The sequence below is a fragment of the Harmonia axyridis genome, chromosome 1 (assembly GCF_914767665.1).
Source record: "Harmonia axyridis chromosome 1, icHarAxyr1.1, whole genome shotgun sequence".
Lineage (NCBI taxonomy): Eukaryota > Metazoa > Arthropoda > Insecta > Coleoptera > Coccinellidae > Harmonia > Harmonia axyridis.
In genome coordinates this window covers 27,443,765-27,513,883 of record NC_059501.1, presented here as the reverse complement: position 1 = coordinate 27,513,883, position 70,119 = coordinate 27,443,765, and the positions used below count along the sequence as shown (strand labels likewise).

General features: G+C 33.2%; 1 protein-coding gene and 1 long non-coding RNA gene across 2 annotated transcripts; both read right to left on the bottom strand.

The window, feature by feature from the left end:
• Positions 1-15,868: 15,868 nt before the first annotated feature.
• Positions 15,869-16,467, bottom strand: LOC123675489. Its single transcript, XM_045610847.1, has one exon. It carries the CDS (start codon positions 16,414-16,416, stop codon positions 15,946-15,948), a length of 471 nt encoding a protein of 156 aa, XP_045466803.1. The 5' UTR covers positions 16,417-16,467; the 3' UTR covers positions 15,869-15,945.
• Positions 16,468-41,343: 24,876 nt separating this feature from the next.
• Positions 41,344-42,649, bottom strand: LOC123675486. Its single transcript, XR_006746779.1, has 3 exons — positions 42,605-42,649; positions 41,514-41,586; positions 41,344-41,458 (listed from the first exon to the last, which is right to left on the bottom strand). It is a non-coding gene; the product is annotated as an uncharacterized LOC123675486 (long non-coding RNA).
• Positions 42,650-70,119: the final 27,470 nt, after the last annotated feature.

Below are 70,119 nucleotides of genomic sequence, written 5' to 3'. Positions count from 1 at the left end.
CTAGAGCTCGAGTCAATGGACCTCCCCTCGAAATTTTTTTCTAGCTAGTGCGTTGCCAATTTTTATGAGGTTTTCACATGATTTCTTCAAACAATAATCTATATTGTAGAATGACAATATTTTTAATTTGAGAATGAAAAAAAATTAGAAATGTTGGCAATTTTTCGTTTTTTTCAAAAGTATTGATGATATCTGCAATGTACAGGGTGGGCAAATTTCGATGTTTTAGCACTACAACTTTTGAACCAGAGGAGATAGACAAAATCTGATACCCACTTCTCGATCTCTTTTTCTGAGAAACTAACAAGGGTAGTATTCATTTTTGGCCACCTTCTTTTGTTTTCGAGTTATAAGCGAAAATTGGAAAAATGGCGATATCGAAAAACATTTATATCTCCGCTAATACTGATGATAGAGCTCTGAAATTAAAACATTATACAGGCACTTTTTTACGTAGAATCCAGTGGCGTGCTCGTATTTTCAAAAGAGTTTCTAATTACGAAGCTATGACCCAAAGTTATGTTTTTTTAAATGAGAACACTAGATTTTTGTGCCATTTTCTGAAAGCTTAATTTTTCCTGATTTCAAAAATATATAACATCGTATGATTCGTATCAAAATGAATAACAGAAAATGGTCAAAAACCTTTTTTTCCTTAAGAGTCTCAATATTTCTATGGTTTCAACTGTTGATGAGCCTTCCTATAACAAGAGCAGTGTCCTTCCGTCAATCTGATTATTTCTATGCTTTCCACTTATTTCTACAAAATTCGAATCTATATTTATTTTATACAAATAGTTTCGAAAAGATAAACGAACTTGGAAAAAGGTTCCTAGGTAGCTTGAACCCAGTTTCAAATATTCATCTATTGAAATATCGAGAAGAGGTGACGACTGTGCATTGTGCAATTGTTGTCATTATTAGGTAAAATATTATTTCTTGTTTGTCCCTTCGTAATTAAAATGTTGAGTTCAATCAGATATGCATTGTTTCATATGCTGTTTAAAATGGATTGGTACTTGTGCGTATTGATTCTGGTGACCTATGTAAATAATCTCCTGATACATGCATCTCATTACAACTCTTTCGATTGAAAAATTCGATCTTGTGGTTTCTCCGTTATTTCCAAATCAATTTTTAGATAAAAAATTTATAAAACATATCTACTAGATTCGAATTTTGTAGAAATGAGTGAAAAGCATGGAAATAATCAGATTGACGGATGGACACTGCTTTTGTTATAGAAAGCTCAATTTTTCTGTGTTCATCAACAGTTGAAACCATAGAAATATTGAGACTCTTAGGTGAAAAGAGGTTTTTGGCCATTTTCTATTATTTATATTGATCCGAATCATACGATGTTATATATTTTTGAAATCAGAAAAAATTAAGCTTTCAGAAAATCGCACCAAAATCTAGTGTTCCTATTTAAAAAAACATAACTTTGGGTCATAGCTTCGTAATTAAAAACCCTTTTGAAAATACGAGCACGCCACTGGATTCTACGTAAAAAAGTGCCTGTATAATGTTTTAATTTCAGAGCTCTATCATGAGTATTAGCGGAGATATAACTGTTTTTCGATTTCGCCATTTTTCCAATTTTCGCTTATAACTCGAAAACAAAAGAAGGTAGCCAAAAACGAAAACTACCCTTTTTAGTTTCTCAGAAAAAGAGATCGAGAGGTGGGTATCAGATTTTGTCTATCTCCTCTGGTTCAAAAGTTGTAGTGCTAAAACATCGAAATTTGCCCACCCTGTACAATGCACTGATATATTTCGAAGAGAGAAAGAAGATAAAGGGAATGTACAAATTCGTACATCGTACGAAGTTTGGTCATTTCAGGAGCGCCAGAGGGGAAACGAATGGGTATCTAATGTTTGACTGATACGCGGAAAGCCACGTGGCGGTAATCCCTCTTAAAGGCGCATTATGGTAACTATTTGAATTTTCATAGGTATGTAACTATAGTTGAGAGCGCCTTTTCAATTTCAATGAAATTGGCGCTTGGCAGTTCCTTAATCCACTACAAAGAGTGGTATTTTCATTGAAAAAATGTCAAAAATATCCTTTTTTTACTGACTTTGCGCCCCTACAATTTGGCTCCTCGGTGAAACGTCCTGGCGCCGGCCCTGTTGGAACTGTTGGAAGAGTCAAAAAAGAACTGAAATTGAACACATAAATAATTTGATGGAGATAATCACGACGATTATTGTTTCGTGAAACCCACCATTAATGTTTTTACGTGTGAATCGTCCATGCCAAAACTCAGTTTACTTTATAGACTATATGTCTCTATCTTATGTTGTCGGCTTTTGAGCACTCGTTTATTTTTGCGCCAATTGCGCATTTGTAGAACACAGAACTGTAAATAGGTATATACGAGAACGGTATGTAAGTTTAGAGAACAATCATTTAAAAAAACAGAATGGGAGATAAGACACATGGATAAAGATGATTACCAGAAAAGCAAATTTATGGGTTGAAAATTTTGGTAAGGATAAGAAGAAAACTTACAGGTAACAGAGTAAATATCCCAAAAATTGACAGAATGTCATCATGACATGGCTCTTTTTATTCAATTCTACTCATATATCCTAAAAAATTTCAAATGCTGCAGAAAGGGCAGTTGAAGAGAATTTGCATTTGTCCCGATGATGAACTTCCAGTAATAATAAAGATAAATCCTTGTCCAGGAAAAACATGCCCTTTCGCAAGAGAATCCATATCAACCTTCATTTCGAATGAATCTTCGTTATCGCTCATCAACTTTTCATCGTCATCTGAAGAAACTGCTTTTGAACCATCACCAACTGTATCCGAAAAAGTCGACTCATCAACTTCGACATCTGAAGGAAAAACTAGTACTGGCACAGAAGTTTTCCTAGATTATCGTTTGGTAGACTGTCCTGGATTCGAAAAAGAAGGAAAGTGTGTCAATGACGCTGAATGTGCAACTTCCCCATCATTATTAAATCTACGTTGTGCTAAAATTGTGGCTCACAAAGCTAATCAAATTATTTGTACTCATGCCAAACTTACTTCTGATGAGCTCGAGAAGAACATCGAAGAAAATATAATGAGGAACCAAAGCGGAGTCTTGATGCAGCACTCTTTGGAGTCTATTGATCCAGAAGCAATATCGAATCAACAACAATCTAGAGTGTCTGTTATAGTTCCAGCCCAAAGTACCCAAAATCCTGAATAAAATTATTGCAAGTACATGTATTATTTTCACATACTCAAACCTCTGTCGCATACAATGATATTAGTTTTACACTCAGAAGAAAGAATTTCTTCAAAACTTGGCTACTTGATATGGTTTCTTACATTTCCGAAGACCACCAAACTAATTCTCACTTTTTAGATGAATTATGTTGCATCGGAATATACGATACGGGATATACGATTAAAAACCAAAATCAAACCACTTGACTAACTCTGTTTGAGTACTTACCTGGGCACTAAATAGTCCAAAAGTCAGCTTCTGAAGGTTCGAAAAAGCAATGCTATAACCATTGAATAAAGAATATTCTTTCTCTATTTCAGTATTGTAATGAGTTCATTACAGTACTAAAAACAGTTATGTAATGAACTAATTGCAGTATTGTTTTAAGTTATATTTTTCGTTTTGTGGTTGTCTACACTGCAGTGGCGACGACAGCTTTCGAAAACAGTGGTGGCCAAGAGGGGGCCCGATTTTTTTTGGGGGGGGGCTAAAATAAAGCTAAATTATAGTTCTGCTAATCTTTTAGTCTTAGTATGTCAAATTTTAGGGGGTGCCAGCGGAATTTCAGGGGGGGGCCGGGCCCCCCTGGCCTTCCCTCAAAGTAATAAATAAGTAATAAACATAGATAGAGGGAGCATATGTCATTTTCAGTAGGTAACCAAATTTTCTCCCCAACATGAAACATCAAATTTGACAAGAAGTGCGCGGGAATGAAAACATACCAGTAATACGATATTTCACTCAATTCGCGAGTTTCTCTTCAAAGAACGCACTTCTTATGTTCCATAGTGAATCAACGTCTCATATCAACCCAAAATGTATTGAAAAAGATACCTAAATATATCAGAAATTCAGAAAACAAACTTCAAGCGCGCCAAACGACGTGAAACAACCGATCACACTAGGAGAGCAAAAGTTGCCAAACCTTGGATTTCAGCAGGTAGATACAGAAAATAATAAATATTATGCTTATTATAAATTCGACGATTAGGAAAAATATCGGATTCCAAATATTCAAATTTGCATATTTAATCTGGAATCACTCAAATAAATATATTTCATTCAATATAATATACATTCATAACGATATAGTGAAATTGTGGACTTTAAAATATATCACAATACGAGACAACGTTATCTAAACATGTTGCATATACTCCCTTTATATACGTTCATTACTCTATGGTACGATTCAAATTCAAATTTCGTAATCTGTCAATTTTCGTAACTGCCAAATTCAATAAAGAAGTCACTAGGATCTGAATTTTTCATTCAATTTCGATAATATTCCACAAAACTTGACTGAAATAGAGAAAATATCGTCTAATACTCTTTCCCCGCTCCTTCGTGGCTCGTTTTCAAATTTCGCATTCGTGTTGGGATCTGAGCCCATTTTGCAACTTATTTCAGAATAAACTATTATACAATGCTAAAAAATCCTGATATGTCTTTAATGCTTTCCATCAAAATATTCTTAAATAGTTTTTTTTTTCACCAAATCGAAGGAAATATTTTTAGGTTCTGGGAACCATCTCGTAAGATACATACTAATATAATAAGATGAGCCTCTAAATATACCTAACTAACTTTCTCAAAAACCATTGCTATTGGAAACCACAACCAAGTTATGCATCTTTACTGGTGGGCATCTTGGGATTTTTCGACCACTTATAACTTTGAGCAGGAGTTCGATCGATGCCATTAAATCGGCAGTGGGGACGAAAGGGGGGGGGGGTTGTCCTCCCTCAAAGCAAATATTACACCAGCAATGTTAGCCATAGCCACTATACCCCCGGCGCGGGACGTATTGCGGACCCGGAGTTAGTCCAAACAATACACTCATCAATCAAATGCTGGCCCTTCGAGCCGGATCGAATGATTCTTGCGTAGCGCGGTCCCCGATACCGCGATCGATAATTTAATTTTACGTAGAATCGTTCATGGTTCGATTCGTGTCTTTGCAATCAATGGACTAGTTTTCATTTTTTTGTTGAGGATTAATTCTAAAAAATTAAGTAAAATGAAACAAAAATGTGAAAGAATCATTGAAATATCTCTAGAAATGAAAAAGTTATGGGACGACTGGTATTCGCAGAGTGCTTACGAATTCATTGGTGTACAATCACTTGTTCCGTTCGTGTCGTGTTTTGTTCGTTACACGATGGCTGAAATAACTTACTATACATATACATACATATAAATTACTTTTTTCTCTTTTTACTGTTTACTCCTTACTTACTTGGAAAGTTTAACTCCTTTTATTTCAGCACTGACATAAGATGGATTTGAAGAAAAAAACTCCATCACTGCGAATAATCTATTTTAGGCAAAATGTCACTTTGTCCTTTCACGAAGCCTTCTTCCATTATGGTGACATATAAACAAAACTCGAGTTAAAACTACACTGTACAACTATAAACGAGAGCCTTGGCGCGGCTAAGTATTTAAACGTAATTTATGGTGTAGCGATCACAGGCAAGTGGCGTGACGTCACAGAGGAGTCGGAGACCAAAGACGTTCCGCGCTAAAATACGTAAATTTAAATAATTTATTTCTCAGTCATTTGTTGATGGATTTTCGAATTTTTTTCACTGATTTATCAGTTTTGCTCTATATTTTAATTCTATCGTGTCAAATATAGTATTATCAACATCACTAAACTAGTCCATTGGAGTGAAATCTGATATATCCGCGATTTGGTTTTCCAATATTTTGGTATTTTAATCTCGTCCTTGTAATTCATTAATAACAGGTTATCACAGGAAAAATAACCTTCATTGAATTTGCCAATGTTCCGAATCTTTATTGATTCTTTGTTAGGGCTACAGAAGATAAAAGAAATTACTAAAATTGACACCTCAAGATATATGAACAAAATACAATAACAAACAAGTTCAACAAAATACTTGACATCAAAGAAATTTCAACATAAAATATTTTTGAAAATAAAAATGACACAATATAATGAAAAAACTCACTAAGCCAAATGAAAGCTGCCTAAGAAGTCAAAATAATGAAAGTGTAAAGTATTTATTTATAATTCAAATGCAGAAGGTATTGATATTCTTCCAAGAGTTCAAAATTCAAATGATTTTCACTAAAATTTCAGCAGAAGAAGTGATGTCGTCTGGAATTTCTGGGTAACAGCAAGGGTCCAGAGAAAACAGGTATGCGATAGATGCTATATTTTTAATTCGCCAAATTTCGGAAAAGGTTGCAGAGTTCAAAAGACAGCCTTTATGCGTTTCATTGATCTCACCCAGATTCACCCCACCATAATAAAAATAATTGAAGACCTGAACACTGATAATTGCACATATGTTAGAGCGAAAAATAAGTTGAGCAATGGGATAACAGTGACAACCGGCATCAGACAGGGAGGCCTTGTTCAGCATCAGAATGGATTAAATAATAAACAAAGTAAAAGATGCTGGAAGGGGATACAATGGGAAACAAAGAAATAGAAATAGTGTGTTATGCTGATGACGCAGTGATCATCTCAGAAGTTGAACGCAACTCATACGGGCTCCTGTTTGAGTTCCAGCAAACAGCAAATGTTTTCAACATGCAAATATCCGTGATGGGAGCGAAATCTCTCTAGTATCTAAAGAATATGTAAACTTGTCCTATACGATCAGAGTGTGGAACTAACTATGAAATTCACATATCTAGGAGTGAACATAACTAGTAATAAGAATTTGAAGAATGAAGTCAAAGCCCAAACAACAAGAGAATCATCAGGGTACTTGAGAGATTTGATTTGGCGGAAAAAATATAAGAGCACAAGGAGCAAAATCAGAATATAAAGACCAGTGAAGACATATCCGATCAAGAACTAAACGGCTTCCGAAAACAACTGAAATACGCACTTTGAGATCAATAGCGGGATACACGTTACTTGACCACAAGAGGAGCGAAGACATAAGAGCGATATGTGACATCCAGGATGTGGTAAGATCGGCGAGAAACTGGCGAAGACAAGTGAACAGAATGTCAGATGATCGGTTGGCAAAGATTGCAAAGGAAAGTAAACCAAATACATCCCGACCTCCAAGACGATCGCCTACAAGATGGTATGAAAATTGGTCTTCGTCATCAGAGCTGCTACTAGGGAACCATTGATGTGAACACAGGACAGTCCTAATGCATGATGAAGAAGAAGAAGAGCGATTGCAAATTGAAGTTACGTGAGATGTCGATGGATTTGGACATATCAGAAGGTAGTGTATTCACTATTTTACATCAGCTGGAAAGGCTTATGACATCCGTCTGTTGAGATGTACCTAGTAGATATATTCTTAATTGACTATCTTGATAAAATAGAAAACCAGCAATAGTGAATATTATAACGTTATTGGGTCGTTTTAGTGCAGAAAAGTCCTCAAATGTAATAGAATGAAATTCTAAAAAGTGCCTGTAGGATGTTTTTGTTTCATGTCAATAGTCATTTATTATAGCTCGAAAACGGTTGAATTTCTGAGGTTGCGGTATTCACTAAATTTATTCTCTTAATTATCGAACCCGAAAATGTGCCATTTATTTTTCTCTATAGCTCAAAGGGGACACCTAATACATCCCATCAGAAATCGTTTTTATACTTGGAAAAAGTAATGCATTTTATTTTCTTGGTGGTTATATTTAGTATTTCACTAATATGTGAATACATTTCAGACTTCGACAAGACATTTTTTTCCTATAGGTGACTCAACATAAGCGCTACGCCACCTGGTGACAATCAGAGTAACTAGAAATGTTGACATGGTTCTTGTCTCAAAGGTAGTCAGTCCTTTTCATTCCTCTGATTATAGCATTCTGTTTTGTTTTTGTGTGATATTCTACAAATATTTATATATTTTTTGAATCATTTCAATAGATATGAGTCGTTCGAATCGCTATTGTTTAGTTCCACTGTGTTCTTCCTGGAAAAAAAAGGTCAAACAAATATCAAGTTCCATGTTTTCCCTCAAACTGGTAATAAATATCGTGTTTGGATGGAAGGGAAATTGGGGAGTAAAGTGCTGATGGATCGACAAAAAGCTTGGCAACTGAAATTCAAAATCGAAAAACCAGTGACAAGAAATATGAAAGTATGTTCCCTGCATTTGATGATGATTTTTTTTTATCTAGGTAAGCACTGATAGCACAAGAAATTTTAGATTATATTTATGGGAATAATAATAATAAAATTAATTGTTTACAGATTACAGTTCTACACAGAATAAATGTTTGAAAAAGACTGCTGTGCCTTCCAGAAATCTTCCTGTTGGATCTACTACCACAAAGGAAGAACCTGAATGTTCTAGTAGTAGATCTGAAAGATTGAACAAAGAAATATCAACAAAGAAAAACTTGTTGCTGAAAAATGCTCCTGTGAAGAAATCGAACCTGCTCTACAATTTACTTCCCAAGATGAAATCGAAGCTGCACAAGGTCTATTACAGCTTCTTCAGGGTCAGCCTGATTATAATGGGCCTAAAACTTTCAAGGATTTCGAAGTGCAAGTGAATACTCCTAAAGTATCTTATTTGTGTGACCTGATAACAACAGATAGTGCTCTAAACAGTTTTACTGGTCTCAATAATATGAAACTATAAGATACAATAGTAGAAGCAGTACAATCTATTTACAGTGATCAAAGATCAGATCGTTTAACAATCAAGCTGTGTATTGTTTTAGTTTTAACAAAATTGAAATGTGATCTTTCATATGTGATATTATTTGTTTTATTTGGCATTTCACAAGAATTGTGCCAAAGATACATTGTCTTCAAATCTAAGGTACCTTTACACAATATTGGAAAAATTCCTCAGAAATATTGGGGCATATACTCTGAAATTCTATATATTTTTTTTCAGGGCACACTGATGATACTTCTCTATCATATTTTAATTATTTTAAAATAGTCGCATGATATGCCGAATATATTTTCAAAATAAATAAGTGAAATATTTTCAATTGAATTCTCATTATTTTTTTATGATTCATTAAATAATTCAATTCGATAAATAGGTATCAATATGAGTAGTTTTAAGTAACCTAGTTATATAAATTTATTTTTAGAAACATTTTATGTAAATTGAGTTATCTCTTAATACATAAATAAAAATGGATATGCGACTTTCTGTAGTATTCCTAAAAATATTCAATACATTAGCATTTGTAATATTTTGTTGGGACTGTATAATTGAAGGGTAACGTGAAATGATCAATTCTGATAAGTAAAAAAACCTTTCAACTAAAGTTTATTAGTCATGCAAATAACATGTAACATTTTTATTATGTGACCAGCATTTAAAACTTTTTCATCTTCATAAACACTTCTAGAAGTGTTTGTGCCTTTGAGATACCCCAAGTATTCTACTAAACTCAGTCTTAGTCAGTATTAGAATCCTGTAGTATATTAATGTTGATTGAACCGTTCACATATTATATGCACACGATTGTTATTCGTCATTTTTCGAAGTCTTCCATCCTTGCATAACTTTCAATATCACTAGACTGAACTGAAACAAATGATGATACCTACCGCCTTTACCTAAAATGAAAATATTATATACACAGTAACACACTTGTTAACTATAGAAGTCTGAAAAGTTTTTATATTTATTGTAAAATCAAATTTAAATAAAGCAAATACACACAACTAATACAACAAAATACTCCAATGTCAATATTTATAGTTCTACGTCTGCTCACCTTCGCGCTGCATTCTTATTTTCAGATGCCTATATTTCACTTTCCAATTGAATGAAAATTATATTCATTTATTGATCAAACTGTGAAAGGCACTTCAACTTCAAGAATATTCAGATGAAGTTATTAAGCTCAAGAATGAACTCATTCCCCTCATGCAAGGAAATACACGAGTTACCAAACATTTCGTATGAACCTACAAGAATATAATTAAATCCAGAGGATAAACAGAAAAGTTTGATTAAATCAGATGTTTGTAAGTCCGGAAAATATCGAAAACGCCGAGTGGAGAAACAGGGAACAAAAGTATGGTGGAACTTTTGGGGATTTTAGTAGAAAATGGCGACGTAATGGAAGGCAAGCAGGCAGAAATTAATTATTTCTTTCATTAGGAGAAGTTTATTAATTAAGGAAGCGCTTGAGATTCGTCTTGAAGTTTGCACATCGTCATCTCAACCCTTTGGCACTTTTCGGATGAGACCGACTTTAAAATGGGAACTTGTAACAAACCCGTTTTCTACTTCAGCAGCCGTCTTCTCAGAAACAACAAAATTAATAATGCATTCCTTAAATTGAATATCCAACAAGATATCCAACTTCATCACCGAATCAGACGGCAACGTTTCGTTTCATAACTCTTTGGAATAAATATTGTTGAAAAATTACCTTATCATCTGGTTCATTGATTTGAAACGGATATTTTTGAAAATTCATTTCACAACCTCTTTGAGAATGTTTACCATTTGTCGCTCATATATACAAAAACTAAGTCGAATTAGTTATTATTTATATCTCAGAACAGCTAGAGAGATTTTTAGGATTTTCTCAGTGGCGCAGACAGGATTTTCTTAGGGAGGAAATGAACTAAATAATTCATGATGAATGATGAAACAGAGCTACAAGAGATGAATAAAAGGAAAAAATAAAGAAAGAATTGTAGTACAAGAAATTTATTACTAACTAATCTTCATATGCTGAAATACGTTCTCTTCGATAAATGGAAATTAATTAACATTGGCAAATCGGGTAGTATATGTATCTTTGTGGGGGGGGGGGGGGTCAGTTGTTGCATTACCTCCTTGACTGCCATAGTGGATTTGTCTCCGCACTGACTATAGGAGAAACCTGCAAAAAATAAGTTCAAATCAAAAATAACCGTATTAGCGTCATTATGGGACTTTGAAAAACGATATCAGTATGACAGATATTATATATGCTATGTATCTCCTTCTCTCTCTATCCTTTACAATGTGCTCGGCTGCTTGTCATCTACACAATGTACAAGTCAAATCAAATTTTTTCAAAACAATCACAAAATCTACCCAGATCGAGGTTTTAACCCTAACACGCTTCTCAATTGACACTATAATAATATGATATTATAAATTACAGTATAATATTTCTATTTATGTTTTTATTGTAGAGTGCTTCGAAATTAAGATTTTTATTATTATTAATAGGTTCTCATACTTGAAAAACATATATTGGAAAACAGGATGATCTATTGCTCGTGTCTTGTCCTCTTCAAGCTGCTCAATTCCTTTGTGGATTGTCCTGATTTACTAGCCAAGCTAAATTTTCGTATTCCACGCAATGTTAGTAAGCTAGAACAAGTGCTATACCTCCCCAAACCCAGGACATGATTAGATCACCAATGTATGATATGTGTCAACAGTTCAATGGGATATGTATTGATGTTGATGTCTACCATGATGGTGTTCAAACTCTTAAGCTGAAACTCAAGGAATTACTGCGTCTTAGGCGGATGCAACATTAGCCCGTGAATTTTTAATTTTGTTATACTCTTTGAATCTGCGTGTAATTTTGCAAGATTTGAATTTGTTAGATTAGTTAGTGAATTTTTATTTTTGTTACCCTCTTCGATTTTTCGTTTAATATTAGTTAGTGATTATCTATATAATATTTTGTCTTATAATTGGAGTACCCCCTGTTTAGACAAATAAACTTTATTATTATCTGTGTGTGTATGCCATCAGAATAAGCCCGTAAATGATAAACTTATAATGATTTCCACAATTGTGAATTAATAATTTCTTTTGATAGTCGATAGTTTTCTTCGTTTAACAGGCTATTGAAAAATAACAATCTGAAAATAAGAGTCCATGGATATTGCAATATGTACTTTATATGATGAATGGTATTAACTGATGTCATTACTTTTCATACTTTCGGAATAGTTTGTCCATTACACTTAAGTTTTGGTGTCTACAATCATGAAAATGGCAGGTTAGTTGAATCCATAAATACTTTAATGGACAATATTTTTGACAACAGGGACCACTTACTTTCTTTTGAACTATTTTCATAATATCGCATTCATGGCATCGTTAGAATATTGAAAATTATTAAAAGAAGAAAGCACTGACGCGAAGTTTGGAGCTTTTGAGTGTTCGTTCATACTTGCGCCAATTGCGACCCCACATATACCTGTGGCCTCCAAGGGAGCTTTCCTCGTTTTTTAATTTTTGTATCTCGCTATATTATATTTATTTTAAAATATTTCATAGCTGAAAGTTACAGGGGCAAGAAATGTGTGAAATTTGTATTTGGAGTTTATTTATTCCTAAGATATTTAAGATTATTATTTTTGATGTGATCTCAGAGTAATAAACATAGAGGGAGCATATGTCATTTTCAGTAAGTAAATTTTGTCCCCAACATGAACTATCAAATTCGAAATAGAACGCGCGGAAATGGAAACAAAGGTATCAGTGATACGATATTTCACTCAATTCGCGAGTTTCTTCACAAAGAACGCACTTCTAAGTCGCATAGCGAATCAACGTTTCATATTAACTCAAAATATATTGAAATAAATAATAAATAAATAAATAAATACCCAATATCAGAAATTCAGTAAACAAACTTCAAGCGCCCCAAACGACGTGAAACAACCGATGACCACTAGGAGAGCAAAATTTGCCAGGTAGATACAGAAAACTATAAATATTCTGCATGCTATAAATTCGACAATTATGAAAAATATCAGATTTTAAATATTCAAAGTTGCATATTAAATCGAGAATCACTCAAATAAATATATTTCATTCAATATAATATACATTCATAACGATATAGTAAAATTGTCGATTTGAAAATATATCACAATCCGACATCGTAATCTTACCATGTTGGGGACATTGCGTATACTCCCTCTATCTATGTTTATTACTCCATGGATCTGATTATACTTATTTATCACAAAATTGAAATTTTGTTTTAATAATAACTTTTGAATTGTGATGTATATAGGTAGACTACGAACCATTTGAAAGATAAATATTAAAACTGTAATAACACAATAAATAACACATTATAAAATAATAAAACAGATCCTATTCTCCACTTTTTTGTCCTGCCTCTACAATGAACCGGAAAATCGTCCTGTTCAGGAATAATGCCTCACATAATCTGTCAGATTTCATTCGGAAGGTGGCTTGTTTGTACCTCGTGTCCATTGTGAGAATCCTGAAGGTGTCCCATTTAGAAAATGGATACATTGTTGACTTTACAACTTCAACGCCGACCTACTGAATGGAATAACATTTCTTTAATTCGCACCGGATATTTGAGGATGTTTGACTTCTGTCCAAAAGACTGTTTCCTGAGCCTTTGTGCGTATTTTGTATGTTTTTCATTATTTGAAAACAGGTTGCCATCAATATTTAAGCAATGTTCGCTTGATTTTTTTTCACCGGAGGAGAAGTTCTCTATTCAATTGGTATAAATAGGTTGAAAACATACATTGTTCACATACAATCATTAACAATGAGCATAAAACGAGGGCTGGTATTTGATTTCAACACTTTCAATGAACATATGAAACTAATTTTTTATAAAAGTTTATCGTTATTTTCAGAGAATATTTTCACGACTTATTTGGGAGTAGAAATTGATAGACATCTTAAATGGAACGTTCATATTTGTAGGGTGGTACAAAAATTGAGGTCAATGATGTTTACCTTCAAGCGACTCAAAAAAATTCTTCATTTAAGAGAGTTGAAAATACTATATAATTCTCTTGTGGAATCTTATATACAATATGGTGTCTCTGATTGGGATGGAACATATAATTGTCACTTAAAGCACCTTACTGTGATGCAGAAATCTTTTTTGAAAACCATTTTTGGTAAAGACCGCACCTACCCTACGGAAAGACTATTTCAGGAGATTCCAGTATTCGAAGTAACAAAACTTTATTGTTATAGGATGTTATGTCTACAGTATAAAAATATGACTACATTAATGCCAATCGATCAAGACTATAACACAAGGTACTGGAGGAATGACCAATTTATAACTCATAGAGCTTTTAAATCTATAGGGCAGAGATTCTTCTACTACAAGGTTCCTAGATTGTTCTGTCGGATTTCGCAGTTTATAAAAGATGTAAGGAATCAATCTTCGTTCAAGAAAAAGCTGAGTGCTTGGATTCTTGACGTAAATAGAGTTCTGCATAAAATATTCAACTTTGTTATTATTTGTGTTTTAATCATTCAGGAAACAGAATAATAAAGTATAATTTCCTGAAAAGGAAATATGAATTTTGTGATTTAGAGCTGCTGAGGAGGCTCTACATTGTTCTGGTCCAGCCTCATCTGCTTTATGGAATATTGGGATGGGGTGCTGTTGTAAAAGCTCACTTTAAAAAACTAGAGGTGACACAAAAATGGCTGATCAAGATAATTTTTCGGAAGCCTTTTTTGTTTTCGACTGAACGCTTGTTCGCCGAGAGTGGAATTATGGACCTGCGAAAACTATTTTTCTTGACTCTGTCAATTCACCAGAGAAAGAACTTGATGACAGTAAGCTTCAATGATCATCAATATAGTACCAGAAATAGAGGAAATTGGATTATTTTTCCTCGAACAATAAAAACGATAGGTCAGAGATCACATACGTACCTAGCCCCCTTTAAGTACAATAAGGTTCCAACAACAATAAAAAATTCTGCAACTCTTAATGAATTCAAGAGGAAAATCAAAAATTGGTTGAAAATGATGTCAGCAAGAGAGGTCGAAGAAATGCTCTGTATAAAAAATTCATTTGTTCATGTTTAGATAATGTGCCTGCTCGCTCAGTTTTTCTTCCCTTTCAAGATGAAATGTTTTTTCTTTTTGTATGTCATCTGGATTTGTTTATCTTTGAGTGTCCTTTTGTTTTTGAGTAAATGACAAAATAATTTCCCACACAAGGCAGATCCAGTGGCTTGCCAATGGATGTGCGTTCGGGAAAGATATATATTTTTTTTCTAATGTTTTTTTTGACATTTTGAGGGTAAATGGAACTCTTGTTAGTTTAATTAGTACATAATGTTATACATATTGTAAGAAAGTGTTGTATGTGGGTCAAATAAACATTTTAATTATTATTAATTATTATGTGTATCCGATAGCTATACCTACATAAACCTTGATTTAGAAACATGAAGCTAGTATTTATTTTTTGAAATTTCTTTTTAATTTGATTTTATTCTCTTTATAAGGTAGGTAACAAAGAAAACAACACCTGGAATCCTAAAATTTGTGTATGTATCTATTTGGTTGAAATAATCTATGCAGCACATTCTTCAAGTCATGCTAGTGAGAGAAAATGGTTGTATAGAATAGATTGGTTTGAAGAATAATCAATATTCAATGCTCCACCAAATGTGCATATGGAGTGTGGCACTATTATCAATAGCATTGTTTGATAGATAGAGTCTTTATTTTAATCCAAAATTTGTTTCTATTAAAAACGATTCACAGGGCATTTCACTACTTGTAATTTCAAAAATATAATTTTATCAGTTAGGGCCTGTACTATTGAGTATTATCGTTATTATAATTGGTAATTGTCCTCGACCTATTTCTTGAAATTTTCATGGTGATCTTTGACGGGGTCTAGTAATTATAATATGTTTATGAATTAGGCATTGAGGTTCTGGCAAAATTTGAATAACTTTATTAGGAGATAAATTTCCCTACAAATATTCCAAATATAAAATATATCACCCAACTTTTCCTTATCTTGTCCATGTGTTATTGATCTTCTTCTTCATCGGAGTGCTATCCTTGACCTCCATGCCAGCTCCTGTCAAGATATTCCTTTTGATGGACGAAGCATTGCCTTTGGGATCAGTCTTCTCCAATTTGACAAAAGTATTGACTTCATTCGATGATTTGGACGTTTGCGGTTCGATGTGTAGATCTTCGTCATCACTTCTTGGAGATTCTGGGATCTCATCACCATCTAGTGGTATCTTGGAAAGATCTGAATTCAGTTCTTCAGAGTCCGTCTTCAAGATCTCGCTGCGACTCCTGAAAGCTTCTCCCTCATTCGTAGAGTTTGAACCGTACTGGAATCCATCGATTGGATTGCTGCTTCTTCTATTTATACGAACTGAACGAGCTCCGTTTACTGAGAATATCATGCTACCATCGTTCTCCCCTGCTTTGGCTTCTTTCAGGCAGAAAATATCGCTCGAATTGCGCATGTTGACAACTAAAGCTGAATTTTTTATAAAACAAAAAGCATTTTGACAGGCATCGTTCAAGTTCGATGGTTACCTACTTAAATAAAATGCAGGGATTCGGAGAAAAAAATCGAGAAAAGCTTCAATGGAAGCTTATGCTGGCTGGTTCATCTACTCATTTGCATATACAATCTACTCCGAACAAAGCTTTTTGTCTTCCATCGAGCGATTACCCATCCAGACACTTGAGCTCGCCTAAAGTTGCTCCTCTTGATGATATTGATTTGATTCATTTTCACATGATAGATTCTTGTAACTGAATTTTTATATTTATAACTCATTTTGATGATGATGTGACACCTAATCTCAGAAGGACCTGAGGTTTTTTCTGCGATATTGAAATTATTGCTTTCGAGTCACTCGAAGGTTGAGAATGCTTTGGGATTACTTTTAGGATGAAAATTCCTGCTCGCAATATGAATATCAGACTATTGTGAACAACTTTGGTTGTCGGTCTGTCAGTTTGTGCCTTTGCTAATCCTTGTACCAGCCTGAATATAATATAATGATCCGATTTCTATGGAAATTGAGTATTTCAGACCATCAGACCCCTCGAATTATGGAGGAATATTCCTGTTCCTGCTGAATACCACGATTGGAAAACATATTTCTAAGGAAATAAGTATATTTAAAGAACCCAAATGATTTAGAAAGAACCGCAACACCATCGAGATGCAATATTCATAGTACACCAGGTTATAGAAAAAGCTTACGACAAATCAGCTTTTATATATTTTATGTTCATTACTGTGCACAGTTTAAATTTTTATAAAACTCTACAGTATTATAGAGTTTACTGAATGTATTTTCATGAATAAACTCTATTATTATTATTATTATTAGTTTTGTGAACCCTACCCAAGCCTTCGATCGATTGAAGCTTACAGACGTTCTCACTGAGCTCAGCGCCAAAAGAATACCAAAATACTTAATAGACATCATATAACAACTAAATACAGACAATGTAACGGAAATACAGACAATGTAACGGAAATGAAAACATGATCAACATCCACTAGTAAAATCAGAATGAAGTCTGGTGCAAGGTAATGTGACAGGTTGAGTTGAGAAGTTTTGGAAAGTGAATCATGGCTACAAATTGGAAAAACACCTAATCAAAATCGTGTGCTTCGCAGATGATGCAGCGATCCTCTTTGATACTCTGACTACTTACAATAGTCGTTGCAAGCATTCATAAATGAAGCACAAGGAGACAACATGAAGATTTTCACAATAAAAACCAAAAGTATGGTAATATCTTAGAAGCCACGTCAGCCCAAGTTGGTGGTTTATGACAACATAATAAAGCCAATTTCAGATTTCAGTTACTCGGGAGCCAAAGTGTCGTCATGTAGAAAGCTAGTGGGTGGTGTCGGAGAGCAATATGTCGCCCAGCGTAGTGGGTTCCTTGGAAGGACTATGTAAGGTCAGAATTTACGAATCTTGCGTACGTCCGACCATGACCTGAGCCGATACATCCGAAACAAGGAGAATGATATGAAGAGACGAGATGAGGACCATGAGAGCTATAACAGGTTATGTCTTGAGAGACCACAATAAAAGTGAAGACATCTGAGAGAATTGCGAAATATTAGATGTGGTGAGTTGGTCAAGTGCAAGAAGAAGAATGAACATGTGTCCAGAATTGATGATGAGAGATTAGCCAAGATTGCACGAAATGGCAAGCCAGCGACTAAGAGACCACCAGGACCCTCTAAACAGATGGAAGGATAGCTGGTCATCAGAATTTTAGGAGGTCAATGGTAGGGATTCATCAAGACAAGTAGCCCGACATTTTAATCAACTACTTGACTTGAGAATCAAGCTCGTGAAAAATAACATACTTGAGCTTGACTTGACTTGATTTTAGATATTCATTACTTGACTTGATATCAAGCTACTTATTACTATTACTTGAGCTTGATATGCATGCGTCGCACGGCATATATTTCTGCAATCTCGTGCGTGCTTAGACTAAATAAGGGGAGTCCTCGAACGCCGAGAGAGTGGAAGCATTCGCCAGTGTGACTTTATTAGTAATTTTCTCACATTTCTATGAAATCTATTGTGAGTTTTGGTAGTTTCAGAAATATTTTTCCAAAATGGCCAAGAATTTTTCATCAACGACAGCATACTTCAGCTAATTGTTAAAAGACAATTTTCCAGAGCTGCTCCTACAGTTACAAAAACCCGCAATAGGTTAGGCGATAAATCTATAAGATGCCTCATGTGTCTTAGATCCTGGATGGAAAATTATGAAATCAAACAAAGCCTGGAGGTTTCTCAATATTAAGAAACTTTATTTTTTAATATTTTTTATTTTGCTTTTATTTATAGTGATTCTATTTAAAAAAAGTTGTTATTTTCTGTTCTTCAATTCAATAATTGTTTTTTGTAAGGTTTCTTCTAATTTCATCATTTTTTATTGATGTGACCTAGACAATAAAACTGCTAAATATCAAGAAGCTTGATATGATTCAAGTAATTGATAAATAAATACACGATTTGACTTGAGATTGAAAAACTAGTACTTGACTTGAGCCGTGAATCCCTAGTCACGTGAGAGGGGAAACAAACCTTTGGCTTTCGAAAAGGTGAAGAAGAATGAAATTTGTTATGGGCATCCTATTTGAATCGTAGATGATCCCGTAGGATGTTCCGCTTTCAGATCGAATATCTCCGCATTTCTCGTTCTACTAGTCTGATTTTGAAGATATTTGAAATTTCTATTGGGATTTTTTGGTGAAAGATGCGCTTTTCTCATGCGCAAACGGATAATTACCGAGATCCCAAAATTTCAATTTTGAATAAATTTGGTGATATTGATAATAATTATAATTGGGATATCATCAACGCGCATATATGCGCGTTGCTCATGAGTAAATTAGAACTTATCAGGAGATAAAGGAACCATATATGGAAAAGTTGATTTTCTCGAATAATTTTAAAGTTTCATTATTGTAGAAAATGAAATAAAGCCGTTTAGTCGCAGAATTTCCATTTTTGTAAAATTCGCGAACGCACAACGCGCAATCCGCTCCCAAGAAACGCTCCATAGCCACTAAATTCCAATCAAAAGCTCGGCTACCGATTGACTTTCGTACTCCTCCAAATAGTTGAGTTCATGCAGTAAGCTAAAGAAATGTAAACTTTCTTGGAGGCACCTCATAGACAGTGGCGGCTCGTGAGCTTTCATTCAGAGGAGGCCAAGCAAAAAAAATAGGTTTTTGACGTCCCAGAGAAGACAGTGGCATCATTCAAAAATTTTTCTAATTTTGAATCATAGCGGCTAATGAAACACAATAGCTTTTTAAAATTTCCCCTATTATCCGAATCTACACTTTCATCATGTCCTCTAAACGGCAATTCTTGAAAACAAAGGAACATAACTGCGTCAAATAATAATCTTTTCAAAATATCCCTGTTTTCTTTGACCTTTTCGTTATGATCTATGATAGTTTGCCTATGACCCTGATCAAGTGAATTCACAATATTGAGTTTTCCGAACAATTTAAATTTAATTGATGCGCCTAAATGAGATTTAGATCTGCCATGTCTTTCAATAGACCTCTGTAAATTTTTTAAATCCGAATACCCTAATTTTGACCACACATTGTTTTCTGAATCGTCGGAGAAAAGTAAACAAAACCAACAAAATAATTTATTCCGAACTGTACTTCCGGTCAGCCACTCGCATTTAGTGTACCATTGGACGCAGAAGGAACGATTATAGATAGATAGATAGGATTATGCCTGGAATTGACAATTAAATTTTGCATAGCAGGCTGAGGTGTTTTTGTAGTTTTGGTAATGAAAATTTTGTCATCGTAAGGCATTTGGCTGAACTTTTTAATCAAAATAAAATCTACAATATCTTCAGTAACTCTGAGTTCCCTACTGACACTATCATTTTCATTTCTAGTTTCCGACGTTTCCGTTTCCATTTTTCTCGATAAAATATATCTGAATAGCCAGCCAATATCCTTCCTTACCTACAAACTTTGCCGAACAATCCTAACACGAAACCACAAACAAGACGCCGAAAGGAATAAAAAGTACTGGCCTATCTTTATCTTTCCCTAATTCTGGCGCTAATAAACAGAAACAGCTGAGCTGACCCATCGTTAATCGCCGTGGATCATGTTCGGGCGCTTTCGGTCAACGGAGACAGGGCCTCCGGCACGTGATATCCAGCTCGAATTTAGAGTGGCTGGAGCTTCGTATCGGGAGAAATTTGAAATTCTACGTTCAAGACAAACGCGACTAGAGAGGAATTGGGCCTCCGCGACCCGCGTCTGGAGTCTGCTGTATTCTTTAGCGCATCGCATGCCTGTAGTACGGTGCAGCGATGCGCAATCTTCTCAGTTTTGAAGTCTGTTGCGGAGAATGTATAAATATGATGAAATATTGGGGTAAAAAGTATCCAGAAATTTGAATATTCTATTGATTTAGGTTAACATAATATAGTTGGACTTGAACTAAGAATTATAATGCGGTAAAATTTGGGGAGGCCCGGCCTCCTCTGCCTCCTCTGAGCGGCCGCCACTGCTCATAGATTGAATATTGTTGTATTAAATTCTGGTAATATACCTATTGTTGTATTAGTTATTATTTAATATTCATGTGTCATTACGCAGTACATGATCAATCCATGGAAAGAGTCCAAATTTTTTCTGAATTGGATAAGATACGAAGGAGGAATAATCTCTGAATATGTCCAATACAGAGATATTCGAAACAAATTGACCCTTACATCCCTTGAAACGAGACGACATGAATTTGATATAATGCTTGTATGTATATTTGCACAATTATTAAGAATGTCCTTATCTCTAACAAAAATAAAATTGAATATTCTTCAAAGGAATCTCAGAACTTCGAAACAATTTAATATAAAATTTGTCAGAACCAATTATTACTCAATGAACAATCCTCTCTATAAATAAAAGCATTGCGAGCTGCTGGTTCGGTGTAGACATATATTTTTCATTTTTAATGTTTCAATATTCAATTGAAAATATATATGTGTTTTAACATATCCAATGATATTTTTTTCTCTCTTTTCATATTTGTTGTTTGTTAATTATTATGTAAAATGGCTTGTCCGTGATTAAATAAATGAATGAATTGAAAACTATTGCTACAATCCTAATCATCTTCACCCCCAAAATGGTATGTTTCGTTGTTCCACTTCCGAATCTACTAAATGGACGTAATAAAATGACAATTTCAATATTGCGTCCCCTGTGATGTAATTATGGCCTATCCGTGTATTATAGATAGGATGAAGGGAATCCGAGGTAAGAGGAATAGTTTAACAAGGCACAATACATGACAATAAGCTTTGACAAATTGCATGCTACAAACGGATTTGCTAGTTTCCTCGGTAGGGTGTTACACAATTCCACCACGGTCGAACCTCCTATGCTCGAAACACTCCTCTGTTTATTATGGGAATATTCTATACTCAGTTGTGAGTATGATCTCAACAAAATATTTTTTTTACAATTCGAAAGGGTTGAATCTTATTTATCAGTCATTGAATTACCTTCATTTAGGACCGAAAAGTGAAAAATGAGGAAACCTGGAACTGCGCCTCTTAAAAATGAATTTTGATCGCAGGGAATATATACGATGCTGAATGTTGTCTAGGTATAAAAAAAACCATTAACTTGACAGAAGTTTTGATGAAACAGCTATATGATTTAGTCACAATTATTCATTGAGAAATATAATTTAAATCATTTTTTCCGAAAATTTTCTGAATCTTTTAAGTAGTGCCTGTTTGTGTTTTAATTCAAACTAACTAATTTAGAATGTCTACTTATAATAATTCAGAAATGAAGATTCGCTCTAGATTCAAAATAGCTATATTTCTTTTGAGCTAGAGAATCTGTACCATGCTTCCTTAAGACTGAAATCATGGATTATGAATCTATCCATTAGTTGAAAATTATAAATGAAACACTTTACAGATTCTGAACAATTTTAGGATTAGTCGAACGCAAAAATTTAAATTTGAAAACAAGGCTTGAAGTTTAAAGGCTAATAATTAAGAACTGAAAATTGCAAGATACTTTTTTCTTGAGTGGTCGTTCCTTGATTGCTCGATCATTTTGAGTTGTATAAATGGTCTTAAACGATATGGTTCCACTCACTAGTGACGAATGTGATCAAATTCAAGTGTGTCAGTTCATCCGTTCGATCATTTAGCCGTAAACAAAAATTTCGAAAAAAAAAATTGAAACTTCAAACTTTCAGTACAGATTAAAATCTCAAATGCTGCTCTTAAGTTCGTTAAAGTTCAATCTGATTAGGGGTTCCGGAAATATGGTCTTCTCAAATCTTTTTTTTTTATTAATTCCAAAACTGCACACAATGAAATGTTGCAATTGGATGTGAAATAACGATTTCCAAATTTCAAGCGAAATATCATGAACAGAAATACCCAATAATTCGTCGACAAAAGATCAGATTAGGTTGATATTTGGCATGTAAAATTAGAATTACACACAACTTAAAAAATGTCGTGTCGACAAAATCAACGCAACCATAGAAAATTCAATCAGAATATCGAAAATAAAAACCTGATAATTCCGTAATAACAAATCCCACTCAGATGAAATTTTGCAAGGAAAAAAAAGATAACAATTTCAGGCTTCAGCAAAATTTCTTGTAAAAGAGTGTCGTAAGCAGAATATTGAAAAAAATGAGAAAAGCCCTGACTTGTAGTCAGGAGCTTTTGAGTTATTGTCAATTGTTTTGTCTCCAAATGCGCAATTGGCACATGAATGTGTGCTTTCTTCATTCTTTATAGAAAATTCATATCCTTGATTATATCATGTTCTGATGAACCATTAGAATCCGTAAATTTCCCATAGTTACGTAGTATTGATAAGTGATCTTGACGACGTGGTAAAATCGTTTTGGTGTTTTGCCTCCTGCCTTATTAGGATCATTTCTATAGTAAAATTCTTGGATGTTCGCTAAAAAAATAAGAGTCAAGCTCAGTGAAATGTCATTGAATTATCAAAATGCAGTGCTCTGGTTATAGTTATTGAAATTATTCGTTTTAAAATCGTAACGAATACCTACTCGAACATAGACAATATATTTCGATTATACAAACCTCTTCAGCCGATGTAGTTCGCGAAACACCGATTCACGAGACGTAGTTCGCGAAACATCACAACAGCGCAGCTCGAGTGTTTCGCGAACTAAGTCTCGTGAATCGGTGTATAATCGAATACTGTCTTTGCTCTTGTGAAATTATAACTGATAATTTCGTAATAAAGAATTCTGAATGAATAAAATTTATACTTGATGGAAAAAATTCAGATTTTCATTATTTTCGAATTTATCAGCCTGATTATCAAAACTAAAGAATTTGATCCTTGTAATATTAAGTCAATGAACAGCGATAATACCATTTCGGCTCAATACTGATTGAAAAAGGGAAGGCGATATAACTGTGGTGGAATAGACGCCGACTTCTCTGGTCCTGTGATAAGCTGATATAATGATTTCGTATGACGTTTAGCAAAATTAGGGGCGTACAGCAATTTCATGGGGCTTTGTGAAACTGACACCTGGACTGCCCTCTGAATGTCTTGTGTGTGCTGTTCTGTATTCTTTCAATGTTGACTTTTCCTTCCGCTGGTCGACTCACAAAAGCAATTGTCCATTTGGAATAACACTTTGTAGGCGATCGAGTCCGAAATGAATAGTGAGTTTGCTTTACAAGCTTGTATACAATGTGTTCATTGTAGGTTTACATCCCGAAAGTGATAAATCTGAAATTAAGTATATTCCTTCCTCGTTTGGGTTGGGAACTGTAGTAGCAAGGAAATAAATGCAATATTCCCTGGTTTCGAAATGAATATTGTTGAATTTTTACTTCCATGTTTGTCCTTCGGAAAATATATTTTTTTTTCATTTGTAATTCTTGATCATATTTTGAATATAATTTAGTTTCTTAGTTATAAATTCTTCCATAGTATGTTCTATGATCGATTAAGTAGTAATTAAAAAATTTAAAAGAAACACACTTTTATTTTATTTTCTTAGGCGATCGATTTCGGATTAATATTATTCCATCATCAGGCCAGCTTTAGTTTCAGTAATTTATTGGTAATATTGGTTTCAAGTCTACTGAAGGTTTAGAGAGTTTTGACATCGAAATTAGGATGAAAAAAAATCTGTATTCCGATATCGAAACTTCGCTCACTAAATGCATATGAGACTATTCTGAACAACTTTTGTTTCGTATCTGTCTGTTGACCTCAGTCTTAAATTCTACAATTCCATCAGATCTCAATTGAATGTTGTGCGGGTATCATGTTTGGACTGTAGGACAAGAAAGCTTAGTGCCACACCCATTAGTAGATAATGTTTAATCATTTATTTTCTTTTTTTTGCATAAAATTCTACCTGATTCAATTCATACAAATTCCGCTACGATTAATTTATTAAACTAGAGGATTATTTCGAAGGCCATGAACAATGTACCTATATTGTTATCACAAGTCCTTCAAACAAAAGTACAAAAATGGGCTTTTCTTTTTCTTAACTTCGATGCCAAATGTTCCTATATTTGATTTGCATCCATCACTGATTTTACACTCTACAATGAATTGATTACTGTATGTATCAAAAGCAGTGACGGCTCGTGCCCTCGAGATGTGGGTCGGCCACACATTTGAATAAACATAGAGAAAACCTCTCATGAATACATATAAATAAATGTATAAAATATAAAAAAATCTTATAAAGACCACAAAAAATATTGTGGAAATGACCGCATGTATTCTGGTCAAAATGTATGACCTTGCGTACCCTTTATTCATTTTTATAGATCAAATCAATTCGACGATCTTTCTTTGTCGCGAAGTCATCAATTATTTTCTCGAAAAAAATGTTTCCTCTGGCTAGTTCTTTAACTAAACCTCTTTCCATTGATATCAGTGCCAGGTTATTTAAACGGTCTTGAGACATCGTGTTCCTACCGAAAGATTTTATTCTTTTGAGCGCTGAAAAACTTCTTTCTACTGACGCGGATGTTGGTGGCAGGGACAAAATCATACAAAATAACTTATATAATTCAGGAACATCGGACACAATATTATTTGAGAAAATGAATTCCGTAATACCATTCAGCGTATTTGAATTGCCGAAGATAGCATTGTCCGAGTACAAAATTTGTAATTCACGTTTGAGTTCATCCTTATCGAAAAAGTTTTTGTAATTATCGATCAAAGATTTGAAAGATATTTCCGGAAAATTACGAACGTATATATCAAATTTATTAAAATTCACTAGTTCCAAAAAATGAAGTGATGAAATGTCTTTAAACCTTATTTCAATTTAAGTTATAATTACATCCAGAATTCCACAAAAAAGCCGTTTCATTGAGGAAATATCCGTGAGCTGAATTTCGGAATCTATTTTACGTTTTCGACGTCTAGTACTCGGTGGCATTACTTCTGGGAGTTTTCTACTTCTGAATATAAGCGAATGAAATACTCATCTTCTGTGCGAAATTTTTTCAGAGTCGATAATAAAGAAGTGATTCTGGCGTTGCAATAAGTTATATCTGATAACTTATGCTGGATTATAAAAAAAAACGAGATCAATGTATGTAAAAATCAAATTAAAAGAGTGGAGAATGAATAAAAATTCGAAATCATTCAACATTTTCTTCAGACCGGTAGCTTCACGTATTGTAATATCATCCCATTCATCCAAATTGTCGCTGATATGATCAAAAACTTCAATTAATTCTTCGCTCTTATCGAATATTGTTTTTACAGCGCGAGATTTGAAACTCCAACGATTTTCCGAGCTAGAGGGTAATCTTTTTTTGCAAATTTCGTATAGAATATTAGTGCTTTTACTTGATTTAGTGAAAAACGACAAAAATCCTAAAAGAGTCGAAAAAAAACACGCGACACTCATTGATTTTCTTGGTCGAATCTTGTAACACTAAATTCAATTTATGTGCATAACAGTGCGTGAATAGTGCTTGAGGAGCAATTGTTTTTATTCGCGCTTGTAACCCATTGATTTCCCCCGCCATCACAGCTGCCCCGTCTTATGTTTGACCTACTAATTTAGTCGCTAAATTGAAATCTTTAAAATTATCCAACAAGGTATTGAAAATATCGAAACATCGAAAAAACCCCAAAATCGTTCGGAAATTTTACCGTCTCGAACGAAGCGGAAAATTACTGACATCTGACAAAAACATTTAACATCCGTTGTCTCGTCTATTTCCCAAGAAAAACACGCAGAATTATTTATTTCCTCGCGAATTTTCTCCCTCGAAATCTGCGAAGGAGAACTGCTAAGCCATGTGCATGCAATTATCCCCCCTACTGAGGTACGGCTGGCCGATCTTACCGCGAGGCGCGAATTACAGAACTTTTGAAATCAGGATGTTTTCAAAGTTAGGAATATATTTATTATATTTTCATGATCAGAAAATCAATACCTAACTACTATCGAACGACATAAATAAGTTCTTTTCTGATTAAGACGTAATATCCCATAATTAACCATTCATTTGAATATATTAATTATATTTTCATGATCTGAAAATCAATAGCTACTATCGAACGGCATAAATAAGTTCTTTTCTGATTAAGACATAATGTCTCATAATTAACCATTCATTTAATTATCAAATATTTTAAATAAACTGTGAAAAGTTGCTGCTTGACGCTCTGCAATAGGATAACCGGCCGGCCGACCCTGTGTATTGGGAAGCGACCTAACATCGAGTTGTTGTGCCGTTCTACTGAGTGGTCGTATTCTGGGCGTATGTCGTAGTATCTTTTCCTTTACGTAGCGCTCTCGGTAGCGCTGGTTCCGCCATCGGCTCTTGGCCGACCTAACGTGATGAGATGCTTTCAGTGACATTCCAGGAGTTGCAATTGTATAATTGTAACATTTGTGTTACATTTCAGACCTAATGTTACGGTGTTACGTACAATTCTGGAATAACCTGTTTGGGGTGATGTTACGAAAAGTAACCATTTACGATTGTGGTTTGTTACAATTTATGAAAGGGAATAACAACGCTGGATGCTTTGGAAATCGAATATTAGGTGGGTCCGAAAGAAAATATTGGCCGGTATAAGTTATATTTTCCTGTTCTGAGTGGAAATATTCATTACCGAGGGAATTTGGATATCGAAATCGATAACTCCGATTGAGTTTGAATATCTAGAATTATTTTCTATTTCCCGATAATTTTTGGGTCGGCCCGGCCGACCCTGCCGACCCTGACGAGCCGTCCCTGATCAAAAGCTTGGCACAAATTTCACATTGTTTCCGATAGTACCTATTATAGTGTTAAATCCGTAGTTTCTTTCAATTTCGGAATTATCCTGGTACTTTTCATGATCTATGATGATGTCTTTTTTATTTGCAAAATGAATGCGCCTTAAAGCAGAGCAATATCTGGGTATTCGAGCTAACTGATTTGAAGTTTATTTTGAACATTTTTTTCTTTTACTATATTCTACACCTCTTCCGTTTTCTGGAAATTGTATCCTTGGAAACACCGTAATGCCTTGGTAGTTTTCTCAATTAACACCAATTTTACTCTTGGCACTTTCGATTGACAATGTAGGTCTTCCACTTTTTGGAAGATTTAGGCATGGTAAACCTCCCTAACATTCTGCTGTTGCACGATATATCGTTCTCCTCGAAACATTTTGATTTTCGAAACTGTGAACTCCAATTTATGAGCAATTATACGATGCAATCGATTTCGTAAACTGACCTCATTGAATGACTCGACTGGACAGTCTGAAATTTGAAAATTTTTGCCAAAACTTTTCACACATATCTATTAATCTATTAATTCAATTACTATTGAATATATTCTACCACAAAGCACAAATAATTCATAAACAGCATTGAAAAATCATTGAGAATATTTGTAATTTTATGTTTGGTGGATTAGTCGAACTAATCTATTATTAGTTGTTATATAGAAACCGTTCAAACCATAACTTATGAAGAAGTTTCACACGCTTTATCGTGTTTCTCACGTTGTCACAAGGATAACCTACATAAAAAAATTCTGAGTTCGGCTATAAACTTCACTACATCCATCTTCCTCTTTCGACATTCCACCAACCTGATTAGTTTCCTTAATAAATCTGAGACATAAATCTTTACCTATATTTTATTCCAAGGACAATCAATAAATTCAGATATACCTCCTATCTAGGGCTGATGCAAAAAGAATAGTTTGCAATGCATGCAGACGAAATCGGTAAAAATAACAATATTTGAGTATTTTGTTGACAGGTGGGCCGTAGATCTAACAAATTTAATCTTAAATTCAAATTTGAACAGATCAAACGCACTGCGCGATAGGCCAATATTTAGTTATTTGCCCGAGCATACAACTTGTTGACTGCGTAAATACACGGGGCTATTGTTTCCTTTTTTATATAAATTTACCATAGACTGGTTAACAGGTTTCTCTGTTTATGTTTCCTCGATTTGTGGGCCAGCTTCAGCATCCCTTAGCAATTCGGCCGTCTCATTTCTCGTACCCATTAGGTATCTAATCAAGAACTTTCTTTGGGCCATAATTGGTGAGGAGCAGAATGAGGGTTGATTCCAATAGAAAAAGATTTTCAAGGTTATATCTATAACGCATGAAAATGTCGAAAAAAAATTTTTTTTGGAAATAAATGCTGCATTTTCATGAATTAAACTAACTCATTTAATAAAATTCCTTTTTCTAGTATCTTCGTGAATCTAGGATTTTCTTATAAACTCCCTCGAAATAACCGAAATAATATGAAAAACATCAATTCAATCTAGGAAAGATATTATGTTATCAGATCAGAAAACTCGAATATTTTTTCCGAATAGAAAAACAAAAAAGATGATTTTTTGGATATTTCACTATACCTATCGATGAACTTAATATAGGTAAATGGTGTTTCCCAACTATGGTACGAAGTTTCAGAGAGTGATTTGTTAGGTCGTTTAAAAAAAATTCCTATGAACATATGTCCGGAGTTGCTTCTTGATTCGTCTTTAAGGTATTTGAAAAATTTCATAAATATTCTAAAATCGCTTCGTTTCAAATTTAGTACAGTTATTCGAAATGATAAGGCGCATCTTTAGTCTCAACTAGATTGAAATTATTAGGTCCAGTGGCTTCTCAGTGGGTGCCACAACAAGCAATATTGAGAAAAAAGTACGTCACTGGTTTTTCCTACTTTTATTTTTTTAAGGTTAGGGACCTAAAAATTCAACTTTTTGGTCTCCTGTGGTTTCTTCATTTCAAGATTCGTTTAGGGGAAAAAAATAGAATTAACTTTTACTGATTCACATATACATACAGATGGATAACATAAAATAAAAACGAAAAGTAAAAATGAAAAATAAACAATTTCAACCTAATTGCTTCAAATAAGTGTACCAAAATTCAACGAAATCAATTGAGGAATATTTATGATATTTTATAAATACCGTTTTTTAACTTAAATACGAGTTGCCCTGCATCTCAGAAACGAAGCAACACTGGACTTACATTTATAAAAAACTTTTTTTAAACGACTTAACAAATCTCACTATGAAGTTTCATACCTTCGTTAGGGAACAACCTGTATACATAAATTGTGAGAGGAATCTGTGGGGTAGATATCGCGATCGAAATTTTAGAAATTTTTCTTTTTATCTCTAAACGATACAGCTTCATGAAACTCTGTATGAACATTCGTTTTCCAATTTTGCAATTGAGTTCGGAATTTTAGTTCAATCGGATGTGTATCATTGAGAAGAAAAAAATGTCATATGGATATAACTACTGAATCATCTGAAGGATTTTTTCCATTAACAAACTTAACTTAACAAACTTGAATTTCAGTAAAAACTGGGCAGTCGGATGGACAGAACAGAAAATGAAAATTGAAATGAATAATATTTGCCAAATAGAAATTATTATAGTCCTTTTTTCTTGCATGTGCCCGATAATTTTAGACATGTGACTTTATTGCACCGATGCTCTACCCTAACCCAATAAAAAGAAAAAAGATTTTAGTTCCACAACATTACAAAAGGGGAACAATGCCCTTAGGTTTTATTGTACCTACCTATACAGTTTCATTCATGACATCGATAGCATGGCATACAGGAAGTAGGACTTTATTGTGAAACCATAACAAACGTTTTTCGTTTGTGAGATTACCCAGCTAAGCCGCGTTGCTAATTTTAAGACGGCATTTCGAATTTGTGAAATATTCGCAAATATATCATTGAGTATTAGCAAACATGGGGATGATTGTTAACATTTGAACGGTTGCTATTGATGTATAATGAATGAAAACAAGAACCACTAGATCGGAGGGAAAGTGAAACGTAAATTTGTAGGATTTTCGGTCATTCATGTTTACTTACCCTAAAGTGTTATAGAATTTGCTATTGATTATAAAATGTGAAGGAAGTATTCAGAAGATATAGGGAAATATGATACTTGAGTTTGTATGAATTTCAGTCACTTATTTAGTGACTGATAGTGATTTGAATTTATTTCATTTTAAGTGATCTGAATGAATAGTCCTTAGATAAATTAATATTATCCTTTGTCTATGCGGATGCAAAAATAGTATATTCTAAAACGAGTTGAAGAATGGGCATCTATTCCAACACGAATGCGAAATTCGAAAACGAGCGACGTAGGAGTGATTTTTCGTATGCATGAGTGTTGGAATTACCTTCTGCAACGAGTATTAGCCGATATTTTTTCTATTTCAGTCGAGTTTTGTGAAACATTGTCGAAATTAATGAAAAATTCAGAATATACATCTTAGTCACTTTTGTATTGTTTTTTGGCAGTTGATGGGACGGTTACGGAAATTGACAGATTACGGAATAATAATATAATAATAATTCTTTATTTGATCCTTCATCTACATACCAATTAGGTGTAGATCATGTCAAAACAATAACTATAAACCTAAAAAGAACAACAATTTACAACTCCATTGAAGGTCACTGAAATCTTATATCATCCAAAAACTCATTAGTTGAATAATAATATTTTTTAATTAAAAACATCTTTAGAGATTTCTTTTGAATATTTTTACATCTAGTTTTGAAAACAGTTGGTAACCTATTACATATTGATATAATAGAGTAAGTGATATTTTTTTGTACAAAGGTAAAATTAGGTTTTTCATTACTCAAATAGAATTTGCTCCTTGTATTATGGGCATGTTTTATTTTGAATTTTTTTGAATTTGAATCGTATGTTTCGATTTTCGAAATAATTTATAATTACTCGTAGGTATGCATTAAATTTGATAGAATAGTCTGTGTTGACAACCACAAAAAGAAAAATATAACTGAAAAAAATACTGTAATGAGTTCACTACGAATATTACGATACTGAAATAGAGAAGATAGTTTTTTATAGCAGGTACTAGGGAAAACAACTCGGTATCAAGGTGTATTATGTTGAGAAAATTATTGCCATATCTTGTTATACTTTATATTGAAGAAATTTGTTGAAATAATACCTACTTAAAATAAATTAATTTGACTACAATATGAGCAGAATATGTGTCTGAATTTTGAAACAAAATTTTCAAATTTTCTTATGTTGGTTTGATATTTTTTCATGAAAATTTCTAATTTTCAAGCTTTTCCAAGGAGACATACCAATGCTACTCCTCCGCAAATTGAAATTTCAATTGAACATGCAGTGTATTTAGATTTCAATGTCAAAGTCAGCCATGAATAAAATCTCAAAAATATTATTTTTCAAATGAGAACACAATTTTTCTGTCGATTTCGCCCGATGAAATAAACATGAAATATTATTTTTTGAAGGATTCATTTTTAACAGAGTCAATTAATAATTGATTATTCATCATAAAACAATTTTCATTTATTGGAATAATAATTGATGGTAAAGTTTGAACAATTACTTTCAACTTAAATTCCCGAAGTTGTTCCATGTTGCTGCTGATCAGCAACGTTAGATATTTCTTGAAGAATTGATTCCACAATTTTATCAGATATTTTAATATGTTTGGAAGAGAATGGACAATTCGAAATTTTGTTAGAAAATGTTATTAATATTATTGTCGAACTATTGACGAAATTGGTCATATGTTTTCTCATATACTAACTTGGATTTAATCGGTAACACATAAGATACTATTTCCTTTTCTTTCTCAGATATATCTGATGCGATAACTCATCGGGAACAAAAACCATTTCAAGATGTATCTATTAGAAGCATTTATTTTTAATAGATTTCAGACGATGTAAATACACATAAGGGGATGTCCATTAATCACGTGATCTTTTTTTAGCATTTTTTAAACCCCCCTCCCCCATTGGTGATACGTAGTGAGGTTTAAGACCACCCCCCCTCCCCCTTCTCAACATCACGTGTATTTTTAGTACCTACAACGAATCTTAAAATTTTCTGAATATTAACTCAATTTGAATACAGGTATAAACTATAATCTTTCTTCTGAAATTAAGGACCATAATAAAAATGTCTACACCAGGTTGCAAGTTTTTTTTGATTGCCATAACAATAGTAATAAACGAAAAGTGTAATCATAGGAAAAACATGTATTGTACTAGTACATGAATATATTTAATGTAGTCAAGGTCACTACACGCCGCGCCGTGCCGCTCAATATTTGTTTAAAAATCGCGCGTTTGACGAAAAAATAAATACACGTGATATCTTACTACACCCCCCCTCCCCCTTGTGATATTTTCGTGATTTTTATCAAACCCCTCCCCCCTCTTTCAAGTCTCACGTGATTAATGGACAACCCCTTACACAGTACCCTCACAGTTGTATAAAAAATGTTGTTTGTATTTCGTAAGTAGGTACCTAGGTATATGAAATTCTCGTTTTCATGGCACATTCGAGAGATTTAACACTTTTCTGTGCCTTAAAAAAAAATTCATTTTACACCCTTGACAAAAAAATAGCTATTTTTGTACGGTCACGGCTGAACTAAAAATGACATCAGTTAAATCAAACTTCTGAATACCACGTTTTTTGATATTCGCGGTAAAATGATAGTTAAGTGTTGTTATTTTAGTTCAGTGTCAACACTGATTAGGTACCTGTACAAGCATAAAAAGTCAGACTCATTCACGTCTTTACAATTACACACACGGTTACCAAAACTATTAGGTCACAAAGAACCTGAAAAACCGAAAACCCCACAGGGTATACCGACTGAGGTAAAAAACCGTCCATGAATATCGTATCTATAAACTGAAAACCTCCAAATAAACTCACACAGTACACACAGATGCGATTTGTCTGCAGTAATCCTAAACATCGTTCGGCTGAAGGCCAAATCCTCAACCAGAGTATGTTAAAACCGAACAGATCGCCCCATATCTAACAAGACGGGTAAGTTATGGTGCCTTCCGCCGTGCCTGGGGCTCCGATAGATATTTAATACAATCAGTCTTGCCAAACTGGATTATCTCTTCTGAAATCCACCATGCATCCTGCACCGATGCGATATTTGTGGTGTACGACAAAAGAATCTTGCTAGTCTTCCAGAAAAAGGGGCCGCTGATTGAAACCAAGCGCAAGGATGGTTTGATGCAAAAAATATGCCAGTGTTTGAAAGAGACCGAATAAAAATGGGTATTTAGTTTGAGTAGCTATAAGAATGAATTGTGTAAAATTTTGAGAAGGTAGCTTTTAGTCAAATATTGAGTTAAGTATTTACGTCTTGTCAAAAAAAAATAAACGAATCTTCAGGAAGGGTTGGTTATCAGGTGAATACAACTTATTGCTGTTTTGGGGGAAAATTATTATTATTATTATTATTATATTATCTACGACCAAGTAGTGTATTTCTCCAATTCTGTGGTTACTCCGTTCATTCTTCCACATCTTGTAGAACAAAATCGTGCGAGAATATATCAGAAACGCACAGTTTTCATGGTTATATTTTATTATTATATGTTGGTACTCCGAACTTTCCGCCACGGCTTTATCTGTCAATTCATCAATTTGCCTTAAAGAAATCAGTTCTGCCAACCAACATTTTTCAAGCCAAAAATCACTAAATGATATTTATGGAAATATTTCATTAATTTCAATAAGAATGCAATGAATTAGAGAAAATAATGTATAATACTCGTACAGAAGGCGCATTCTACCACTCGTTCATTCAAAAACTCGCCACTTCGTGGCTCGTTTTTGAATTTTGAACTCGTGGAAGAATATCAATGCCTTCTGCACTTGTAATATAAATAACTATTCTGCTTGCTCGTATTTCTTACGAGATTAGGTATTGGGTACAGAGCGCTTCAATATAATTCTATAGTGACTTAATTGAATAAACCTAAGTCACTGTAATTCATTCGAAAGTGACTTAATAAAACACAGTGTCGACACGAGTGGTCTCGTTTTTGATTGGCAGCTAGTTTCTGAGCCGAATTTCTTTACCTGAATTTGTGGATTATTCGAAACGTAAGGCTTGTTTTATAAGTCGCTGTAGTAGGTATTCTTCTGATGAATAAATTGTTGTATATACAAATCTACAAGGCCCAATAATTTTAATTTTGACGAAGTGTCACTTTAGTTCAGTCATTCGTATTCTCAAGTTCTATGGTTAAGCCCCGTCATTCGCCAGTTTTATGCTCAATTTGAACGAATTGTTGCCACTTTGTTTTATTAAGTCATAGTAATTCATTCGGTCTTACAGATATCTCAAATTGAAACTTGCTGGTCTGTCTTAGTTATCAAATTAAGTACCTCCAAGGATTTTTTTTCAGAATAAGCTAATAAAATTTCAGTAGAATTTAATGGATAAGAACTCATAAGAGATAATTTTGGTTTGGTTAAGATCGACGCATATATTAATGGTGTTGTAATTATTTCAATGATTTATTTGCAGCAGTTATATTTCCTTAAGTTTCATAGGGTATATATCGGTTTACAATAAAATAAAAATTAAATTCCTGCCTACAATGTGCTACTAGCCTATTATTGTTAATTGGCGAGTAAAATAAAAAATGTGTTTGGGCAAAACACTTATATTATACAGTATCTGACTTTTTGGCTTTTTATTGGTTGTCAATACGACAAAAATAACATAACAATCTCTGATTACTATTACAGAAACTCAAATAAATTAGAAATTGAGTGTAGAAATAAGTCAACAACATCCTCGGACCTCCGAAAAATACTAAACTGATGATTTCAGCAACATCATTATGCCATTATTCAAGGTATGTAGTTGAATTTCAATAACGAAATTAAACCATACCATCTGGGAATTTTTATATTACTGAGGGCTCCAACCCAGGATTTCTATTGATCAACGAGAAAACAACCCAATTTTTGTGACCAGACTTCTTGCATCTTGCTAGAAGACCTAGTGGTTCATAGACTGACGTTATCAGTTATCTCTCTGATGACTTATCTTTGAGTGGTAATGATACATTTCATAATTATGTGTTCATTCCTGCTGAAAAAATTTTAGAGTGTCATTGTTGGACTCCGTTTTAAACATAATTATCATTCAAATGTTGGTCATTTCTCAAAATTGAAATCAACGATATTTTTTGACATCAATTCGCTTCGAATGTGTTTCATAACTTGAGAGGAATTGCTAATCCCACTTGTTATTGTGGTCTTCAATCATCCGGCTCGAAGGACCAACATGTTCGTGAAACACACTCATATCGATGATCCCACCAGTCTCGGCTGATATATTTCGATACCAAATAATAGAGAGATGATTCTTTCTGTAATGTATGTTGATTGTCTGACGAAAGAGGATAAAAATTACGAGATGACCGAGATATTTTTTCAACAAGCTTTTTAATTTCCTAAAAAAATTGTTCCAACAATGTAACAAATGATTTTGTCTTGAAATTAGGTACTCTCATTCTATTTTTCATGACATTTTGCAGATAAATTTAGTAATTGAAGTCTATAATGATTGAACTTTGGGAAGACCAGGAGATGTTGAGAAGACTGAATAAAAAAAAAATTAAACACAAATATTTAATATTAGGGAACGTTGATCATCACTTCAATATCTCCAGGAAAGTGAACATAAAGGGCTTATTTGTGCATAATTGTCATTATCGCCTTCGCTAAGAATGTTACTGTTTTACCTGATCATAAAATCGAATTGCATTTCAATGAGACCCTTTTTTATGGAACGCTTTCACGATCATATTAATATTAAAATGAGAAATGACAAAGCTCACAATTTTTAATATACAGGGTGTCCCATAAAGACCACGTCAAACCGAGGGAGAATGTAGATCAAAGGATAACCCACCTGCTAACACAAAATTCCCATTATAAAAGTCTTACCGTTTTCGAGATATTTTTTTTTTTTTTTGAGAATAATGAATTTTTGCCCCTTTTAATAGTTTTGCCCTTACGGTTGGTACAATTTTACATCTTTCTGGTTAATTTTTTCAGTGAAATATTGCAGAAGAATGATTTCAACGTTTACATTAAAAACATACCCCGAAAATTTTAAAGGGGGGCTAAGAGAAATATGTGTGGATTATTTTGTTCATGAAGTTTAGCCCATCGTAGTGGAAAAAAAATGTACCGAGCTACTGCTGCCCATTACACCAATAAATTGTCTATTTCATAGTGATTTCAGAGAGGTATCACACAAGTTATTTGTAATGCGAAAAAAAAAAGATATGGCTGTTTTTATCCAAATGGGTACGTTTCTAACAAAATCAAGTTTGTCAATTCTGTTGAGAAATCTTCGATGTTGCATTACTAAGTGAACAATGGCAATTGTTTACGTGCGAAAATATTACTCGCATAATTATTCACCTCAACGAAATTCAATTTTGCCGGCAAATTTTGGAAAACATCATGCAGATCCAGATTTTTTTAATTCCTCGAAAGACTCAAGATAACCTGGCCAATTGAACTCAGATGAGGTTAAAGAAATCTCTTCAAAATTGCAATTCATATCGATTTCACCTCAATTTTCGATTTTTTTGCCTGTAAAATAAATAACAATTCACTGAATAGGTCTTGGGCTTAACCAGTAACAACATTTTTTTTTAATTCGACTTTATTCACTAACATAGTCTCCTTTAAGAGAGGAGTCTTTACTTTGACGCTCCTTTTCTGGAGAAATATGGTTTCGAAATAGGATTTAACCTCGGTCATCACATTTTCTTTGAAGACGTTTTTTTCCCTGAAGCTTTCTTTTGAATCTGCAAGTATCACAAGTGATGAATGGTGGCCAGATCTGGAGCATAAGCCGGCTGGTCAAGAAGTTGGAAGAGCAATGCGTTCAATGTGACAATGGTTTTCATTCATTTATGATAAGGAGCATTGTCTTGGTGAAAGAGAATTTTTTTTTTGGATTTGAGTACGTATTTTCCTCAATCACTGCATTCATTCGATCCAATAACGCTATGTAGCATTCAGTGTTGTTGGTTTCACTTTGGTCAACATAGTCAAGGAACATGCATGTCCCAAAATACTGTTGGCATCACCTTGCCAGCTGATGTTGGTTTCTCTGTACGGCTTATATCGACTGATTTTTACTCAGTTCTTGCTCTCTTCGACTCTCTTCGGATTTCAGTGATGAATCCATTTTTCTATTGCAAAGTATTTTAAGCATCAAATCACAGTGTTCTATGAATGCACGAATCTCGTTTTTATTCGTTTTTCAAATGTACCGGGTTTTTCACCATAATTTGACCCCCCCTTTACATTTGTTACTAAAAGAGGTACAAAAAAATGTTTTCTACAAAAGTTTCACGAAATCGACTATTGTTTTTTAAAATGATTTCACAAAACGAAATATATACAGAGTGGTCAACATATTGATTGCAACTTAATTTTTTCAAATGGAACACCCTTTATATTTTTCTATATTTATCTAGCTCTTTTTCCCCTGATTTCGAATATATAACATAACATACTCAGAATAAGAGAGATAGGCCAAACAAAATGCCCTTTTTTGAGTTATCTCGTTGGCAATTTGACTATATGTCATATCGTTGCCAACAAGATAACTCAAAAAAGGGCATTTTGTTTGGCCTATCTCTCTTATTCTGAGTACCACAGAGTTTCAAATTTTAAGAACCACCTGACATGCTCAGTAATCAGTTTTCAAGTGGTAGGCTGCGATAAGCCTACCACATATATGTTATATATTCGAAATCAGGGGAATAAGAGCTAGTCAAATATAGAAAAATATACAGGGTGTTCTATTTGAAAAAATGAAGTTGCCATCAATATGTGGCCCACTCTGTATATATTTCGTTTTGTGAAATCATTTTAAAAAACACTAGTCGATTTCGTGAAACGTTTGTACAAAACATTTTTTTGTACCTCTTTCAGTAACAAAGTTAAAGGGGGGGTCAAATTATGGTGAAAAACCCGGTACAAATGTAGTTCGAAGTCAAAATCAATTTCAAATATCTCGGTTAAGCTCGTTGATGGGCATATCCATTTATCGTTATTGAGTTATACCCATAAGAAATTTTGTTTCTACAATAATCAAAAATCATTCGCTGGAACAGAAATTAAGGAGTTGCACGAGGGACAAACCGCATGCCAAAATTTGTACACCATAATCCCACTTACTGTGAAGGAATTCCACGTAATCCCACAGGAATCCCACGAAATTCCTTGGAATCCCACATAATTCCAAGGAATCCCATGTAATTCTACGGAATCCTACAGAATTCCATGGAATCCCACAGAATTCCATCAGAATCCCACGGAATCCCAGTGAATTCTACTGGACTGCTAATGAATAATTTACATATTCTTTCAAATTATTGTTACCTTCTGAGTTATATAGCTGCTACTTTTCAAAGCATAAGAATAAATTCCAAAAAAAATCAACAGCCGTAGAAAACAATCGATAAAATTACTATAGATCATGCTCGGTATGAATAAAATCTAATCAGATAAAATTAGTTTACTACCAAATCTATTCGTAGTATCCATCTATTTTTGGTACTGATATACTGATCAGTTTAATTATTATAAAAGGTGTTTATATTTATTTGAGTAAAATGAACACAGTTATGTGAATAATGCAGGTACAGAAATTATATGTGAACACAAAATCACATTTCTTTATTATATTATAAATATTACATTACAAACTCTGAATATTAGGAACACAAAATACATACTTTTTGTAAAATAATATTACATATGAACTACTTAATTTGGTATTTTAGCCAGTGTTTTAATCGTTTTAGTATAAGTTGAAATCAAAATGCGTTAGGTAGATGCTTATTTCGCAATATAATTTTTCAGGTTGATACCATTAAGATTTTCTAAATCTTTCATAAGATGCGTCTATTTGGATTTTGTCATGACGTGAAATTTTGAAAGTTGTAGTACCAATCATCCTCACTGGTCCATAAAAAATATATAAGCTATCAACAATATCACAGTCATCTTGCTTTGGCCAAATAAATTCCCCTAAATTCTCTCGAAGAAATTTAACTCTGTATTTCGTTGTGTCCATTTTGGAGATGATTTTTCCAATGAACCATTTCTGATCATAATTGACAACGTAAAACTTTCCTTCAGATATTTCTATTTCCTCGTTATCGGTATCGGATGAATGATCAGAGTATATTTTTTTCGGTATCCGAATCCGATGATTCAGTAGAGCTATCGATAGAATTTCTGGAGTAAATTGTAGACGAACGTTTATTAGAAGCTAGAGAAGAAATTGAGGCAGAAACCGGCGTAGAAGCTAGAAAGTAACCTATCTCATTCAAGTCTGATTCAGGTAATGCTAAATTTGATTTTGATGGAAATGTGACAGACGGCGTGGCAAAGGATTCATTGCTGGATGAATTTGAAGGTTCCATCGTTTTTGAAGGATATATGGAGTTGCCTGTGTTCGAATCATCGATGGAAGTAGCATTTTTTTCTATTTCTGTTCTCGGTGAGTTCACCGTTGAAATAAAATTTTGCTCAGAATTTTGTATATGAGGAACATCCGAGGGAACATCTAATGTAACTTGTAACAAAATATTCACATTAGGTTTCTCAATAGATGTAGAAGATGAGTGAGCCTGAAGTTGGGCCTGTTTGAAAAAATTTGTAATAGGTACAACTTTTCTCCCAACTTTTTTTCCCTTCACTAGAATGGCATCCGTATTTTTCTCGGTAGATTCGTCATTGTTTTTCAAATGCTTCATGAAATGCTTGTAGAAATTGCCATATATCCACTTTGATTGCCTAGTATCAGAGCTTTTAGACTTGATAATTTTTATTCCTGTCCCACAAAAACAATGAATATTGCAAGCTTCACTATCTATGTTGCAAGAATAAATTATATCATCCATTTTATGATCAATATTAGCCCATATTTCACCTGTACATTTTGATTTTGTCCACGACTTCAAAGTTCTTGATAGGAAAGCATTCGTCTCAATCTGTTTATTTTTATTCGAAGATCTGATACTAGGAGATCGAGATCTAGACCTTCTTGACTGCTCTTCGATTTCTGAGGAACTTTGTGAACTAAGGAACTCTTTGCTTGGTTGTTGTAACGTTGGTCTGAGATTGGTCCTACTCAGGTTTTTTTTTGGAGCTGAACAGTTTTGACACTGGTTGTAAGAAATATCTGAAGTGTTTTGTTTTTGTTTTTTAGTGAAAAAATCTTTCAATAATTCCAAAATTTTTCTGTGGCCACCAACGATAATGAATTTTTCCGGACACTGCGCAAAAATACCAAGATAACTTTTCAATTGATCATTAGATATAACATCCTTCAAATTTTCCCTTGAAAATGTTTCGATATTGGAAATATCCTGATCTGTCATTTCTGCAATCAGCCTCAAAGATGAAAAACCATTGATAATCAGAATATTCATCAGTTCCTCCGGTATATTGATCTTTAGCTGAGTCGCGGCACCATCAACTTCCGCCCAAGTCGACATATTTTCGTTGGAAAGACCACTCTGGATATTCATTTCGGCATCCATTTTTCAGATACTATAAACAAGATTCTGATTAATGCTAATAATAAAAAAAAATATTCCGCACTCACCGGGTTAAGTTTTGCCAAGGGTTTTGCTTGAATTTTGGTTAGAGTTTAGAATCAGGTACTTTTTATTTCAAATCTGAAATAATAAGTTTCATAAATGAGAAATTCTAAAAAGCTATGAGGTATTTGAGCACTTGTTCATTAGAAATTAAATTTCTTAATTAATTAAATTAATTCTTAAATTTCTCTTAATTACACAATTTGAAATTTTGCAAAAAAAAAAGATTGAATGCACAAACTACATTCGGACCAAGTTGTATCTGTTATAATAAAAAAAAAATTAGTTATTCTTTTCCAATATTTCATGTGTTCAGCTTGACATTTTGCACGATGCTTGGAAATTTTGTTTTATATTTACTTTACAAATATCCACTTCAGTTTGGGTGTCACAGAAATAATATGTAATTTTTTAGCTTTTTCTTCTTGAAATATCTGGTTCTGGTAACATGATGAATATGAAAATTTGTAAGTATAGTCTGAAATTATTTTTGGGCGGTATAAATCACTTTGTCATCTTTTCACGATGTTAGTGAATATCATATATTTCTGGCCCTTCACACGAAAACTGTTGAATGAAATTAGAAATTGAAAATATGTTGAGTTCTTTGATGGAAAAAATCCTACAAAGGGTTCCCAATATTCACGGAACCCCTAATCTTTAAGTTTTCCGTACGGAAGATAACCGCCGGATGGACGGACAGAATTGAATTTGATCAAGGATTAGATATCAATGAATTGAACCTTATTCTATGAGATCATTCTCGGCTGGAAATTCGAACATTGAATACAGGATGTAGTTGTAGTAGCACTCTGCTCGGCACTCTTTTTGCGGACAATGCTCAAAAACATTCCTGTGAAATGAGCTCGGTAAATACATTCTATCTGAGATATATCTCAGATTGATACCGTATAGAGTATCAATTTTTTTTCATAGCAACTACTATCAAGACCTAAAATGATGTCTGTTATAAAAAAAGACAGTTCACTTTTTTTGGTATTATGAATATTCCTGGAATATTTCACATTGTTTCTACAATCACAAACGAAGCATGACACAATGATATTTCAAGAGAAAAAGTATGGACTAGACTTACACTTTTTTCGTCATCACAGTGGTTGAGGCCCACCCATTTTCCGACGCCACTGGACTTAATGATCTTTAATATAACAATTCCAAATGACCCACTTGATACTTCAAACTTCAATGTTGAATTCCAAACAGAAAAAATGAGCAATAACATTCAGAGATAGGTGTTAATGAATAATTGACGTAAAAAAAATTCAACACTCTGTGAATTGGAAAGAAAAAGTTCATGAAATTATATTCATGATAATTTTACTACACATTACCTAACTAATCTGACCAATCAGCATCATAAACATTGCGGCATCTTTTTTCAACTTCATTATATTATTTATTATTCTAGGTATTAATTCGAATAAGACTGTTTATACCTACTCTGATAAACAAATAAAACGAAAATTTGAGAATTCATACTTACATGTTTATATTGTAGAAATACTAATATCTCGGAGAAAAATCTAGTTGAACTATAAGCACGCACCGTTCGCACTATGATAAAATACTTCCAACCTTCTCTTATTCATTCTTATCCATTCTAAGTTGATGATGTTGATGTTGATTATCTGCGGTGTAAAAGAATTTCGATTCCTTGAAGATTGTCTTAATGATTTTAATAAACGTACAATATTGTTTGTCGTAACTAGCCTTGAAAAAGAAACGAACTGTTTCGAAACGTCGGCGTTGTTACAATTTAAACAATAGAATAAAATTGTGTCCAATATTCCCAATATTTTCTTACTTATTTTTATTGTGTGTGTGTGAAAATTTTTCAAATTTTTCCGCTTCTGTGTAGTGCATATTCGATGAACAGTTTCATATATCGTTGCCATTGAGATAACTCAAAAAAGGACACTTGAGTTATCGCAGCCTACCACTTGAAAACTGGTTACTGAGCATGCCAGGTGATTCTTAAAATTTGAAACTCTGTGGTACTCTGGAATAGGGGAGATAGGCCAAACATATGTTATATATTCGAAATCAGCGGAAAAAGAGCTGTTCAAATATAGAAAAATATAGAGGGTGTTTCATTTGAAAAAATTAAGTTGCAATCAATATGTTGCCCACTCTGTATATATTTCATTTTTTGAAATCATTTCAAAAAACACTAGTCGATTTCGTGAAACTTTTGTAGAAAACATTTTTTTGTACCTCTTTCAGTAACAATGTTAAAGAGGGGGTCAAATTAGGGTGAAAAACCCGGTACATATCATCCATTTTTTTTTTGCGAAAAACGAAAAGCAATCAAATTTTTTTTCATTCGCAAATTAAAAATATTTACTTTTCTCCATAAAGATCATTGTTCAAGGAAATTTAATGGAAACCCCATAAAAATCGGTGATTTGTAAAAAAAAATATCTCTAATTTTGTTTTGAACTGAGCAGCCACTTGTTGGTGTTCCCTCTCAACAGTGGATGCACTAAGTGGCTGTACGATGATGATATACAGAAAGTGGAAGCCCAATCTTTTAAGCATGCAGTTATATTTTCAAAGAATTTTTTGTTTCCTCAGGAAAAATGTTCCAAAAATGTGATGTTGTTTATGTGATATTGTTCCATGTTTTCCCATATCATTTAACTATTTATATCCCTTTTAATTAACTGGCTATAATATAATAGATGCCTATTTCTCATTAGTTGAATTATGTACTCTTGAATAAAAGGTATATGTACCTACCTACCCAAATTTGGTGGTCAATTTAATCGTTATAGTGAAAATTCTAGTGATAATTACTGCACTCTTCAAACGAATTCAAAATTCCATAATGAGGAATAATAAATTGAAATTAATATTTTATTTTGTTATCGATTTGATTATCAATAAACATAAATAATTCAAAAGAATCACAATTAAATTTTCGAACATTTGTCTCCATAAACAATAATTGATTGCAACGGATGGAGTAAAGCTAAAACATCCTTGTACTGAAGGGAGTATTTTTTTAAGAATTGAGTTATACCAATTCATTTTTAACACGAAAAATCTCTGTTTACCTTCCTTTTCACGCGTAAAAATTGAAAATAATTTCAGAACGAATTGGTTGAAAAGCGGTTCATTGAAACATTTCAGAAAATACGTCCCCCCCACTTTGCTGGAATGTTGAATAATAAAGCATGAGTTTGTGGGTAGATTAAATATATAACTGTGTACACTACGATCTTTGCCTGTGCGGCCTGGGAGGAATGGAATTTCGTACAAAACCGTATTTGAAGAGTATACAAAACGAAAGTATACCAAAGTTTGGTGTGGAAATATTTACCGACAGTTATACATTTTCCTGCTAAATAAATTATTCTAGTAAATGTCGGAGTTATACACGACGGCCGAAGAGGGAGCAAAAGTCAATGTTTGGCATAAATGATGGTAAAATGTTTTAAAATGTTTACAGAGAAAACTTGCAGATTTATACTCCTACTACGTTCCTTTATATCTCCATGTCGGGAAAATCGATAAAGTACATAATGCTCTTAAAAATACAATTCGTCTTTGTTTCCACCCTTTCTCCATTTCACTTTTATTGACTAATTTCTGCCATAACTTTGTTGATTCACGTTAGTTTGTACGAAGCAATAATAACTTCATTTCCAGACTTTGTGACGAATCTATTTTTGACTGTTGGGGGTTGATATTAGGGCTGGGAATCATGAATGAATGATTTGAATATTCGAATAAACATTGAATAATTATTCGAACAATTGCATTTTGCATTATTCGAATAATCATGAATATTCACTGAATAGTTGAATAATCAATGACTACTTTTCTATTCATGAATAATCAGTGAATAGTTGAGTATTCACTGATTATTCAGTGAATAGTTTTCTATGCAGTGAGTAATTGGATATTTATGAAGTTACGAATGAAAGTTTGAATGATCACTTGACTCACTATTCAGGAATGATTAAAACAAGGTTTTGTGATTGACTTCGGACAAATCGTTTTATTAATATTAAAATTACCGGAAATTACATAATCTTGAAATTGATAGATACAATTGAATTAAAATTATAAATAAACTCCTGTCAGTGTTCGGAATCCAAACAAACAAATTGTCATTCAAATTAGTACGCTGTCGTTGAAGAAATTGGCTAATTTTGATAAATAAGATTATTTGAGGAACGATTTTACTATTAATTGATAGACAGAAGAAACGAGATTAATGCCGTAAGTTCGAACTTGAGGTTCAACTAATAAACACGGCTTTTTACAAAATCTGGGGAATGATACAGGATTCAAAGTTACTGGTATTAACCTCGTTCCTTCGGTCTATCAATTAATACTGAAATAGTTCCTCAAATACTCTTATTTATGAAAATAAGCCAATTCCTTCAACGAGACCGTACTAATTTGAATGACAATTTATTTGTTTGGATTCCGAACACTGACAGGAGAACCAAAAATGGCGGTGTGTGACGTCACACTAATAGAGTGTATATGGCGAGAGGAAAAACACCAAAACGATTATGCCACGTCGCAAAGGGTATGTTCACTCATCAAAACGCTCGGATTTTATTGGTTCATTAAAACATGAGTTCAATCACTGAATATTGACTGAATATTCATTGAATAATCACTGAATAATCACTGAATAATCATTGAATAATCACTGAATAATCATTGAATAATCACTGAATAATCATTGAATAATCACTGAATAATCAACGAATAGTTGAATATTCATGACAACTCATAAATAATCAAGCATGAATAGTTGTTTGAATGAATTATTCGAATAATCGAATAAATTTATGGATGAATATTCGAATACAAAAAGGCGAAAAAGTCCCAGCCCTAGTTGATATTCTATTCTATACCTTGTTTACCAATAACCAAGGAAATCGTATACCATATGTTTTTGTGCTCTCGTTCTCCCTAGCATTTCGGTTCAATGTCTGCATTTTTCGAAAATTTTGATCCGGAAAAGGTTTGTAACGATTTTTTTCGATTGACTAATGATGAATCAATCCTGAAATTCGGCTGGTCGGCCGTAAACACGATAACTACCGAACATGAGAACCTGAAAGTTCAAATTCGTTAATATACAGGGTGCTCATTTGAAGGGTTCATACTAAAGTTGCAACAAATCAAGTCCAGTCAATTTAGGTTCAAAAGTGAATGGAAACTCTGAGTTGTTTCGGAAAAGAATTAATTGTGTAAAAATTATTATAGGTAGGGGAGACTGGGGAGGGTTGATAATAATAATAATAATAATAACCTTTATTAATCCCATAAGACATACAAATATGTATAAGATAAGTCAAACTGAAAAAAGTAAAGAAAAATCAATCCTAATACTATAACTAAGTAAGACATAGGTTTTTATCACCTAGATATTCACTAATGGAATAATAGCATTTTTTGAGCAATTCACATTTTACCAATTTCTTGAACTTTATCACACTCAACAGTTTAATAGAAACAGGTAAATGGTTGTACAAAATAATTGTCTGGTAAATAGGAGAACATTCATATTTAGTTGTTGCATGAGCTGGAATACATAAAGTTGTAATATTTCTGGTGGAATAGTGATGGAAACCTGATAATTTAACCATTAATACAAGGGAAGGTTTGTACCGACAATTTCAAGAACTCATCAACGTTGAAATTTCCATTTTCAGTTATTAAATATTGCCAAACGTTTAAGAGAAGTCCTTAAATTTCACTCTGACATAAATGGATTGGTAAATGTTGAACACAAATTTTTCATCAACAATTTTGTAAAAAATGTATCAACCCTCCCCAGAAATTCAACTTATGCTTTCTTGGAAGCTGAAAAATTAGGGTTCACTTCAGAAAGGAGTCGTCCAAAACGTATACAATCTTTTTTTGGAAATTTTCTTTGAATCAATTGTGTATTACTCGAAAAACTTCATGGAAAGTACAAATTACGTACCTATATCAATTCCTTGTTTCATTAGTACTCTAATGGCCAGTTGCACCATTTGCCTGAACATTGATTAAAATTTAAACATCGATTAATTTCTGATTTCTCTTAGTAAATCAGAGAGTAATCAATGTTTCAATTTTTAATCAATGTTTAGGCAAATGGAGGAACTGGCCCTTAAAATAACTATTTGTGTATTGAGAGCGCAAAATGATATATTGTCGATTGAAAGAGATAATGAATTTGCACTCGAATTACACACACATTTTTTCTGCAATCGGGCAGTTCACATTTTTCCAAATATATATTTAATTCAATGAATGAAAATTAAAAGTACAGTTTTTACATTTTCTTATGACAATTCCAGACGTTGAAGAAAGTCTAGATTAGTTTGAAATTGTATGTTTCGCCATTTTTACTGTTTCTACAATCTGCACTTCAGATGATTAGGTACCTAAGATGTTCTGTGCCTTTTCAATGTTATTTTTGATGCTTTCTTCAATGTATCTCTCGGTTGTAGAAGAACTTTTCCAACCTCATTGAGGATTCAATTGGATGATATCACCTTCTTCATTAACTAAAAGACTACCTGACTTGCGACGAAAACTGTGACCTGTATACAATTTATAATCTGATAAATTCAAATACTTGGTGATTTCTCAGGGTATTTTTCCAATTATATTCATTCCCACCAGTTGTTTATGGTATTTTCAGTTACGATATCGTAGAAATAGATGATATGGGATGTCATCATCTGATAGCCTCAATGCAAACTACTACCTTCGGTAGAATTTCTTCACTATGAATGAAGAAGAACTCAAAAGCTTCTGATTTCACGTCATTGCTTTCTTCTTTTTTCTTGTCTTTCAGGATTGTATTATATTACAGACATGGATTTTTCATGCAAACCTCGTATAAAAGAATGAGTGTTAAATCTAGAATATGCATGTATTTACGGATTCACGACTATTGTGTTCTTTTATTTGAGTTATCAATTATCAACACTTATATTGTTGAAATAGGAACTTGGGACTTTATCTTGCCCATGAGATGCTTTGTTCTCCATTTTCAACGGCTTCAAGTTTATTGAACTGTCAGATATGGAGACTGAGAGGATTTTGTGACGGCACCACGTAGCTCCATTGTAGTCTTTATCAGTCACTGGAGATTTTCCGATGTTATAAGGTAAATAAGACTTTGATAAATTTATTACCCATGAAAGTCATGAGAATGAAACAGCTTATTTAAAAATAATTTCATATCATTGGACAAACAGTCATCTAGATAAAGACCAAACGAGGTAAATGCAATAACTAAGAGGACGGCTTTAGAAATCTTGAATGCTATAAATATGCTAACCTTGGTGTTGAGTTATCTGGCTGAGTTAAATTATTAATCTCAAAGATGTTACGTTCTTGGTAAACGAGTGTTTACTAACTGTGATAGAGAAAATTACATCCTATCACAATATCTCTTCAAGTTGGCATTCCAATTTTTCCCAAAATGATAAGAAAAAATTAGAAAACTAGTGATGTTAAGTCTAAGCATTTTTATTATTTAATTACGCATTCAAATTTGAAATCTATCCTAAAAACTAAAAACTCTACCATTACCTAGGTGTGGGCATTATACTTCTTCGTTCTTGGCTCTTAAGTCAATACTCTACAATGGATGAAGTAGACAGTTGTCAACGTTTTTTATTTGAGCCATAAGAAAACATTGTCTCCAAGCTTAAAAATTCGACTGAAAAAATTTGACCATTCCCATAATACAGGTGATTGAAAATTCATGCAATTTAGTCAGGCCCGGTCTGGCCCCACTGGAGGCCCTCCCTAGAAGCTGATACATGGCCCCCCCCTTAATGAAATAAGACGAGAACTATTGGATCCTCTCACATCTGTTAACATGGTTTTGAATATTTTTAATTTTTTTTTGATGTAGTTAAAATGAATGCAAAAGATTATGCCTCTAGCAAAAAATTTATATTTATTATTGTATTTTGTATCTCTACTTGGAAGAAGTGGTTTCAACTAAAAAGAACAAAAGTTCAATAATAGACCAACTATGAATACGACAATGAAAAACAAAAGGCCAAAAAATACTGTATCACAATTAAAAACTTTGTTGTTACACCATATCTGTATTCATACTAAAAAGTAAAATAGGGCTTGAAATAATAATTCAATGGAAGTATAAAATTAATCATTAAATGAATAAAGTAGACCAAAATAAATAATAAATAGCTAACAATTAAAATACAACAAAAATTCTAAGCATAGCATAAATTTAGTAATTAACGATTTCAACTAGGTATCCTATAATTTGTTTTCGTAAGCACTTCACTTCTCCTGATCACATAAATTATCTGATCTTTGTCCAAGTTAGCCTGAATTAGACCCAAGACGATTCTGATTATTTTTAGTTTATAAAACACTCTTTCCCATGATTAACATGTAACTTGTGAACAAGTACAAGTTTTGAGTTTGAGTTAGTGAACAAGCCTGATCCAGAGAGTTGAAAAAACTGAAAACGCAAGAAAACTTGAAATATTTTTTACTGTCATTGCAGAGACCGCATGAACTTTTTCTTCTTTTGATTCAGATTTCGAATAAATTTCACAACTTATGTTGAATATTTCGTCTGGTATTTATTCATCTTGAGTATTTTCAATTTTCATAAAACTTTTGAACTGATCTGCAAATTGTTGATAGTCGACTTCTTTCAATTTTGCAAAGTTTTCAAATACAAGAGATGACTCCGGTAGGAATATCATTGAAATTCGTGATTTTATTGAATCAAAATAGATTAGAATAGAATAGGATTAGTAGTTTTCACTGGATGTCTTGGATACATTGCTTACATGAGACAAACATATGAATCAATGGGTTATTATTCTGCGATTGGCGAAGACGGTAAAGAAGAATTTATTAAGAAAAAGTCAAAATGGGATTAAAAAACATTACAATAAGTGTAACTAATACTCAACAAATAGCATAATTATAGAATAATAAGTTAGTTGATTACTGTTGATGTATAATTTCAATATGATTTGATTGGAAGCAAAAAGTTGATTTTCTTTTAATTTCATGAATTAAAAGTTGATTTTCTTTTAATTTCATGAATTAAAAGTTGATTTTCTTTTAATTTCATGAATTAAAAGTTAAGATAACTTTTGATCAAATGAAGTTATCTATCTGCTTTCTTCCAAAAACACTTCTTCAGTAGATCAGCCCTAGTCAAAGGAATTATCTACATATTTATCTTTATGTAGAATGAAATATAAGTGAAGTGAATCAAAAACCAAACAGGATATCTACAAAAAATTGCATTGAAATTATATTAAGGTTTTTACAAAGGTTTGCGCCGGCCATACTTACTGACAGACACACAACCTCGAATACAAAGTTGTTCAGAATGGTCGGCAATTAATTTTTTCTATCTCTAAACTAAAGTGACAAAAATGCAGCCACTAACTTCGGTAGACTAGAAAGCAATAATCGAAAAGGTTTTATTTTCGAAATGAATTTAGATAAATAAATCATTTTCATCTGTAACATTTCAAGCGAGAAACGCCTGATATTTGTACGCCATTTCCTTCAATAAATATTGACTGGAACGGTGATACAATTCCAAATTAAATAAGTACATATAACTTGTAGCTTGATGAGAATGTACATATTTATCGAATTAAAATGTTGGTACTTCCGCGCGTTGTGCCAACTGAAAAAATAATTGTTTTGGAACAAGGGGAGCTCACACAAATTATTGTTACATATTCCCGATGAATTGAAAAGCACATAAAACATTAAATATTTATCCGACCAATATTTCGTTCACACACACAAATAGAATTTAACCCGAAGAAATACTGGTGTTGTATTAATATTTGACTTTTTATAATTTTATTAACAGTTTACCATGCAAATTTACCGAACGATTATATTCAACTCAGTCCACACAAATCGTTTGAAAAGAACACAAATTGCACCTCACGACATTATGTCCTATATGTATTCAAGTAAGTATTGGTCAACAGGAAAACATTGAAGTTAAACAAACGCTTTCCAAAGTCAAACTCTGTCGTTCCTTGTATTTCTCGTTGATAATCGATGTTTATCAAGAATCATTCTCTAATTATTCAATATTCAGCTCAACAAGCTGTTGATTGTATCTTTATTGATATGTACCTACATGTTGAATTTGAAGAAAATAGTTAATTTAAATTTCACACCATGCTTTATTATTACTCCGTATTTCACAGGATATCTCAGCTTATACAGGGTTTTCCAATGAGAGGTTTCATTTCGAATAGCCCGCTATCTGGCAGCTGTCACTTTTGAAACTGTTTAATATTGACAATTTACGAGCAAAACCTACGTCATTACTGAAAAAAGAACGACACACGCTACAACAAAGCATTGAAAATGTAAAAATACACTACAAACATGGTGAATATTTTGCAGACGCAGTTCGCAAAACTGAACTTAAAACAAAAACAACAGACAAAAAAAAAACGGTCATAGTGAAGCACTGTCAGTTTTGAAGATGTCATCTTCTGACTATTAAAGTGGAACGATATACGCTTCAAGAACGCATTGAAATTATTAAAATTCACTACAAAATTAGTGAAAAATTTGAAGTCACAGTTCGCAAAACTAAAGCCCTTTTGGGACGTCTTGAAAAACACCTTCTCGGCCGGCAATATTGAAACTGGTGAAAAAATTTGAGCTATTGTGGCGAGTTAGTGATGTGAAGAGTTTGAGTCGTTCAAGAACCAGTGGATTATTGCTGCTGTAGCTCGTTGTCTTGATGAAAACCCAGGTTGGTCGATTCCACAGCTGATGCAACTCATCCTCCTCCTCAGTCCTTTCTCCTACGTAAGGAGATGGGACGTCATGACATTTGTTCGACTGTGATCGACCATTCGTCTCTATTCTGAGCTCTGTGAGAAGCCTTCGGAAGGGAAAGTCCTGTAAAAGTTTTTATTTGATCAGACCACCGTGAAGGAGATCTGCCTCTTGATCGTCGCCCCTCAACTTTCCCTTCAATAATCAGTTTCTCCATTCCTTCCTTTCTCCTGGTGATGTGACTAAAGTACCTCAGAATATTTCTGTTAATCCTCGTGATGGTATCAATCTTTAGTTCTTGCAGGACAGACTCATTTGTGCGTCGTGCTGTCCACGGGATTCGCAATATCCCCCTGTAGACCCACATTTCGAAAGCGTTAATCCTCTTTGCATCCGCATTCTTGATGGTCCATGTTTCACAGGCATATGTTGCAACTGGAAGGATTAATGCACCCGCCAGACGAAGTTTTGTGTTTTAAGTTATGTCGGTGTCTTTCCAAATTTTCAACAGTTTGACTGTTGCTGTCCTAGCCATCGCAATCCGCCGTTTTATTTCTCCTTCACATCCGCCTTTATTTGATATTATCGATCCTAGGTAGTTAAAAGTATTTACCACATCGTATCCCGCTATGCTTGTGACTTTTGGTTGATTGTTTTCAGCTCTGTCGACTATCATAACTTTTGTTGCAACTCATACCGAGCTATGATTAATGATTTTTATGGTCGGAATTGAAATATATAATAATGTGGACGGCGTTTATTTTCAACAAAATTACCCTACATGAACACAAGCAACGAAACAATTGCTGCTTTGCAACGAGAGTTTTTGGTCGATGTTATTTTTCTCGAAGAGGTGATCACAATTGGCCACCGAGATCTAGTGATTTAACACCCTTGAACTTTTTTCTTTGGGACCACCTGAAAAATGAGATCTATGACAATGCTCCACAATGAATACAAGACTCTAAAGATAGAATTCGTGAAGTTATCGAGGACATACAGCCGTAAATGTGCGAATTGGAAAATTTCATGAAAAAGTTATTGTGCTGCAACCGTATCCGTGGCGACCATTTGACTGAAATCGTTTTTCATCGTTAATACCAAACATTCTTCTTTACCATGAAATAAACATCCATTAATGGATGTTTATTCAATTGATTTATCCTAAATATATTCGTTTTTCTTTCAATATCAAAATGAAAGTTCTTATTGGAAAACCATTGTAACTTGATAAATTTTTGTAATATGGAAGTAGAAATGTTGATACAGAATACAACAGATTCTTCAAACTTGTACAAAATCCAAGCTTATGAGATCTTACAGAGGCCTAGGACAGTCGGTATAGAAAACATTGATCAATGACTGTTGATCATGAAAATCTCAGGGGCCCTGCAGCAACATGAAAAACTGAAAATGACCCTCAATGACATCGAAAAAAAAGGAAAAACTGTGTTTATAGTTGGGTACAGTTCCTGCTACCAAAACTGAGTGTCTCTTGAAGAGTGTCTATTTAACTGTTATCCTGAATCGATACTTGATATTTATACATATTTATATGAGGAGTGAGGAATGGAATAACTAAATTCCATGAGCGCCCGCAGGGGGGGGCCAGGGGGGGCCATGGCCCCCACTGAGATTTTGGATGCCTCATTTTTCAGCACAACACCCTCAATATTACTTTCTCAATCCAAAGGGCAAGAAAAAAAGGAAAGTAATAGATTCACAACTATTTTCCGGTTTTCAATGGAATTACATACTATACATATAATCCATAATCGGCAGAGGTATTTTTTTAATTGAAAACTTTTTTAGGCGCGTTGAGCACTTCTTGGGTGAAGAAAAATCATGGAACCGAAGCACTCCATGCGTGTCAATTTGTTTATAAATTCAACTTATACACTGCGTCCGTAACCGTTAAGTATGGAACAAAATTCATTTTCAGCTAAACAGACCATTTTAAGAAATAATCCTGAAACATGTCGATTCTTTATTTTAATTTACCGTATTTTAAAATAATAATCTAATATACAGGGTGAATTACTTTCGAGTAATGACGTCAGCGTCATTTTTTTTTAATGGAATACCCCCATTTTGACTCAATTTTCCGATTACTCTGGCTGAGCAGATTCCAAAAATGTATCACATGTTGATTCCAATTGGTACAGGGTGGACAAAAATACAATAGTTTTGTGTGTGTGCTCATAAAGTGACGCGTAATATTCTTTATTAGTTAAATTAACAATATTATCAAAAATACGGCAATTGGTTTGAATATAACACCCTGTAGTTTGTTACATTTTTAGATTGATAAAAATGTATGAAAATAAGAAATAATTTCTTTCATATTCTGTCTGCTAAACCAAAAGTACCAAACATGTTTGGAAACAGCTCATTTTTATTAATCTAAAAATGTAACAAACTACAGGGTGTTACATTCAAACCAATTAGCGCTAGACAATAAGTATTTTTGATAATGAAAATAAATAGGTGAAATTTCCAATAGAGTGATTATATCATACGATATATTATACCTTACGATATAATATCGTATGATATAATCACTCTATTGGAAATTTCACCTATTTATTTTCATTAAGTATTTCCAAATATTAGCCGTTTCATTTATTTTTGATAATATTTATAATTTAACTAATAAAGAATATTATGCGTTATTTTATGAGCACACACGAAACTATTGTATTTTTGTCCACCCTGTACCACTTTTAGTGATCTTTTGAAATTCAGAGTAGACGCTGGTGATAAATATAAATACAGAAATAGAAAGAAACGGAATACTGATGTCGCCTACGACAATCATGGATGCCTTATTGTTTTTCAATTATTTTCATTTTGCCCCCCCTGAGAAAAATTTCTGCGGGCGCCCATGCTAAATTCGGTTTCGACTCTCATCTCATTAGATTTCTTTTTTTTTTGTGATTTAGGCAATCTCATCTTCTCTAAAAGTTTTGTTCCCCTTTTTGTTGTTCTATTTTATTTTTCATTAAAGTCCTAGCTGAATTTTCTAGTGATATTTTTATCTTTTTATTGTATAAATCAAATAGTTTTAATTTTTGATCCTGATAATGATTGTTATCAATTCATTTACTGAAATATGAGATTATTCGTTTGATTAAATTTTCTAAGGTTCTGATTACTTGCTGACTATGATTGTTATTATAAATATATACTTACTTAAAATCTCATCCCGATCGGATCTTCTTGTGTTTTTCCTTCTGAGTATTCTTTTTGAATTTTTAATGGTTCTGATTATGTGATCAGCTTGAAATTTCGCATGAAGCTTGAAATTGTTACTCTAAATATATACTCAGCATTTCGAAGCCGATCGGATCTGTGTTTTCAGAAATGTATAATTCCTTTTCAATATCCTCCTTGAATTTTTTATGATTCTGATGATATGATCAGCTGAACATTGTGCTTGAATCTTGAAATTGTTATTCTCAATCAATTGGATCTTTCTTCACAGAAATATTGGGTATTTTCTTATGAATATTCTTTAATTTTCTATGGTTCTGATGATGTGATCTGCTTGAAATTTTTACATGAAGCTTTGAATTCGATTTTTTACAGCGTAGCATAAAAAATCTTATCTTTTGTCAGTTTTGTGATCACGGGAATTTTTCAAGATATTTTCTTGAATTTCCAGTGGTTCTGCTTGAGTGATTGAAATGTTTCGCAAGGATCTATAATATTGTCCCTTCACACCAAAATTCAAATTTTCATCTCGATAAAATCTGCAGTTCTGAAATTAATTTTTTTTAAATTTTTGCATTTAAATTTATCTTCCCTATTTCAGTTAATGAGTTCATAACACTCTGAAAACAGTGCTGTAATGAACTCATTACAGCATTGTTTTCAGTTATATTTTTCGTTTTATGGTTGTCTACATTGACTTCCGATCCAATAAAAGTTCAATTGTTTCAATTGTCAATATAATTTGGATATAGTGAAATGATTTGCAACATTATTTGCAATTTCTCTTAATACATGTGGTGTTAAATCGAATTCGTCAGATATAATTCACGAATTTAATACCTAATTATAAATTATTTCCAAATTCGAAAAGTACGATTCAAATTCAAATTTCATATAATCTGTCAATTTTCGTAACAATCACACCAACTGCCAAGATACGATACAAATTTCACTAGGATTTATAATCTGAAATTTTCATTGAATTGGACAATATTCCACAAAACTTGACTGAAATAGAGAAAATATCGTCTAATACTCGTTGCAGAAGGATATTTCAACACTCATTTCGGATTTAGTACAGTAATTCATCAGAAATACTTTCAATTAAACCTATGGTTTTTACCTGACAGTAAGTAGAAAATTAGCAGGAATTCGAAATTTTCCAAAAGCGTGAACTATGTTACGTTTACTTCCGATTCAATATGTCTGCCTCCATTTGTCAAGAAAGGTTTTTAAAAGGTTGGAAGGTATAATGAATCGTGAAAGAAATAATTACGACTATACATCGACCCAGCGAGATCGTAGGTGCAGTGTTTCCTGTACAACACGCGTGCTATTTTAATGACGGGTCAAGTCACGTGTCAAACGGGACATTATTATATAATTAGGGAGCACTTTGCTCGGAACCCATGATTAATTAATCAATTTGTGTCTCTTCTGCCGGGTACTGATATGAATATCAGAGCGTTCGCGATACCAAAACGAATGGGGTCAAAAAAAAATCAATTACCATATCTAATGGTTGCATAGTAGGGTTAAGTAGATAATAAATAACAAAATCGATGGCTTGATGTCAACCGAGTTATTACGGTTCACACGGATATTGTCAGGTAACTCGAAAACATTACTTACAGGATGAGCATTGGTTATAAAAAAAATTCCCATCAAGTTGGACGCCAGCCTAAATGAGTTCATGGGAAAGACATATTTTTGTCCACCGAAATTTCTTCTGATTTCATTTGATATTATGAATTTATTAGTCATTTAGTGAAGCCATTGAAATATTCTTAGTTCGAATAGTGCTTGGTCTAAAATTAAAATTCGTGCATTCATGCATCAACAAGTTACAAATGAATGCGATCGGACGTTTAATATCAATATTACAACAGAAGGATAGTTTGTGATGAAATTCAATTTTTAATAATTCTGCATTTATTTGTTAAAGATTTTTTATGAAGTGACACTCTTTCAATTCATCGATGTTTTGCAACGTGAAATTTTTCGTAATAAGTTTCGTAAAGTAGAATATTTCGCAACGATTGATGAAAAGTGGTAGAGATTCACGGCTAGGATTGATATTCAAGCTACTTGACATGATATTCAAGCTACTTGGCTTGAGTTTGACTTGAAATCAACTCAAGTTCAATTCAAGTAGTAGTTTTTCAATGTTAAGCCAAGTACTTAGTGAATAAATACTTGACTTAACATTGAAAAATCTACTACTTTACTTGAACATTGAAAAATCTACTACTTTACTTGAACTTGAGTTTATTTCAATTCAAGCTCAGGCTAAGTAGCTTGAATATCAAGCTAAATCCCTAAAAAGTTGATATATTTCTCGCTTAATTGCGAGAAATACAGAATTATGACACTGAATTACCACTTTACTGTTATTAAATTTGATGTACTGAATATTGTGAACATTTCTTACATATTTCAATATAAACTTTAAAATATCATCCAAAAAAATAAATAAATCAACAATTTAAAATAATATGTGACCCCCGCTGACAACATAGTTTTTTGTTTAACATTAAATTACGTATTGTCCATGAACATTGCCTTCAAGAATGTTTGTGGCAATCTTCTGTTCAATTATGGAATTCACTAAATAATTCTCAGCAGCTGAACTCTCTCATGCTGTTTGATTCTCAGCAAATCAGCTCCAGAATTCGCAATGAGTAGATAATTACCGAGAGTCAAGCTCAAGTCAAGTAACAGTTCAAATATTGTTATAATTATAGAGAATTCAGAAAATGTTTAATGAGTTATATTTATGAAGAATTCAATTAAGTTAGTGGATTACATTTGTATTGTTTTCAATAGCCGAGTGCTAAATAAAGTTTATTATTATTATCTATTATTATTATTTTTCAATCTCAAGTTAAGTCAAGTAGTTATTTATCAAGTATACTTGCATATTGAGCTAATTGATTTTTAATAGTTTTGATGTGTTCTGTCACATCAATATCAAGTAATTAAATGAGAAGGAACAAAAAAAAACACTTCTATTTATTAAACGTATTGTATAAAAGAACCGAAAATATCAACATTTTCGAAATAGAAACGAAAATTAAATCACTATAAATCATAACCAAATGAAAAATTATAAAGTTTCTTAATATTGAGAAACCTACCGGCCTTGTTTGATTTCATAATTTTCCATCCAGGATCTAAGACACATGAGGCATTTTATAGATTTGTCACCTAACCTATTGCGGTAGCAGCAGCTCTGTGAAATTGTCTTTCAACAGATGCTGAAGATGCTAGTATTGATAAAAAATCATTGCCCATTTGGGCCAAGTTTGAAAAGATATTTCTGAAACCACCAAAATCTTCCAATAGATTTCATAGAAATGTGAGAAAACTACTGATAAAGTCACATTGGCGAATGCTTCATTTTCTCGGCGCTCGAGGAATCCCCTTATTAAGTCTAGGCGCGCACGAGATTGCAGAAAAATATAAGTGTGCATATCAAGCTCAAATAATATCAAGTAGTTTGATATCGAGTCAAGCAAGAAATATCTAAAATCAAGTCAAGTCCAGCTCAAGTATGTAATTTTCACGGGCTTGATGATTCAATTAGTTGGTAAAAATGTCAAGCTACTTGGCTTGATGAATCCCTACCGAAAACAGTGACCGGTACATAATAAACAAGGATAATATGAAGTAGGACAACCAGTGAAACACAATTTTTGAACTGAGCGACGTTTCATCTGTATATTCAGACTTCTTCACAGCCTTAGTTGATTGTTGTCGGCTAATGATGTGATAAATAAAACATTGAACACACAGTGTATGAAAAACTTGTTGTAGGTATTTACACTAAAAATAATAAATTAGAACCGACATCACATTTGAAAATATAAAATGAACAATTTAAATCAAGCTCCAGCTACTTGAGCTTGAGCCGAGTACTTTGAATATCAAGCCAAGCAGTGAATCCCTATCCGCAATAGGCGCATAAATGAACGAAAGCTTGAAAAGTCGTGATTTTCTCGAATTATTTATGTTCTAGGTACCTGAATATGAGTATTTCAGACGCAAAATTCTATAAAATTTTTTAGATGTGCCTGAAAAAGTAAAGTGAGTTTGAAATGCTTCCATCATCTTCTATCTTTCATGATGTGATGCAATAACTCACTTCGCCTGCTATCATCAAAAATCCATCGTAAGCGTTCAACCGTATAGCGCACGCACACAATCAATGTATTATTTCCACTTTTTCTGTTTCGTCGTTCTCTTTCTGTTTGTCGACCGACGAAAGTCGAGCTTTCATTGCTAGGAAATACGTCTCGCTCTTTCTATCAATTCGACGTGTAGAAATTAAAGGCTATTTCACTTTGTTGAAAACAAACACGCATGTAGCTGTACATGCATAGCTTTATGGTCCCATGATTTTATCAGACCAGACCCTGATTGGTTGTTTACTTAAAGGGGAGGACCGGCGGACTGGTAGGGGTCACGGTATGGATGCTGCAACTGGGATTTCCGATGGTGGGGAAGGTTTGGATCTGTCTAAAGAGTTGTGAACATCAGTAGATTACGCGATTATTTGTGGGCGAATGACAACTGCTCCAACTTAACATTTCTGTTAAGGGATTGTTTGGTTGTGTGTCGATGATTTGATTTTCACATGATTAAGCAGTTTTTTTATATTGATTGGAACTTAATATTTCCCAAAAATTAGCTTATGTGATTAGTTTTATAGACATCATGCCAAACTGTTTAAATTGATGATGACGAATCAGTTTTCTAATTTGATGCTATCCGTCCGTAAACATGATAACTCCAGACGGAGAGAACTAGAAGCCTGTAATTTTCAGGGATCTTGAATGCCGCGGTTGAGTGTATTAATAGGCAAAATCCGACTCAGCAGGTTCACCTAAATCTCACCATTAAAAATTTTGTGTTTTTCCTTTCATTTTGAAGGTGCAGATTTTATCGTAATAAAAATTAGCATTTGGAAGTGAAATGAAAATTTAACGCATCGGGCAAAAGCTCATATTGATGGCTAAATCAGAATCATAGAAACTTACTTGAACAAGAATATTGAAACAAAATAACCTGATGTTTTCGTGACATAAAAATCGGGTTAACCAGGTTTTATTATTAAATAGCAATTTCAAGCTTCGTGCAAAATTTCTTTAAATTTTTCTTGATCGTCCTTTTCACTTTCGCTGAATTCTTTAATTATTAGTTCAGTGTTTGATTCTTCTGATCACTAAAAAATATTTATTTTCTTTCTTCAAATTTGCAATTCTGACTTCAATCAATAAACTTTTGCTTCCAGGTTATTCCGAATATTATTTACGTTATTTCTTATGCATTCAATTCTACGCATCATTCTGTTTTTCCCTATTGAAGTACACACTCGAATGTTTCTTCCGCTATTATGGTTCGTAAATTTCGTGTTTTCATTATCGATGATTTTATATTCGTGTATGTATACTGTCTACCACTACTACCACTCAAATTTTCTTATGAATCGATTTTTATTTTTCTATTATGCCTCTCAATTGATATATATTTTTCGAAACTTTATTCTGAATAACATCACAATCATTTGTGATTCTTGATGAAATATAATTTTAATTTAAAATATATGACAATTTAAAAATAAATGATCTCAATTTGAATAACTCATTTGAGAGTTTTGTTTTAATTTTGAATTTGGAGACAAATCCTCCGAAATTAGTTGATATTTGAATAAAACTCTCTGTAAATAGAAACCAATTTTATCTTCCTTTCATTCATTTCGAAACTTTTCTGCCTTTGGATTTCTTAATAACTGGCTGGCTTATTCTCTCATATTCATGAATCTCCATTTGTAGTTTCAAAAATTTTCAATACTAAACGATCGCTTTGTATAATCACTCAAAATTTTTGAAAATTATCAAACAATTCGTATCCAACGTTTGTCGGATTTATATCCTCCAAAAATAATTTAGAAATTTTATTTGGAAATCTTCAGTGTTGTTCATTTCTTCATAAGTATAGAATTTCAAAGTAGCACTGGACATTGGATAATATTTAGATGATTTTTTTTAATCTAGCTTTCTTTTGATATCTCTTCAATTTTTAAATCGTTCATAAAAACTTGATATGCTTTGGATTCGCATCAAATTCAGGTGAATTATCCATATACGTTCATTTTACTGGTGTATTTTCTTTTTGTTCTATCATTTCTTGTAATTCATTTCGTTCTTCTTCCTGTCTTTTTTCTATATATCTAATTTTTTGAGTTGAAACAATCTCCGCAATTTCCTTCTCTTGTAATCTCTAGTAATCAATCATTCAATTTTTATTTATTCCCTCTAGACATATAAATATGGGACATGTCAACAGAACAAGAAAATATACACTAATACATATCTTAAGAAATACAAAGGAACAATAAACTCGCTACGCACTAATAAATGGAACATGTACACATATACTTATGTATATATTCCCTAACTAATTATATCTCTTAACCAGGGAAATCGGAATCATCAGTGAATTCCTTAATACTATAGTATGCCTCCGAAAGAAATCAATGATATTTTGAGTATCTAGCCCCACGTTGGGCGCCAATTGATATGATTTCTAAAAATCCTAAATCTATCTTTATTATTGATAATTTTATTATTCTTTTTGCATTTTTAAAAAAATTTGGGGTGAATTCTAATCACTCACTGAAAAAATTTCTGATAATTCAAAACTAAATTCAAAAGATGAAATTTTGCATTTAGATAAAGAGGGTTTTGCGAAACTATGATTGATACAGAAGATTCGGCTTGAAATATAAATAAGACTTTCCTAATATTTCTTCTCTCAAATGTCGTTCGTTCCGAGAGAAATCAATGATATTTTGAGTATCTAGCCCCACGTTGGGCGCCAATGGATATGATTTCTAAAAATCCTAAATCTATTTTTATTATTGATAATTTTATTATTCTGTTTGCATTTTTAGAAAAATTTGGGGTGAATTCTAATCACTCACTGAAAAAATTCCTGAGAATTGAAAACTGAATTCAAAAGATGAAATTTTGCATTTAGATAAAGGGGGTTTCTCGAAAATATGATTGATACAGAAGATTCGCCTTGAAATATAAATAAGACTTTCCTACTATTACTTCTCTCAAATGTCGTTCGTTCCGAAAGAAATCAATGATATTTTGAGTATATAGCCCCACGTTGGGCGCCAATTGATATGATTTCTAAAAATCCTAAATCTATCTTTATTATTGATAATTTTATTATTCTTTTTGCATTTTTAGAAAAATTTGGGGTGAATTCTTATCACTCACTGAAAAAATTCCTGAGAATTCAAAAGATGAAATTTTGCATTTAGATAAAGAGGGTTTCTCGAAAATATGATTGATACAGAAGATTCGCCTTGAAATATAAATAAGACTTTCCTAATATTTCTCTTCTCAAATGACATGAAGGGCTGAATTCTATAGAAACATTTTAGAAACTGTGGAAACTAAGAATAAAAATGACTTTCAATTTTTCACATTCAACACCCTGTATCTCAGGAATAAACGATATTTGAGAAAAGAAATATTAAAAAAGTCTTATTTATTTTTAATTACAAATCTCCTGTTTTAATTGAACATCATAGTTTCGGGATACCCTGTAGAATGATAAAGCAATCTGTTCAGTGAACCCTTAATAGGTGGTGAAAAAACTTTTTAATGTCATTACTCTTTTCAAAAAATTGTCGATATTCATTCTATTATAAATTCAGTATCATCTCGCATCGAGGAGAATAAGATATTGTCTTTTCAGAACGAAAGATAATAATCATTTCATAAGAGGCATTCATTTCGTGTTCCTCAACATAGAAATTTTTTCGTTCCCGTTAGAATGAAATGGGATCTTGTTTTAACATCAAAGACGAATTTTGCAAAGTGAAGATTTCAATAAAATTGAAGCGTTGGACAATTTGTGAGAATATTAAATAATGCACATAATAAAGGCTTTTTGGATTTGCTTTGTGATGCGAAATAAGTAGTTCTGACAATGAAAGTGTATTGAGAGCGAGAAAAATCAAGGAAGAATTCACCTATGAACATGAAACAGTCCGAAATTCTAAATTGAAATTGAAAATAAACTGTTTTTTCGTCATACTTGATTTTAGTATCAAGTTTTCTACTAAAAGATTTCAACTGCTTTCAAACCATTTAAAATATTTTGATGTCTAATGGAATATCAAGACTTTTCAAATAAATCTCAAAATTATGAATGCCATATAACCGGCTATTATCTACTACAATTCTTATAGTCTTGCGATGATAATGTTGCATCTTCTCCAATCAGTTTACCACAATACATTATTGAAAATTATTTACAACATTTCCCAACATAGCGGAAGCGAAGTTGTCATTTTCAAAATTAAAGTTATAACTCGAATGGATATACAAAAACAACAATTTGCTGTTTCATTGAAGAATTAATCAGTGAAATAAGAATGTTAGAGTTTCTGCACAATAATGACGTGGAGGGAGTTTTTAATTTATCATTATTTAATTTGTAATTTGAGTCACCATGAGTAAAAATAAGAAGGAGCGCAATTATAATATTTGCCCATCAGGAGCGCATCTTGGGCTAGGCGCGGCCCTTCGAATAGCAATCGCTTTATCAACCAAATTAAAAGCACTCTTTTTGAAGTAATACATCATGTCCCACGTTCTACTACTATTTCCATATTAACAATATTAATGAAGTGCCCACTTCTCCAGCGTTTCACCCAACGCAAACATCCAAAATTCTCATCACCACGACCGCGTGATCAACCTCGTAACAACAATGGCCGAAAAGAAAAGTTTTCGTCGGTGTGTATTTCCAAGAAGATATTTCATAAGCACAACCTCCATATCCTGTGCACTTTGGCCGTGTGTGCGAGTTTGTAGCCATAAACCAGTCGAGTTGTTTGCTTAAGATGTCGGCTTGTGTTATCTTCGGCAAGATAAGACCAGGTATGTGACGGTGTACTCAATAAATTACTGCATCTCCTCATCTCTTGTTTGCTCGGCACACAAGACCGCCTTCCCCCTCCGATACCTTCTCCTCCTCCTCCTCCTCGGGTCCCATTATGCTTTTTATGGTGCAACAAGCTAATTCCCGATTTCACTCTGTAGAAGAAAGAATTCTCACATAACTATATTTGTGCACCTAATTAACGTTGGTTTCCCCCACCTCTTTCGCAATAATCAGATCGTTATTTATACCTGCTATCTTTTTAGGGTTCCATAGATGGAGAACAATGGATGTGGTTTATTGGAGTAGACTTTCGTGGTGCTTGTTATAGGCTTGTTTGTGTGGTAGTGGTTATGATATATCTACCCGATTTTGGTCGTTTATGTGTTTTTATTTTGGAGAATCAGGCGGGAACTTGAAAGTATTCAAAAAAAGAAACATGAAAAAATCTATCACCAACAAAAAATATAATATATTATTTCTAAATGAAAAAATATAACTGCGTATATCAATATATCATATTATATAAACTAACTCAAAATTATTGAAACCTGCAACTGATTATGCTGCTCAGAATTTATAAATATTTGATTGTTGTTTATCAAAAGCCTCTAGTAGCAGATTTTGAGCGCTCGTCATTTAGAATAAAAATCTGTATATCTTGGAAGTTGGCTTCAACATTCGATTTATTATCTTACATAATATCAACCTTATCTGATCTATTGTTACATATTTTTTTTCGATATTTTGCTAAAAATTTATCAATTTTTGCTTTAAGCTTGAAAAAGTACTTTATATCTAGATATACGCAATACCTCAATAGAATCGAATTTTACGTTTTTTTATTGGTATTCTGTTTGAATTTGCCTTGGTTCTGATAACCGAATCAACACGATACTTCAAACAAAGCTTGAAATTGTTATTTTATGTCTAGCGAAACCTCAATAGTTTCGAAAATGTTGTACGCGAAAATTTAAATCATTCAAGATTTTCTTGTTGATATTCTGCTTGAATTTGCTTTGATTCTGAAGATGCGATCAACACAATATTTTGCACGAAGCTTGAAATTGATATTTTATATCCATAAGCAAAAACTCAACAGTATTGAATATGTTGTACGCGAATGTTCAAATCATTCAAGGTTGATATTCTGATATTGAATTTGTTATGATTCTGAAGATGCAATCAACACGATTTCTTTTCACCAAGCTTGAAATTGTTATTTAATATCCATACGCAAAACCTCAACAGGATTCAAAATAGGTCGTAAGTACACGAAATTTCAAATGATTTTAGTTTTTCTTTTGTTGACATCATGCTTAAAGTTTCTAATGGTTATTTTTCATCTACAGGCAGCAGAATTGAAACTAAGAGATATTGATATAGTGTTTCATCGAAGGTTTTTGAAAAAATTGTTTTTGCTAGGACCAAATATTCAAACAAGTACTAAATACTCCATCCCGCTCACTATGGCTTCAGAGGTGCTCTTTAAACACTATCGGCTGCACTCAATTTCATTGAGTCAAAGGCCCAGGCGAGCCACAATTTGCAGGTTGCTGTTGAGTTTTTTTGTTCTCTCTAGTGCTTTTGACATATTGCCTTTCTAATTCATAATAAACAAATGTTCCAATTTGGGTTTCAGGGAAGTGGTTCTTGATTAGTTTCCCAGCTTCTTTAATCATATAAATATGCGTGTTAATGTTGCTATTTTGGACCATATCAAATAAGTAGGTTGAGGGTTTCTCAAGGCTCCGTCCTGGGACCAACTTTGTTTTAGTTGTTGAGGGATTCACGGATTGGCACGATATTCAAGCTATTTGGCTCAAGCTCAAGTAGCTTGAGCTTGACTTGAAATCAACTGTAAAAAAAAGTAGTAGTTTTTCAATGTCAAGTATTAATTTATGAAGTACTTGAAAAACTACTACTTGACTTGAACTTGAGTTGATTTCAAGCTACTCGAGCTTGAATATCAAGCCAAGCCGTGAATACCTCTATTATTGTTTATAAATTACTGGCTTATTCACCGGGCATACCTCCTTCTTCTTGGTAGGTACTCAAAAGTTGACAATTGTAAATTTTGTGTATATGTACTTGAGCTGATCTACTCATTGATCCTATGCAAAAAACTTAAAAACTCTTTTTTTGATATCAACAGGGTGAAATATATGTTGTCTCTTAGTTCTTTGATCCAGATGTATCTACTATATAGCCTTATGAAAACTTATTACAACATGATAGTATAGATTTCAATAGGTTACTTTCTTTGTCATGTATTTACATGATCAGATGTTCTCTATGCTGAAGATGAACGAGGAAAACTCTGAAAATCACGACTATGGTAGGTACGAGAAATTGGGTAATCTTACTTATATCCAAGCAGACAACACATATGTTCGAAACTTCACTTATGTTTGAAAGTGTTAAAATGTATAATTGCATGCCAACATTTTTTGAATTTCTGAATTTATTTATGACATTGCAGAATTCTATGGAATGTCATCTTTTATCAAGATGTTCAAGAATTTGTATAGTTGAATTCAGTTGTTTTGAAGGAGAAATTCTTTCTTTTCAATTCTATTCATAAATTTTCTATAGTTCTGGAAACGCGAGCAGCATGAACTTTTTTGTGAGGATTCTAATTCTCATTCTACATTATCTGAATACGCAAGCTTTCGAGCTTTACAGAACGTTATTCAAGATCCGAACTATTCTTCAATTGATTTTTGTCGAATAAATGCAGTAGAAGATTAATATTAATATAATAGTTATTTATGCAACAAGTGCAAAAAGTGAATGTTTATTGCACTCGACGTGAAATTGTCCGACGAGGCCGTTAGGCCGAGTTGGACAACACGTCGAGTGCAATAAACAATTTTTGCACGAGTTGCATACAACATTTTTTCTACGTTCATGCAAAAAGCAAGAAATGATTTATTGAGGTGCGGCACTAGGTGTAGGAAAATGAAAAGCGCAACTTGAATACTTTATTATTAATATCGATTTGCATTGAAACAGGACCTAATACGTTACGAACAATTTAACTCAAACTTTATTTTTACCCTCAATGTTGAAAGTGAATGAACAATTGGTGCAATTTTCAATATGAATATTTCGTAGTGAAGTACTTTTTAAATCCACTTCTTGATTTGTTACTGCTGTAAACGTAGATACTAGTACTTGGTAACTGTACATCGTTATTTCCTTCAGGCTGAACTATTTGTTTGTCATGATGACAGCACGTTGAAGTAGAATGACAGATGAGTGCAATAAAAACTTTATTGCACTAGTGCAATAAAGAACTTCTTTTTCCACTAAATATAGTTCAATAAAGTTTTGCTTTTTGCAGGAATGTAGAAAAAGAATATAAATATCACCTAAAGAACATCCAGGAAACCTTTCGCCAACGTTTCTGATGGTTGAATCCTCTTCCATCAACTGTGTACAGGCAGCATTTTTCGGCACCAACTGCTCCTTCGAAGTGTGAATACCCGTCTCCGCGCTCTGGATCTCTTGAATAAACAAGGGCGATTTCAACCCCCCGATGGGGCTCACCACCTACCTAAAGCATCCCCCGATTTGCCTGCGTTTCTTGCACGGAATGTGCACTCCAGCTTCCCTTCTTGCGGAGATGCGTTTTGTGATAATTCAATTCCGATTGATTTCGCTGCGACGGCAAATTGCAGCAAGCGGAACTTTGGGAGGACTTGATAAGATCGTCATTTACAATTCCATGAGGTGTGGAGTGGGCCAAATTGGACGCTTTTGGAGATGATGCTTTATATATAAGCTATACAGGGTGTTTCGTGTCATCATAAGTGGATGGAAAATTTTTAATTGAACACTGTGTCCGTAAAGTATGGAACAAATTCATTTTTAGCTAAACAGATCATTTTAAAAAATAATCCTGAATCACGTCGATTTTTGATTTTAATTTACCATATTTTAAAATAATAATCTAATTTACAGGGTGAATAACTTTCGAGTAATGACGTCACCGTCATTTTTTTTTAAATGGAACACCCCCATTTAGTCTCAATTTTCGGATTACTCTAGCTGAGTTGATTCTAAAAATGTATCACATGTTGATTCCAATTGGTACAGGGTGGACAAAAATACAATAGTTTTGTGTCTGCTTATAAAGTAACGCATAACATTCTTCATTAGTTAAATTAACAATATCATCAAAAATACTTATTGTCTAGCGGCAATTGGTTTGAATGTAGTTTGTTACATTTTTAGATTAATAAAAATGAGGTGTTTCCAAACATATTTGGTACTTGTGGTCTAGCAGACAGAATATGAAAGAAATTATTCCTTATCAATTCAAAAACAAACATAGTCGTCTAATTTTTTGTGAAATGTCATTATTTGTTTAGTAATTTATTAGTGTTCAATAACAGTTTAGTACCACCAAAATTTTGGTATTCGAGAATGTTTTAATTATTGCTTAGATTAATTTATTATTTTTGTCCACCCTGTACCAATTGGAATCAACATGTGATACATTTTTGGAATCAGCTCAGCTAGAGTAATCGGAAAATTGAGAAGAAATGGGGGTGTGCCAATTGAAAAAAATGACGGTGACGCCATTACTCGAAAGTAATTCACCCTGTATATTAGATTATTATTTTAAAATACGGTAAATTAAAATAAAAAATCGACGTGTTTCAGGATTATTTTTTAAAATGGTCTGTTTAGCTAAAAATGCATTTGTTCCATACCTTACGGACACAGTGTATACCTACCTAAGTGAGTTCGGGAGTTCCACAAGGATCGCCTATACAACCACTTTTATTTTTTGCTTCATCAACGACATGAAAGCTGTTATGAAATTTAGTGATTTTCTTTTATTTGCGGATGATCTGAAATCAAATCGGTTTATAAATTCTCTGAGTGTTTGCTTACTACTCCAGAAAGATATCATCAACGTTGTTGAATAATGTAATCATCGAAACGAAATGGAAATTAATATAAACAAATGCCAGACTAAGTGATTTTTCCGAACCAAAGCAAAGCACATATTAGGCCAATTGAAAAGTGGCTGGTCTGATGCACATCAGATGGCGGTGCTAGTATTAAATCTATATGATTTTTAGTTAGTACCAACCTTAAAACGATACGTGTCAGCAGTCCGACCAATAGTTTGTGTAGCTACTTTTGTTATTTGAAATAAGATGAAAAAAAAAGAATTACGTGTGCTGATAAAATATTGCTATTTGAAGGGAAAAAATACAGTTGGCTTGATGAAGAGTTTCAGGGGTCTGCACCAGGAAAATCAACAAATTGACATAAGACAGCGAACGCAGTGGACGCTCGAAAGAGGCTGTCACCGACGAAAAAATAAAAAAAAGTTAACAAAATAATTTTAAATGACCGTTAAGTGAAGTTGATCGAGATAGCAGACATTGTGAAGATATCATCTGAACGTGTACATCTTCATGAGTATTTGTACATGAGAAAGCTGTGTACAGAATGAGTGCCGCACGAGCTCAGAATCGTTCAAAATCAACAACGTATTAATGATTCTGAGGTTCTGTTTGAAGCTGTTTAAGTGCAATAAAACTGAATTTTTGAGTCAATATGTGACAATGGATGAAACAATTTCACTCTGGAGTC

Coding starts and splice junctions, on each gene's coding strand:
- LOC123675489 (XM_045610847.1), bottom strand. CDS start 16,416: ATGCGCAATTCGAGCGATATTTTCTGCCTGAAAGAAGCCAAAGCAGGG.